Source organism: Convolutriloba macropyga, chromosome 6, assembly GCF_964194025.1.
Source record: "Convolutriloba macropyga chromosome 6, txConMacr16.3, whole genome shotgun sequence".
Classification (NCBI taxonomy): domain Eukaryota; kingdom Metazoa; phylum Xenacoelomorpha; order Acoela; family Convolutidae; genus Convolutriloba; species Convolutriloba macropyga.
The window spans coordinates 14,589,088-14,661,176 of NC_134473.1; the positions used below are offsets into that span (position 1 = coordinate 14,589,088).

The window sequence follows — 72,089 nt, forward strand, 5'->3', positions numbered from 1 at the left end:
TTTACAAAAAAAAACAATCATCTTTGTGCCTTCACATAAGAGTTCTATCAATTTAGATTTGTTGATGAAACATTTCATGATTCATAAATCGTTTGTGCCTCAACTTTTTTGCACGAACATCAATTATGTCAAATGCATCGCGGACTAATGACAGAAAAATATCTGTACTGGGCAAGTCTGATAACTAATCTAATATCGTTACAATAATTTCCCTTTTCTCTCAACAGTCAGCATGCTAATATTTCCCAGACTGAAGGGCAGGTAAATATCAGTACTAGTTACGTCATGTTGCAAGTCTTATAACAGTCTGCAGCTATGATCAGAGGAATGATCATGTCACTTTTCACTTGTCAGTAAGTGCAGATCAGGGCCATGACGTTAAAATATAAATGCAAGTCTTGGCCAGGACGTGCAAGTCTAATTAAAAGTCGTGGCCAAGACGTTCAAGTCTATATGAAAATCTTGGCCAAGGTTTTTGCACGTCAAAAAAAACGTTAAAAATAGCCGAAAAAAAGTCAAAAATAGCTGAAACAAATGTGAAAAATAGGCGAATAAAACGCCAAAAATAGATCCCAATAAAATCAAAAACATCCGAAAAAAACTTCAAAAAAAACCGAAAAGATCGTTAAAAATAGCCAAAAACGATTCAAAAAATGCCGAAAAAAACGTCAGATTTAGCCGAAACAAACGTCAAAATTAGTCCAAAAAAACGTCAAAAAAGCCGAAAAAATGTCAAAATAGCCAAAACAAATGTAAAAAATAGGCAACAAAACGCCAAAAATGCCAATGTTTTGTATTTTCAGACTATCTTTTGATCACTTTGTAAGTTAAATAACTAGCTGTTGATACCACAATAAGGAGTGAGTTAGAAAAAAGTTAAAATTTTTTCTGTTAACCTAAAAATTTTTAAAGGCAAGAGTATCGAACGGTCTTTCTTAGTTATGAATTTCAGAAAATATAGGATGGTAACCTGCCAGATATCCCCAAGCAAAGCCGACAAACTCAATTCAAGTCTCACAAGAAAAACATAAATGTCACGAAAAAAAATCTATCAAAAGTTATGGCATTTTTTCGCATGTTTTCTCTCTATAATGTTCAACGCAAATGCAAACTCAATCATATTTGATGGAACGTGAAAAAATAAGAGTTTTAATTACGCTTTCATGTTATTGAGACGCGTGGCTGCCCTTCGTCAGCTTTACATTGTGATTTTTGGTAAGGGAGCTTTGCGTTTTATCTGACTTTCAGAAGTAGGCAATATCGTTAGGCTAAGGATCAATAGTGTGAAAATGTTTACAGAAGGCGATTGAAAGGTTGTAGATGTTGTGGTTAAATTTGAAATTTTAATCCCAAAAACTTCGAGGTTTTAACTTAATTTCAGTGTATAATGGGTTAAGAACTGAAAACTAACAATGATATTCGTTTAAAAAACAAGTGGTTTAAACCAGGTTGATTCGAATAACATAGGATTATTAAAGGATTCAGGAAAAAAATTTTGTTTGCAGAAAACAGTTTTTTAAGATTACTTAAACCTTAAAAAACATGGTTGCTAGCGCTGGTCTTTGTAATATCAAGAAAATTTTTGCTTAAAAATAATTTATTTTTTCTGGTAAATAAATTGTGCTATAGTTAGAATCCTGGCTTTCATTAAAAACCTTATAAAACTTTGATTGTCTCTTTTCTGTGTTTCTATGTGCAATCTGGGACCACTTCTGGAACACTAAAGTGCTCAAAAGCATAAATGGGGTTGGATAAAAGGACAACAGTTTGGGTATATCCAGACAGATCAGATGTGTCCTCGGAGGGCTCCTGTGATTATTTTTCAACTCGAAGGAGGCTAGATGCATATCTGCAGTGAACACAATTGACCTCGCCGGAGTTCTGCTGTAAATACAATTGAGCTCGGCGAAAGTCTGCTGTAAAAAAATTGAGCCCGGCGGAGATCTGGTGTGAAAACAATTGAGCCCGGCTGAGGTCTGGTGTGAAAAGAACTGAGCCCGGCAAATGTATGGTGTGATGAAACCTGAGCTCGGAGAAATTCTATTGCTCTGAAATTTACAGCGAGCAGAAAAGTGTGTCTTCGGTAATTTTAATTGCTTGATAATTGCTTGAGGCTAGATGCATATCTGCTGTGAACACAATTGACCATGGAGGAGGTCTGCTGCAAAATACAATTGAGCTCGGCGGAGATCTGATGTGAAAACAATTGAGCCCGGAGGAGGTCCGGTGTGAAAACAATTGAGCCCGGCGGAGGTCTGGCGTGAAAAGAATTGAGCCCGGCAAAAGCATGGTGTGATGAAACCTGAGCTCGGAGAAAATCTATCGCTCTGAAAGTTACATCGAGAAATAAAGTGTGCCTTTTCAGTGTGTGTATTCTCACATTAATTTGTTCGTCTTTGAATTAGATATAATTAATTATAATTGCGCATTTAAATTATTTATAATTAAATAATCCGTCCAATTTTCGGTAATTTTAATTGCTTGATAATTGCTTGAGGCTAGATGCATATCTGCTGTGAACACAATTGACCTCGGCGGAGGTCTGCTGTAAATACAATTGAGCTCGGCGGAAGTCTGGTGTGAAAACAATTGAGCCTGGCGCCGTTCTTGTGTGAAAACAATTGAGCCCGGCGGAGTTCTGGTGTGAAAACAATTGAGACCGGCGGAGATCTGCTGTGAAAACAATTGAGCCCGGAGGAGGTCCGGTGTGAAAACAATTGAGCCCGGAAGAGGTCTGGCGTGGAAACAATTGAGCCCGGCAAAAGCATGGTGTGATGAAACCTGAGCTCGGAGAAAATCTATTGCTCTGAAAGTTACAGCGAGAAATAAAGTGTGCCTTTTCAGTGTGTGTATTCTCACATTAATTTGTTCGTCTTTGAATTAGATATAATTAATTATAATTGCGCATTTAAATTATTTATAATTAAATAATCCGTCCAATTTTCGGTAATTTTAATTGCTTGATAATTGCTTGAGGCCAGATGCATATCTGCTGTGAACACAATTGACCTCGGAGGAGGTCTGCTGCAAAATACAATTGAGCTCGGCGGAGATCTGCTGTGAAAACAATTGAGCCCGGAGGAGGTCCGGTGTGAAAAAAATTGAGCCCGGCGGAGGTCTGGCGTGAAAACAATTGAGCCCGGCAAAAGCATGGTGTGATGAAACCTGAGCTCGGAGAAAATCTATTGCTCTGAAAGTTACAGCGAGAAACAAAGTTAGCCTTTTCAGTGTGTTTATTCTCACATTAATTTGTTCGTCTTTGAATTAGATATAATTAATTATAACTGCGCATTTAAATTATTTATAATTAAATAATCCGTCCAATTTTTGGTAATTTTAATTGCTTGATAATTGCTTGAGGCTAGATGCATATCTGCTGTGAACACAATTGACCTCGGCGGAGATCTGCTGTAAATACAATTGAGCTCGGTGGAAGTCTGGTGTGAAAACAATTGAGCCCGGCGGAGATCTGCTGTGAAAACAATTGAGCCCAGAGGAGGTCCGGTGTGAAAACAATTGAGCCCGGCGGAGGTCTGGCGTGAAAACAATTGAGCCCGGCAAAAGCATGGTGTGATGAAACCTGAGCTCGGAAAAATCTATTGCTCTGAAAGTTACAGCGAGAAATAAAGTGTGCCTTTTCAGTGTGTGTATTCTCACATTAATTTGTTCGTCTTTGAATTAGATATAATTAATTTTAATTGCGCATTTAAATTATTTATAATTAAATAATCCGTCCAATTTTCGGTAATTTTAATTGCTTGATAATTGCTTGAGGCTCGATGCATATCTGCTGTGAACACAATTGACCTCGGCGGAGGTCTGCTGTAAATACAATTGAGCTCGGCGGAAGTCTGGTGTGAAAGCAATTGAGCCTGGCGTAGTTCTTGTGTGAAAACAATTGAGCTCGGTGGATGTCTGGTGTGAAAACAATTGAGCCTGGCGTAGTTCTTGTGTGAAAATAAATGAGCCCGACGGAGGTCTGGTGTGAAAACAATTGAGCCCGGCGGAGGTCTGGTGTGAAAACAATTGAGCCCGGCTGAGGTCTGGTGTGAAAACAATTGAGCCCAGCGGAGGTCCGGCATGAAAACAATTGAGCCCGGCGAATGTATGGTGTGATGAAACCTTAGCTCGGAGAAATTCTATTGCTCTGAAAGTTACAGCGAGAAGAAAAGTGCGCCTTTTCAGTGTGTGTATTCTCACATTAATTTGTTCGTCTTTGAATTAGATATAATTAATTATATTTGCGCATTTAAAATATTTATAATTAATAATCCGTCCAATTTTCGGTAATTTTAATTGCTTGATAATCAATTTTCTCTCACTTTTTGATAAATATATTTCAGATATAATTGATTATAACAGAAATTAAATTACAATTATAACATTTTGGAAACAACTTTTCTGCGGGTTATTAAATCAATTCCCCGCAGTCTCGCATTATATGCTCTTATTTGCCCGATTAACAAAATAACTTTGACCTTATTACCACGGTAGAAGCGTCAGACGGAAACAGATGTGTACAGGGTTGTCCAGAGTGAAATCGTTCTTGTCCAGTATTCAGATCGTATTCCACGTTTCGATATAATTTAATTTTGAACCCCCCTTTCACCCTCGTTTTATGATGAATACTTTGTTCCAATTGACAGTATTACTTCACCGTTTAAAGCTGTTAGTCTGGATAACTTCCGTGCGCGAACCAAGTCAGCTTGGCACTCCCAGAGCGCGACCCGACCAAGTGAGACTGGCACACCCCAGAGGTGCGTGTTCACGAGTGCACAACTCAGGTTGTTTTGAGTCAATTTCAGTGAGCTTATTCTGGTACCCTTCTTTGCAATCAAAAAATAAACCACTAAAGGCGTTCAACTGGCAACCAAAGGTGCAACCAAATGAAAAAAATTGCAGTGCCATTTGGCTGCTACTCTGTACGAAAGTGGGTGTAGCATGTGCTATTGTTAGTCCCAAATTTAGGCATTAAGATTCTATGAGGCAAAATTCATAATTTATGAGTTCTATCATTCAAATATATTTTTCGATGGAAGCTGGACCCGGAAAATTTGCTAAAAATAAGCCCTTGTAGAGTTCTAGGACCCGGAAGCAGCCAACTTTGAGCTCAAACCTACACTCTATGTACATAATTAATAAAATATTGTTGATCTCACCTAGTTTTGAAATAAGGTCTTCAGGGTTTCTGACCGAGGGTCTCACAGACCCTGGGCAATCTGATCTGAAGCGGCTATGGGAAGCATTATTCCAGAAGCACTTTTCTAAATCTCTTTTTTTCCAGAAATAAATTTTTATGTTTCCTCCTTTATCGTTTCCATCATGTATAACAGATAATTAGATTAGAGAGTCACTGCTAATGTGGTTAAAAATAGTTCTCTCTATGCAACATTCCATGTTTTCATGCAATTAAAAGGTCCTCAGTAATCACCGTACCTAAAGTCGGAAATTTCTGTCCGATACATTATTGCCGGAGTAACTCATGGCCTGGTACGTAATCCACTGTGGTCTGTTTTATATCTATTAATATCCTTCTTTTATATGGGAATAAATAACTGTATGTAATTAGAAACTCAAAACAAAAAATTTGTTATCAAAATAGAACGCGCTCTCTATTAGTTCGAATCAAACTAGTAATTTTAGTTACTCTTTGGTGAAAATGTTAGAAGTTGTTAGTCTGTCCACAACTGCCTTCGTCACTTCACAGCCTGTGGAACCCGCTCTTCTCGTCAAGTCAACACCATCAACACTCCATAACATGCAGGCTGTAGTCACCTAATCGAATGATCATTTAGTTGTAGCTTAAAAAGTCCAACTCTTCATGAATTTACACTTACATGATTGACTTTTGTTAATTATACAGTTATGGCTGAAGTGATAGAATCGACAGTAAAAAATTAAAAACAACAAGACGGCTCGTTAATGTGCGTTCGCACATGATGTTCCGACCCGAGCTCATCTACATTTTGGACTGAATTGTCAACCAAATGAAGAGATAACAAAAATAGATGTTTGAGTTTAAAACAACCGTTACACAACCTATCTACTAATTGAATTACATAATGCCATGTCTCATTACAGCACCAACGAGATCTCTCGTTGAAGAGACCACGAGAAAAAAAACAAACAACAAAATTAGCCAAAACAAAAATTTCACGGCAAAAACTGAATATCAAAATTTTAACAACGTCAAAATGCAGTCAAATAAATCCTTAACTACAGAAATTTACGTTTTCCTAACCATACAGCAGATGGAAAATTTTCTTATTGAGATTAGGTAACAAGTCGACAAAAAGAACGAAGAGTGAGGCGAAAATTAAAAATTAACCAACATTCAGCTTTTAACTAAAAAATCCTTGATAAATTACTAAAAAGTTATTACAAAACCAAAGGGTTCTGTCTTTGGTTATACTAAGCCATAGAAACGAACTAACGAGTAACTCCAAAAATTGCAAACGATTTGCGAAAACACAAACTATAGCTACCATTAAAATAATTTGCTGTCATCTGAATATTATGTATTTTAAGTTCAATTGTTACTTTTACTAATTCAGCTGAAGGGTTTATACTGAGAGATTAAATAAATTTTCTTGATCCACATTTGAAAACCATTGGGATCTGTTATAACGCGATTGTTCTGAAAGAAGAGAAAAAGAAACACAAAAATTGGCCACTCAATAAACGTTCAGAAAGTCAGATATTGTCCAAAAACAAAACAAATAGATATGTTGTCTCTTGAAATGCAAGAAATTGGGACCTCTCATTGATGAAAATAAGTTACAATTTGACGAAAAGAACAACAAAAACTGAAAAACTTGAAAAATATTTCAAAATATTTGTCATAAATTTCAGGACTATTCACTGTAAACTGACTGCTTCGCGTAACATCATTCATTCAATCTTCCTTTACAAGCCTATTAGACCTGTCGGCAAATTACGGCTACCTAAAGAACAAAAACCGAAAATTCAAGAAAAAATTGAGCAAGAAACGTGTCGAAGGCATTAAAAAATGAACTTTTCGCTGAAAACTCTTCTAGTTTTAATTAATTTTTAAGAGCAATGGGGTTTCTCTTCATTATCCAATATAGTTACAAAAAACCAACAAATATGTACAAATACATTAGAACCACGAAAAGTTTGAGAAAACATGTATTATCAACGCCATTAAAATCATTAGCTTTCAACGGAAGTCAGTTAACACGCTAAATTATGCCTCGATGTGACAACAAGTTTTTTTGCCAATCATAGTTCATCAATAACACCTTACAACATGCTTTTGACTATGAAAACAACATTTATCTATGATCCGTTTAACTTCTTTCCTAAAGTAATGTAGACTATCGGCAGTAGGATGATGTGATTATTTTTCAAAAGGATCCAAAATTAAAAAGTACCCAAAAATTTAGAAAAAAATATGAAATCATGTGGCATTGAAGTTTTAAAATTAATAGGTAAGAGATAAAACCGCTAACCAGATTAATTTTGGCTGCAGTAGAATGAAGAGGGATTATGATAGGACTGACATTGACCAACAGATCACTAAAAAATTTTTAGGATTGGTTAATGTTCAAAAAAAACTTTAAGAAATGTTTTTAGATTCTTAACAGCCATTGAACTCAAAATCTTTAAACTGAGCTCAATAACTACGCTCAGATATGGCCCGATTGGAGGGTTAAGATGTTTGTCATGCATAGATATAAAACAAGACATCAAAATAATTCTTATGACTGTGAAAACAATAACAAAAACAGACAAAAACCAAAAATCAGTAGAAAAATGCGATAAGAAAGTGTCGAAGCCAATTAAACCATTAGTTTTTCTCTGAAAACTTTATCTGTGATCCACTGAAAGTCCTCACTAAGTTAATGGGATTAGAGTAATATTTTGATAATGTGTATGATATGTGGATAATGTGATAAGCGTTCAAAAGTAACCAATAGTTGCAGTAGGACGGAAGAGGTTGCAGTCATCCCTGGACTCACTTACAATTCACGATAATAAGTATGATTCTTTTTTGTTCAAAAAAAATCGAAAAATAATTTTTTAAGTCTTAACAGCAATTAGCTGTCCCCGCAAAGCGCTAGATATGTTCATTTGATGCTAATTATGGATTGCATTGAGCTACTTGTGAGTGAATCTAAGCCATAGGACTCTAAAAAATTAGTAAAACCTCAAAAAAAAGAAACTCAAAATTTCATTTAAAATTACGAAAACTCAGAATCGAAGCCAAAAAACATGGGCAATTCCTTGAAAACGATAATTATGGTTCATTGGGCTTCATTCGACAGTAAAGGAGGTTTGTCATTAATAGAACCTCGACATACAAAGTGACTTGTCTCTAGGTGAGTAAAAAAAGCAAAAAAAGAGAAAAGTTTTATTAAAAAAAGAGCTCTCAAATAGCATTCAATTTTTTTTATAGTGAGCTTCCCTATGAGACCAGAACTAGTTTTTCTATCGCCTTTAATCTATTGGGAACACAAAATTGGTCGATTTTTGGCGTTAAATTTAATTTTGAAGTACTATTTTTATAGAAAAAATTTTAATTTGGAGAAAAATTACACTAAAAGTGAACAAATATCCCTTGTTCACACAAAACTTCAATCCTCGATAACTCCTCGAAAAAAACGAAAATCAAAAAATCTTTTTTATGTTGAATTCTACGCTGGACCAGCTTTTTAATGATACTACTCAAATTTCTCTACGACGAATATATCGATCGGCCAAAATTGACTGAACAAAAAAAACACATTTGAGTATATAGTTCCTCCCCCCCCCCACAAGTGGGGTCGGAACAAATACTTAACCAATATGGACATAATTTGAAAATTCATAAAAATACAAAAACATCACAGGAAACGATATGCCAGGAGAAGATGAACTGGTATTTCGTAGAACGAGTTTTGCTTTGTGAAGCCTTCTTTGGGAAAGTTAATTGCAAACAAATTCAGCTCAATTGTCAGCATATTACGTTCAGAAGCTGAACTATTTTAAATTACAAATTTCAAGCATAAGTGGAGATCTCATTTTGTTCACAAAGGTGGCAAATCTTTTGCAAAAAAAAACGCAAAACTAAGAAATATCTATTAGATTTTAAAATAGCAATGTTAATTAGAAACCTTAAAGCAGTCTTTTTGCTATAATTTTTTTCAGATCAGCTGCTTCATTAAGATCTTTGTTGAATAATGAATAGATTTTGGCTTTTATCCTCGAAAGGAACCAATTAACAGAAACTGATTTGAAGGTCTTTATAATAAACTGCATTAATTGAAAAAAATGTTACCCCATACAAATATGACTGAAAGAGTCGACCCTCCCGCTCGTCTATTTTTCAGAAACATTTTTCCAATCCGAAAATACTAGGAAAGCGAAACATTCCGATTCCGTAAAATATTTAAAGTTTTCTCAATAAAACACTAGCTTCGTTATATGAAACACAATCGGTTTTATGAGGAAACGATCTCGTTTTGTAATACCTAAAATTAATCAATGTGCAAAGAAAACATGATCTCACAATTTTCCTACGGCGGGTGCGTCTGGGTTAATCCCCTTTCCTGCAGGGTTCTATTCGCAACTTCCCAGCGAAAGTTTAATGATGACGCAATGTGATTTTTTAAATGTAACTAATGGTGCGCTCATTGTGAACAGGACTGCATATATGTTATATGTTATTACATCCTGGGGGATAAATAACCGAAAAGGTGTAAAAGTTATACTAACCAGAAAAATAGACCAACAATAGGAATTCATGGCAGTGAGAAGGACTTGAATAAAGAAGACAATTGAAATAGTAAATTTAGGACAATTTATTTTCAGCTGTCACAGACTCAATACCGCTATAAGATGACCGTTTCATTTGATTCAAGCGGTGAAAATAAGAAGCAAAGTTTAGTTTTGGGATTAAAAGTGGTGCATTAACTTTGTATTAAGATTGTCTGCGTGACTCACTTTATTCGATTAACGGAAACAAAATACTATTGCGACAATGTGATGCCGTCATATAACATTATGAACTTTACTTTTCAGACGACTTGATTAAGAAGTAACTAATACTGTATCAATGGAGTCACTACTGACCAATCAGGTCCCAGGCTGAGACGTGCGCTCAAAATTGTCCTGATCAGACCATTTTGAGTGGACACTTGTCCGTTTTGCGCTCGAAATTGGGCAGTTTCGAGAGCACGAGCGCACTTGAGTCTGATCAGAGGCGGATTCGACCGCGATTGAGTCTGATCGTAACAGGTCTCGAGCATGCTTGAGTCTGATCATAAACTGCTTAGACCGCAACTGGGTCCGATCAGAAACGATTTCGAACGCAAGTGGGTCTGCTCAGAGACCATATCAAGCGCAATTTTTTTTTTCAATTTTTCTAGAGATGTTGACTATGCCAAGAGGCAAAAATAAAGCAACGTTCTGATCAGAGACTCATCTTAAGTCTGATGGCTCCGATCAGAACCAAGGAGTCCACCTGATTGCAAATGCCGGCCCTCTTTAGAGGATTTTAATTAGTTTTTTCACCGCTTAGTGGTTAGCGGTGATTTTTTCATTCACCGCTAACTGATTAACGGTATAAAACAAATTTCTTTGCTAATCAGTAAGCGGTGAAAATTCACCACTAAGACTTTTGTTGAATTTAGTGGTGACAATTTGTAAGATTTGCGGTTTTTAGCGGTAAATTTTCTTTTTACCGAATTAACCATTTCAACGCATTTTCCGCTAAAAACCTTAGATCTAACAAAAATTCGCCTCGTTAACTTGAAATCTCACACATTATAGCTACCTTAGTGGTGAAACCCCGGCCGGGGAGTCTGATCAGAAATAAATTCGAGCTCAGTTGGTTCTGAGCAGGAACGCAAGTCTTTTCGAGCGCACAAAAACTGTCGAGCATGCTTGAGTCTGATCAAGAACGAATTCGAACGCACTTTTTTTGCAACAAAACTGTCGAGTGCACTTGAGCCTGATCAGAGACGGATTTTGACGCACTTGTCAGCGCACAGTAACTGTCGAGTGCACTTGAGTCTGATCAGAGACGGATTTTGAAGCACTTGTTAGCGCACAGTAACACTCGAGCGCGGTTGAGTCTGTTCAGAGGCATTTGCGGTCTGTGACGGTCCAGTCAGAGGCACTTTTGGTCTGATACGGTATGTCAGGAGAATTTCCACATTGATCTGGTGTTGTTTACAAATCTTTATGATTTAAATGCGTCGCTGTTTTAAATGTTTAAGTTCCGTTGATTGTTTGCGATTTAAAATTGACGGTTTCTTTTATTTCTACAAAAACGTTGAAATTTGTTTCGACTGCTTTTGATCGTTATGATAATAATATTCAATTATTACTATTCCAAGAAAACAGTCGGTGTTCACAGAAAGTTACCATGGAATTTGTTTGTTTTTCTTCCATATTCCATTTCCAATTTGCCATCTTAATTCTAAGTCTATTGAAATTATGGCCTTCTAGCATAACTAACTTTCTATGCAATTAAAAAAATTATGAAAGAATTCTATGCTTTAGAACCTAGTGAAGTGAAAATTATCGTACAGTCTCTTACTTTTTTCAATTAACTTTTTACGTTTTCATTTTGTATTTATGATTTCATTTTTCATTCCGAGCGCACAGCTCAGTCTGGGGTATGTCAAGCAACTAGTCACCAAAGATGTCCGTTTTCTGCTATTTCAACTGAATGAGGGCTTTTATAGGAGTCAAACGAGCCAGGACAAGGTGCCCAATCCTCTGATGATGGGACCATTTGAGATCGTGCAAAGGATATTTCCCGTCAGAGAAGAATATGATTTCATTTTCTTAAATATTGCTTTTGAATTGACAATTAACTCTGTTATCAAAACTTTTTTTCATCAACAGTAAAGCAGCATAATGAACATAATAGCTCTGGTTTATCTCATTTTTTACCCATTCAATTGTACTTTGTAACTGTTTTCCCCATTTTGTTCAGCTAATAATGATAACTCGGGGTCAGAGGAAATAACTTATGCTAGGTAGTTTACCCCCATCAAGTCAACTTTTGATTTGATGGGGGTAAACTACCTAACATAAGAAAACTACTTAGCATAATTTGTTTCGACTGCTTTTGATCGTTATGATAATAAAATTCAATTATTACTATTCCAAGAAAACAGTCGGTGTTCACAGAAAGTTACCATGGAATTTGTTTGTTTTTCTTCCATATTCCATTTCCAATTTGCCATCTTAATTCTAAGTCTATTGAAATTAGGCCCTTCTAGCATAACTAACTTTCTATGCAATTAAAAAATTATGAAAGAATTCTATGCTTTAGAACCTAGTGGAGTGAAAATAATCGTACAGTCTCTTATTTTTTTTCAATTAACTTTTTACGTTTTCATTTTGTATTCATGATTTCATTTTTCATTCCGAGCGCACAGCTCAGTCTGGGGTATGTCAAGCAACTAGTCACCAAAGATGTCCGTTTTCTGCTATTTCAACTGAATGAGGGCTTTTATAGGAATCAAACGATAGAGGACAAGGTTCCCAATCCTCTGATGGTGGGACTATTTGAGATCGTGCAAAGGATGTTTCCCGTCAGAGCAGAATATGATTTCATTTTCTTAAATATTGCTCTTGAATTGACAATTAACTCTGCTATCATAACTTTTTTTCATCAACAGTAAAGCAGCATAATGAACCACATAGCTGTGGTTTATCTCATTTTTTACCGATTCAATTGTACTTTGTAACTGTTTTCCCCATTTTATTCAGCTAATAATGATAACTCGGGGTCAGAGAAATAACTTATGCTAGGTAGTTTACCCCCATCAAGTCAACTTTTGACTTGATGGGGGTAAACTACCTAGCATAAGAAAACTACTTAGCGTAATTTGTTTCGACTGCTTTTGATCGTTATGATAATATTATTCAATTATTACTATTCCAAGAAAACAGTCGGTGTTCACAGAAAGTTACCACGGAATTTGTTTGTTTCTCTTCCATATTCCTTTTCCAATTTGCCATCCTAATTCTAAGTCTATTGAAATTAGGGCCTTCTAGCATAACTAACTTTCTAAGCAATTAAAAAAATTATGAAGAAATTCTATGCTTTAGAACCTAGTGGAGTGAAAATAATCGTACAGTCTCTTACTTTTTTCAATTAACTTTTTACGTTTTCATTTTGTATTTATGATTTCATTTTTCATTCCGAGCGCACAGCTCAGTCAAGCAACTAGTCACCAAAGATGTCCGTTTTCTGCTATTTCAACTGAATGAGGGCTTTTATAGGAATCAAACGATCCAGGACAAGGTGCCCAATCCTCTGATGGTGGGACTATTTGAGATCGTGCAAAGGATATTTCCCGTCAGAGCAGAATATGATTTCATTTTCTTAAATATTGCTTTTGAATTGACAATTAACTCTGCTATCATAACTTTTTTCATCAACAGTAAAGCAGCATAATGAACCACATAGCTGTGGTTTATCTCATTTTTTACCCATTCAATTGTACTTTGTAACTGTTTTCCCCATTTTATTCAGCTAATAATGATAACTCGGGGTCAGAGGAAATAACTTATGCTAGGTAGTTTACCCCCATCAAGTCAAGTTCTCCCATTTCATGAGTTAAGATAACACAGCAATGAACAGACGTTTATTTTTTACCACATGATTTATCTCCTTTAGCTTTTTAAGCAGCTGTGAGGAAAAATAAATGTTCGTTTCTCCTGTGGAGGATACACGCTAGAATCTCTTTCAATCAATAAGAGAGCATAGAGCCCCGCTATAAGCCTCAGCTAGTCGTTTGATAACTACCGGAAACACTAGGCTTTGAAAACTTACTGTTATTGCCTAAAATGGTAATTCGAATGCACGTCTTACGAACTGTCTCCACAAAACCTCCAAAAATCTGCATCGGCAAAATTGAATCCAAGCGTCACTACATATATTTGGTCGCAAATGAAAAACCACATTCTTTAATCATCATAATTAATCATCGTTCTTAATTAATCATCATTAATCATCATTCTTTAATCATCAAGTCGGAATTTAAGGAGATAAATGGAAAACATCTTGAGGAAGATGTAGTCCAAGGGCTGGTACTTTAGCTGCCAATAACCAGGCTCCTGTTTGTGTCCTGGAAACCTAATGTTTCTTTGCAGAATTAAGAATTTTGCAGAAATACAAATGCTGTTTCCTTAAATTTTTCCTAAATAGTTCATTGAATTGATCACAAGACCTCAACATCACTAATTTTCGAACAATTTTGCTGATGGGGATCTTTTTGGTCGACCTTTGCCCTGTTAAATTTTTACCAGCGCAAAAGCTTGAGTTACAAAATCACAAATTTTGACTTGACTTGCAGATCAGTTCCTACTTAAAATGGAAACGCATGATCCAAATTAATTCAGTCTTGTTGACTGGGAGGCATTGTTGGTCTCAGGGAGCAAGGAGAAATATTTCGTAAAATCTCTTCTAAAAAGTTCGCTCAAAGTTTTCAGATTTCTCTAGGATTGTCTCTAGGATTGAGTCACCTGTTGGCGATTTGCATCGGAAAGAACAGAGATTCTTAGGTTCGCCATAACAATATCATATAGAACCATTTTCAAAAAAGGATCATCTAAATACGCTAAACTGTCGAGAAGTTGGCCCATTTTAGTGAAAAACTTCTGCAGGACTACTGCAACATAAGTAGCCGATCTTATAGCCACAGCTATTATTTTCATATTTAGTTTGTTTTAATCTTAACTGTGAGCTGCTTTGTGCACAAAAAAATGTTGTTAGTTTTTTTTAAGTCTTTGTCAATGATAGTCTTTGTCAATGATAGTGTTTGTCGGTACTCATCCTTGTATTTCTCGGTCATCGTTTTCCACGAACTTGCATCTGAAAGCTACACCGACTTTAAATTAAACATTTGCCATTTTTTTGCTTTTGATGTAACAAAATTCAATCACTTTTTTAACCTCGAGTTTCAACAAGACATAGGCCCTTAACATCTCAATCTACTAAACAAACTGTGAATCAAATGTTAATTATCACTCTCGTTTTTTTTTTTAAATTAACCGCTATATGCAGTTCAGCAAGGAAGTAAATCGTACAATCTAATACATACAATTTTATGAACAACTAAGAAGTTAACTAAGTACAGCACCAGAATGATAGAAATCAGTGGCAAAACTATGTACGAGAAGAGCGTCTTGGAACCTTTGCAGCATGTTTTAACAAACCAGGGAGCATTTTTAGGTTTCTTGCAGCAGACTTGGTACTCGAAGAGGTTGCTTGAGATGAACTCGATAATTTGGAATGCTTCTTGTGTGTTTTGTGAAACTGTGTTTAGTGACATTAGAATATGTGAGGGGTAATTGCTGATCTGTAGGCTGATTTGACCTGATGCTGATGATGATGATGACGACAGTCTTTCATCGCGTTGAGTCTTAGATAATGGAGTTGCTTGATGTTTCTGAAGAAAAAACTAATCGATTTGTTTGTTGACATTTGGGCAGAATTCACTATAAAATGCCACCCCGACCTCGCCCTATTATGAGACCATCCCCAAACCAATGTCCAGACCGTTTATGCGACCATGGGTTTGCCAGGCTATATGAGGTGAAGTCTGTAACATCTCATCCTGTGACCACTATTAACAGCCGTTATCAAAAAAATTAGTTTTACCAGAAAAGACAAGAGCCTCGTACATATATCGCACCAAGTATGAGTAGTATGTTGCCGTGACATCAAATTCGTGACACTTCGACCCGGAAAAAGATATAAAATATATTTTCAAAAACTCCAACTTAATTGACAACATTGTGCGTTTGGTCAGCAGAGAGCGTTATCTTATATTAAATTCTGGATCTTTTCCGATCTCCCTCCCCCTCCCACCCCTGCAGTTACAGAGCACCTGTCAACACATAGTAAAAAAGCATCAAGTATAAATATGGCACGTGCGTTTGCGGGGTTCAAATAATATGCACGCACTAAGCTGGGGGAGGGGGCACAAACGGAAAGATCCCAAATTCTGAATGCGCAATCGGCAAAGGACAAGGAAAATTTTGCTGACGTATAGCGATAGTTTCATAACTGATAAGAAAGCTGAATAGTTACAACCTGGCAATGGTTTATATCAATAAACTCTTTACTACAATCTGCTATGGTCGTCTTGATAAAACAAACAACATCGGGTTTGTAATATCAATGCAATTATTAGCAAAAATCTCCCTGGTACTCTTGTTTTATCAGATAAACTACTCATTTTGAAACTCTTAAAAACGCGCCATCGGCCTATAGTGCACTGTTCCATTGCCAATTGACCGCTTTTGGAAATAATTTGTTTTTATTTCCTTTTTAAATACCTTGTTTTTTCTTATAATATCTCCTTTGGGGGCCTCGAACGTTTCCTCATTATTCGCACGAATACAATTGATCCGTTTCTGAATTCGAGCCACGTTTTGCTGCAGAGAACTTGCGAGACTCAAATGTTCGTCTAATTGTGCGTCTGATATCTCCTCTCCCTCTCGTCTCATGGCCTTCAAGTCATTGGAGTCTTCGAAGTCTTTCTTCAGTTCGGATTGGCATTCTGTTTCCTGAGAATTGATTTGGTGCATTTGGTCTTCAGTTTGTTGCAGCTTTCTCATCAAGCAGTCCTGCGGAAACAGAACACAACAATTACTCGGAGTTTCCGACGTGCATCTTTTGATTCGATGCTAATCATTACCGGAAGTAAGGGCTGAAATTAATTCCAATTTGTTTGAGAAAAGATAGAGAAATATCTTCCCAAAACGTCCGCTGTTTTTTAGCACTGAATGCACTGATTTTTATATTTTTTGTCAGTAATACGGGAAACTTAGAAGAGCTAAAACCAATTTTTAAATTCAAAATTTTCAACCCGAGGAAGTAAATTGAATGGATGTCGCTGATATTTTTTCTCTCTATATTGCCGATTTGGAAAAAAATCGTAGCCAAAACTCGAGCATTTTTTGAAATCGAGAATGCACAATATAAATGGGCCGAGAGGACCAAAAAGGTATAAAAATCTACCAAAAGAATGTAAAAGTCAAAATTGAATTCTCCGACGAGAAAAATCAAAAATTTTGATTGCACTTTTCTCATTTCACAACCCAATTACTATGAAAAACGCTAAGAGTTATTTTAATGGGAAGCTTTTCTCTGGGGCATGATTTGAAAAATAATGGTAATGGAGCAAAAAAAAGGGGGAAAACATTCATTAGTCATTATATGATCAATCAAAATATTTTCAGTTAGATTAACAATTAGACAAGTTATCTGCGTTTTGTCATAAAATTCAGACAAAAAAATAAAACTAAGATACAAAGTTATAATTCGAGCGGATTTGCTCGTAAATGTTAGTTACACATTAAACAGATTATTTCTATCCTGGTAATTTTTTTGATATTTATTGAAAACAAAACACATTAGTCTTCGAATAAATGCATAAAACAAAATAGTTTTCTGAACACTTATCAGATAATGCTTTGCGAATTAGTGAGCTTTGAAGCTAGTTATTTGATCACTTCTCCATTCTTTTGTGTAGAGGGGTATTGCTTTCTGATTTATACAATTAACGATGGTCAATTTACAGTAGTGATGACTTAACAAGTTTTACGAAAAGGAATACCTTTTCGGTCACATTCGAGCATAATACTGCTTCCATATTTGCACTGCTAGGATTGATATATTATTACCGCTTCAGAATTGGTAAGTTGCACATTGAGATTTAAAGTAACGTTATCTTTTTTTAATGTTTTGTCAATAAGTTTTTTTCGGATATTTGTTTTTCAAAAAAAAATACATCATTTCGTACGATCTCATAAAAGCTTGTTGAGGTTTCTTAAACACTATTGTCCATTTTTACCTCTGGAAAAAAAACAACTACCAAAATAGGTGCAATGAAAAACATTCTCGTTTTACACATTTAAAAACTTTAACAATTCTTATATTTTCAAAAAAATTCTGAGATGAAGTTTGATTCTATTTTTTATTACAATATTCAGTCGCACAACTTTTTCGAAGTCCCTTTTCTAATGATATATGCAAATTTGTAACAATGGCTGCTTCATTTTTCTCTTCCCATCATTTCAAACAAAAATCTCTGCTGCTCGTTTATTCCTTCAGGTTTTACCAATGCTTGCTTAATTCTTCTGGACAACATACTCGGTTCAAGTTCTTTCATTTCAACCCTAGGATTTCCATTTTGTCTAGGGAAAGTTTACAATCCTGAGTGCAGTTTTCAATATTTCTGAGCGCAACAAAAACGGCGAGAAAAAATCAAGAAATTTTTAACAAAAGAAAAATATTTGATACAATTTCCTAATGCTTTTGCACAAGCAATTTGAATTTGTATCGTAGAATTCCTCTTTTCGTTATTTTTCTACGTTCTGATTCTTGAATTTTTTGCAGTTGATTTTGGAGGTTTTGTTACCTGCAAAAATTGCAGGTAAATTTAACTAGATGTTTTATAGAGTGTGTAATTGTTGCCTCTACCTACTTCTAGTGTTGTCTGAAACAGTTGAATAGAGGTCATTGCCATGGCTAGTTTGTCCATAGTTGAAGAGTGGATTTGAACAGAGGGCTCCTTTTCGATGACGTCACTGGCTGTGGCTGAGCTGAGAACTGATTTGAAAGTAAAGAACTCTTCGGCCAACTCTTGAACTTTTTCCTACAGTAGAAATTGCTATGAAAGGAAGTATAGCAAAAGATTTACAGTTTGATACTGCGAAGCTGGTTTAGTAACTGAGATTTTATTATTAGCTTACATAGAACCAGCTCAATAACTTCAAGTGTATAATTTTCTAACTGGATCATTTCCATCACAAAAATTTGGTGGTCATTTATGGATATCGGGTGGCCTTTTCTCGGTACTCATACAAAGATTATAAATGGAGTCAGAGAAATATTTCACCTAGGAGAGGTTCTTGTGTGACTATACTAAGAAAAAATTTACAACCTAGCATGATTTCTAAGAATTGTTCAATTGTACCAATGATCGATTTAGTCTGACTGTTGCCTAATTTTTTAATCAGTCAAAGCTACAAAATTTACCAAATGCTTTTGCGATATGACCTCCATATGCTCACACTTCAACGTGTATTCATTGTTCTCTGGGAATCTATAGGAATGGATGGTATCGAGGTACTCCACATATTTGGATATCTTCCACACTGCAATCCTATTGGCAATATCTTTCTCAATGTACTTCTTCTTCCGTGCCAGTAAGTTGTGTTTGTTAACCAAACATTTCCAGTTCTTCGATATGTCTAAAAACAAAACAAATTTCGTGTGTTTTGAATAGTGACAACCGACTTATGGCAGTAGCTATAATTAGCCCCAAACTTAGATCAAAGCTGGAGATCAGAATGATATCTTTTCATACCAGCTTTCAGGTTTAATTTGCTAGAGACCGAATATCAAAACAAGGTTCAGTAATTTAAAAGCGGGTCATCTAGAAGCTTGCTTGACGAGCATTTCAGCTCAGCTCACTATCAAGCCACCGTAGCAAGTGAACAAAACAGGGAATACATTTAGCAGGTGGTCTACTGGAAGACTCGATCATGAAGGGTCTTATTTTCAAATATGTAGTTTAGATAAAAACAAGAGATCTTGATCTGCCACGTAAAAAAAACATTAAGAATTTGTCTTTCTGACAAGGTTCCTAATTTGAATTTGATTTGTGCTTAATAAGTTGCTTGGTTATTCATTGCACATTATATCGGACAGTTCGTTAAACAGAAATTCCAAAAAAGTCAAACCAACTGGTTTTCAGTCATAATTGTCGTAGAATGATTTTTTGAAGAAAATATCTCTAAAAATTATCCTCTGTAAGTTAAAAAAATTTCTATCGGAAAGGTTTTTGTTTTGTTACTATAGATTAGCATCATTTATTGTATGACTGACTTCTCTTACATCAACTGCAATTAGAGCAATTCCTCTTTCTGCATTTGTTCGGGAACATCATTTCTGCTGAATAAGAACAAGATTGGGTCTATGTTGAACCCTGTGGTACCATATCACATAATAATTGTTCATCAGCCTATTTTCTCTCATTTATTTGTGTGAGCTGAGTACGCGGTCAATTGTATAATTTGTGTTCAGTTCAAAGTTTCCCCGAAGCCCTAGCCACTCAATATTTTGCTACATAAAATTCTTAATTCAAAGTGTTCGATGCTTTCTTTCAAAACAACAAAGCAAGTTAGAGCAATAATTTTTTGTCAAACAAATTTTTTACAAACAAATTTAGCGTGATCAAAATGTGCTGAAAACTGTTTGCCGACAGTTCAGAATAACTGGACTAACTCGTTTTTGTTTTTAATAGTTGTCAGTGTATCCTTGCTTTTTAAATAAGCGTCTAAGGTTTTTCTTGAAAAAAAATTGATAATCGTAAAAATGTTGTGTTGCAGATTGGAGAGTTTTTATTATAAGATTCCTAGCTATGCGTAGTTTACTTCTATTTTCCTCGGTTGGTGAACTGAGATAGGTAGTTGTGGCAGTATCTCTCATTTTTTTCTACAATTAGTATACAGACGGACTACGATAGACCACAAACAGTACGACTTTTGTTGGATCAGTGTCAACATGATGGATCTCGATATCTGTACGGAGCCCTAGTACTTTGAATTCGATACTGTCGTAAAAACAAACTGTGCTGAAATTTTTTTTATAAGAAAAAAATCTCAGGATAACTTTTACACTTATAGAAAGAAAAACAAACTATGGCGCTTTGCCAGATCTCACAGAGGCAAATTTCTTCTGAAAAGAAACTGTAAACGCCTCTACCTGACATTGATGACATCTAATTGGTCGTACTATTAAAAGCAAAAGATATCCTATCCTCGACGTACCCACACAACCCTCCCTCAAATCCCTATTAAAATCAATTCCATTTTTCAAAGATTTCAAATGAAGATATACGCTGGATTAAAAAAAATGAATTTTTTCTGCCTTCCAGACCCTGCAGCGCTGCATGAGGTTCGATTTAAATTCTATGACCAATAGTGAAATTTCTGTTTGAGTGAATTGCTCGTTAAACCCTTTATTGAGCTAAAAACGTTTTCCTCATCACCCTTTATTGCTTTCAATTGATCAATAACCAACATTTTGAAGCCGATTTCCGAAAAAACTGTTGGTTTTCTTTGGGGTGGCAGTTGTAGTTATATTTAATTTATTTTTATTTTAATTTTTTTTGTTTCTCCCAACAGTTTTTGTAACTCAACATTGGTTTCCTCTATCACCATGCCCTTTGCTGCTAATTCAGCATTGCAGCAACGTCTGTTCTCTTTTTAACTCCAATTAGTATGAAGTTTGAGTTGGTCGTTGTCCGTTCTCAATTATATTTGGCGTTTTGAGTTGTTAGAAGTAACTTTGAAAACTCTGTCCTTAGCTTTGTCATAAAATTCATTATCCACCCTACTTAGACGTTCATCCATGCAAAAGCCTTGGAGAGCACGAGGGCGCATTCTGTGCTCCATTTACTAAAGCTGTGGAAACTGGAGTGCAAAGAATGTCTGCGCAATTGTCGTGAGATGATCGAAACAAGAATTTTTGATAAAGACAGCGTGATCAGAGTTAGTTTGAGTGTGCTACTTGGACTGGAGCTGTCTAATCAGATTTCTGAATAGTCTGGAAAGACCTTAAATTAAGTCACTTTGTTTTGGGACGATCTGATCAGAAGTTACTCTAGTTCTATGAGATTTCATCAGGTTACATACGGTCTGATTAAAGATTTTAAAAAATTGTTTCGAGAGGTGCAATAATAACTAAAATATTTTTGTTTGCAATTGATATTTGGGAATTGTAAAAGCGAAAAATGTAATCTAGCTGCTAATGATCATCCCTTGTGACAAAGGTTTTTTATTCAAACTCTAGATTTTAACGGAACTAAAAAAAGTAAAATTAATACACTACCTGTGAAGTAAATTGCTATTTCGATAGGTTAAAAGCACTTAAGAAACGCCTAAAAATAATAAAAGAAACTTTGGTCACTGTAGAAAAATCGTTACTTAAAAGAACAGCGAAAATTTTCAGTGCGACTTGTTGATTAGAACTTACTTGAAGCTCTTCTTAGAGTTAGGTTTTAGATGATGCTAGTTTTGAAGGAGTTTATAAATAAGTTGAATAGAGGTATAGGACCACGTGTCACAGAGATTGATCTTAGTGATCACTAATATACGAGCCCTTGAGAGACACAAAAATAATTCAATCACTTAAACTCCTAACAACTGACTTCAAAACCAGGCTCGAACAGTTTACTACAGAAGATGCTCGTCCAGTACCCCCTTGTCGCCTTCCCGGATCATAGTAACAATGTAAGTCAGCGCTGAATCAGAGTATTCTCAGTCTGTATTTTTGCTATGAACATATTATGATCATGTCACTTTTTACCCTGTTCAGAGAAAAAATCATAGTAAAAATAGGCTCTATGATTACACTCTGAACAGTCAAAAATCCAAGTCTTCGTTTGTCATGCACAGTCAAAAAAACATTGTGCGAATGCTCTGGACTGACCAATTCCAAATTGTGAAAGAAAGAAAATCCAGGGGGAAAGCCTTGCTTGCTATTAGGCTAAAAATCATTAAAAAATTCACACGCGCAGCCTCCCCCAGCAAATATTCCTCATGGCCATGGTCTACAGTTTTATCCCGTAAAATAAAGAAAAGAAGCCTAAAACCTATCACACACACACTCTCTCCTCTCTTTCTCTCCCAGCCCGGAAACAAGTGCCATTGTAAATCAGTGCTGAAACATTGCATTCCAACTGTATTCCCTCAATCCAGAACTTTAATAGATTTCGTAGAGCCAAAGCTAAAGATATACGTACAAAATTCCATTACAATCTGAAACAAAAACCATTAAAACCTGCAATAGCGGTCCAGTTTTGTCAGGTTGCAGGCACTCGACGTATATTTAATGGTTTTGGCGGTTTTTTGCTAATCTTAATACGTTTCTTGCAAAGTTTTATGATTGTAAGTCATCGTCATACTCAAAAAGTGCATCGTTCAAAAGTTCAGAATCTTTTTTGAAACTTTTGCAATTTTTTATGATTTTGCATGAACATCATGGGAATCAAAACCAATAATGCTCAGTCTGTTTTCAGAAAAAAGTATCTTTGGGACTAATACTGCACATCATGAGTAGCAATATACTCTTAGGTTACACTGATACAGTACTGGGCCGACGATATACAATTGGAATACAATGCTTCAGCGTTGATTTACTAAGGCACTAGGGTCTGGGTTATGAAAAGACACAGCTTCAATACTTCTGTTTAATTCGTAATATGTCAGCTATTATAAAAACTCCACGCGCCGTAAAAGAGCACGCCACGAGAAAAATTAAAAATTGAAGAATGATTTCGTAACACCTGAAAAACGGATTAATGCAAAACAAAACCAAATAATAAACAAAATTAATTTTGAAATCTTGTTTTTTACATTTGAGACACTGTTTCGGGTGATCACAAAAAGCCTTCACTTATACTCTTCTTCTCTTAGACAGAGAGTTTCTCTAGTCGTCTTGGTGCCATAAAAATATTTGAATCGTCAATGTCATCAAATCTACCCACTGAGATACGATCTCACTCTGGTTCTTAAAAAAACAAGCGCCCAATGATTGACCTTTAGGATTGTAAAAATAGTCAGCTGCTGTACAATTGAAACCATAAATTATAATTGTGCCATCTTCTCAAAATTTGAAGACTCAATTCAAAATTTGCTTCAAAACACAGTACTGAGCTCTTAAAGCGTTTTTTTTTTCAAAAATAAAATTCAACTTGCAGTTGGTGTACGGATGAACATTCATCGAAATCCTGCGACTTGAATTGTCAACTTTAGAAGACCCCTCCATTTTGTTTGACGCATGCAAAAGTCATTTCTAACTGCGCGAGTTTATTTTAAATTCTGTTGAACAATACTTGCATCATAACAATCAAAGGATCCTCAATGATTCTGGAATTTTTGTTGTGTCAGGTCCGACAAAAACTCCGCATATAACATCAAACAAGAAAAATTTCTCGGAAGTTGAACTTTTATTTTGCCAGTTTTGTTGATACATCTTATAGCATTTCTCCAAAAGAACTTCGTATCGTGTAGTTAGATGTGCAAACGGAAGTTTTAGTTAGTGTTATGGTATAAGATAGTATTACTGTCTAAAGACAACATTAAAGATAAAGATTTTACTGGAAGCTATTCTGGGTCAATTTCTTCTGAAGGTGGAATAATCCCTCGAATTATGAAAGACAAAATCTTATAAGTTTAACTTAAAACAAAAAGGCTCGGCAATGCGTGTTTGAACATAATGTTTTGACCTTACTAATTCAAGTTTTGATTTAACTGTCTACCAAATGGAGAAGAAATGGAAAAACTAAAAAGTTCACATTTCGTTCCACAAACAACGGAGTGAAGAAAACAATGCTGACTTGGGGAGCTGATAAGACCAGCCATTAATGGAGTACTGAACAAGACAAACATCAAAATCAAAAAATAGCAAACATTAAGTATGACCAAAGCTCCACATCTATATTTAAAAAAAAAACACTTATAAACAAAGAGAAAATCAAATCAGATAAAAATTGAACTTAGCAATTAACATGTACATTAGATAAGACATCAGACCTGCGCATAACGAGAAGCAGTAACAGGTCCATCGAAAAGAGCAAAAGGGGGAAGTTCAAAAATACATTTTTTTTTTGAAAACAACCAGTCTCAAACTGCTTAAAACCATTGCGAATCAACTGAACTCATTACTAACGTTAATTCAAACCCCTTAGGAAGCCTTTGAGATCCTCCATTTTCCATTAGATGTCAGACGCTCGCAGAAAACGGCAGAACCGGAACAAAGTTAATTAGATTCAACCAAATTTTGATGTGGCAACATTTAAAAGCATAGGCTAGTCAAGAAAAAAATTAAAGATCTTGAATAGCGCTTTCTTAAACCCATTTGGGCCATACCAAAAAAGTGATAATATGACAAAAAAAAACGAAAAACTCAGTAAAGTGCAAATATACAAAAACTATTTTTTTCTCAAGAAAATGCGAAATATCTAAGTCAAGAAAAAATTAAGTGCAAAAAAAAGGTTTTGAAGATTAGAGCCTGGCTCAAAACAAAGAAGATGCAAACTGTCGTTAAAGAAACCGAGCTACAAAATTGACAGAAAAAAGATAAAAATGTCGAATCTAGAAAATAATCATCGACTTCATCTTTTTTAAAAAAAGTTCCTATGAACAATAAGTTTTCAAATTAAAACAAAATTTAATTTGCAACTCCTCGAAAAACTGGTTGTGCTTCTTATAGTTGAGAGCAAATCAAAAGCAGAAGAAAACTAACAAATATGTGTGGACAGCTCTCAAAGTCTAACAAGCAATTTATCAAAACCATAATGTTAAAGCCATTGAAACTAAAAAGACACTGAAAACCATATTAAATTAATTGAAAAAAATATCTGCTTTTTTACGCTTAGATCGCCTTTGATTTTAAATGGGTCCTTTTTAGTAAAAAAGTCTTCGTGAAAAAGACACGAAATTTTCATGAAAGTAAATTTCTAAACCCTGGAGGCATCAATCAACATAAAACAAAAACAAAATTATTTGGGAGCAACAGAAAAACAGAAAATTGATGAGCTCCCTCAATAATTCCTTTTGAAAAATTCCTTTGAAAAACGTTTACTTAGGAGTCACTAAAACCGTTCACTAAAAACTGAAATCATTAAACGGATTCTTTAAAAAATTTACATAGGGCAATTAAGAGTTTCAATTGCAATGACTATGGCGTACAACAACACAAATCTTGGAAATTAGAGTCAAAGACAAAAAATTTTATAAGAAAGCGGTTTCGATGTCGTTAGAATTATAAGTTATACAGTAAAATCTTTAAAAATGTTGTTTTGCACATTCTTTCATTTCCAATTCTACCTATCAATAGTGGGACAATTTGTAAAAAAAAAAACATTGTAAGGCTATAAAAATTTTGAGATAATCTGAGAACATGTAATATGTATTTATTTTTCCTCAATTTGGTGCAATTAGGATCTGTTAATAATTGAGCTGTGACATAAAATCTTTTTTTGTCAGTAATCAACATAAATAATGCAGAAGCCTTTTGAAAAAGAGCGCGCCTAAATATAATCCTCATTATTTTTCATTGTAAGAAGCCCTTATGAGTCCAAACCTAGTACTGATTTTGCTGCAGACCCGACAAAAACACTTGATTATTCCAAAATTTGCAAAATAGAAGAATTAGCAAATGAAAAGTTTTAGTAAAAGAAAAATAAAAAAGCCGTTTTTATCCTTATTGAAATCATTTTTTTTTAAAAACCAACAAAAATTTAATTTCAGAAGACTGTGTAATGAGTGAAAAAATAACTAGCCTTTTTGGAGGTTTATGACTGCAGATTCGAGGTCTCTACTTTGAACATATTTAAACGAGCGGATTAGAAAGCGTTTTGGGACCATTTTTGATGAAAAAAGTCTGAAATCAAAATCTTAAGCGTAAATATTAACCGAAAGTCTCGGATACAACCTTTCAACAAGCCTCCTCTTTTCTACAACGAAAAACTATTAACAGTTCTATCAACCATTGTCATATTGACGAAATATTGGTCACAAATTACGGAAAAAATGAAAAACTACGGAAATCCGTCCACTATTCACAAAAAACTCAAATCTCGATATTTTCTTGAAAAAACAAAAGTCAAAAATAATTTTTTTTCGCTGGACAGTGTTTAGAATGATATCAGTCACAACTCTCGTCGATTATTATATCGATCGGTTATAATTGACTGGAAAACTTAATCGATTTGAATATATAGTTCCTCCCCCACAAGTGGGCCGGAACAGAATTTTTGCTGTCAAAGACCATTTTTGTTTTGTTTTTGTATTGACACTGGATAGTACAGCAACATTCAGCTCGCTTGCGGCGATACATAGTTGTTGTTTTTGTCATGTCAAATTGATTGATAAGAAGAATGTTTATCTTTCAAGATCTGAGAAGTTTTAAACGTTTAACTCATTACAGGAAATTTATAAGAAATGACTTTGTATGAAGTTTGCAAGCTCTTACTAAATAAAAATTCCCTAATCACTGGGGACTGTATGAAATTAGCGACAACAGTTACTCGTCAACATTTCAGCATATAACTGTAAAGGACATCCTATCAGATAAACTAACCAATTATTTTTTCCTGGAGCTCCTGTAGAGATTCGGTCGCAAGCTCGATTTCGTTGTTCAATTTATTTTCCATAAACAACTCCAGCTTTTGAAAATCAGCATGAAAATTTTCATCGTACTCGCTTTTCTGTTCACATCGTTTTTTCAGTTTCTCAGATAGTGTCAGATTTTCATCCACTAGTTTTAGAAAGTTGAGCGTTCGTTTCAAGGTCAAAGACGATTGCCGATTGGCTGCATTTGGTCGGATTGTGTCATTTTGGCCTTCAACTGATCCTAGGCAGTAAGGATCCCATTCAAGGTCATCTTGAGGTCGATCATGCCTGCTTTGTGAAGCACCTGTAACGTATTAGAATTATTGCGCTATATTAAACAAAACCCTAATCGTTATTTGCTTGGTTACACGAGCTGAACTGAAATTTTTATCAAGTTAATTATTGATCTTTGGTTAAGCAAATAACTTTTCAGCCCTTTGGACTTTTGTAAATATTAACGTGATATGGCACATAATTTCTGGCTCGAGGTCATAAAAAAGACCGAGTTCGATACAGAATAGACGTAAATTTCCATGAGCTAAGACTATTCATTGCATAGTAAGTTTCCTGTTCTGGATGATATCAGAAATGTTGTTCTTTTGCGGAAAACGACTAGCAGAGATCTTTGTATAATTTGGTGAAGGTTCGAAAGTTCTATAATTTTTTAAGTTTGAACTTTATGGAACTATAAATGCAAAAGAAAACACTATTGAAACTTTACTTAGTTAAGTAAATCAACATAATCTCGAAGAACTTTAGCTCACAAAATCAAGGCAACCACATTTGGTAACGTAAGAAGAACAAACCGCAATAAAAAGATAAATCAAGCGGGTCTATGTCGGGTCTTAATCTCAGCCTAAGAGCCGTCGCCTATGCAATCGAGTTAATTCCGAAAAATTTATAAGGCTAAGCGGACAATGTTGAGCAATATTTTTGTTGAGCAAGCTATATTTAGTAGGAAATCCGTTTAAATTTTTCAAAGAAATAAAGAACATAGCGCAGAACAAAAAAATGGGCAAAATTTTTCCTACAAAAAGCAAATTTAAACTATCTAATGATATGATTTATTTAATTCAATTTACTTTTTATCATTCTTTGGGTCTGCAAAAAGTTGGAACGAACGAGCGACCGAATGTACCCAGTATTAAGGCAGGCTTCTGCAACTTAGACTTACTGTTCACGGTAAAAACATACTGCTTAAACCAACGCGACCAAACTGCTTTGATATAGAACAGCGAACACCTACCTCTTACGATAACTGATTTTTTCAGTGACAACGATTGCAGAATATCTGGTTTTTTGGTTACTTTTTTTGCGCCTAGATTGGATATGTTGGCTCTTAGTTTGTTAACGGCAAGATAAAAGATAGTTTCAAGCCTCACCGGTGATGCAAAGTGTACTGAGAATGTATATAGTATTTGCATAAAATTACAAATCAACTTCTCGAAGACAACTTGTTTGTAGAACCGGGCCGGTTTAACCGACACCCGAACTCCACTGGGACGTTTGAAGTTCCTTCTTCAAAATTTTCAGAGAGCCCTTCTTAGGAACCGATTACCTTCGTAGCATCATTGAATCAAAGCGTAGCCAGTGTGCACCGGCAGAAGTCAAACCACACCACCCTGATTTCAATGATGTGACGTCCATCAATTGAAGTGACATCCATTGAAGGAATGACATCAACGTTAACAGCACGAGTGGGTTATTAGGTAAAGAGAAATATCCATCTTCTCTAGTTCATGTAAAATAAGCCAAAGCAATCAGCCCCGAAAGGAAGTGACTGGTACTGAAGTCTTTTTTTGGTTGGTCTGCCATGATCGTTTGAGTGTTTGCTGCACTCAATTTTTTACCTTGGATACAGGATGATTCGATCAAATTTATTGAAGAAAAAGGTGTAAGGATGACACAGCGCTTTCGTAGTTTTGACCAATTTTTTTTTAAATGGCTGGATTGTGAAATGTGTTTGCAGGACTATTTCAACAAAATTTTGACGTTTTTCAAATTTCATGGGGCGAATCAGCTCAAATTTGATCAAGCAACTAGTTGTTTGATACGACCAGATGAGCTCACGAGAAAATTGCGTCCGGTTAAACGTTAAGATACGGCGACGCAGCTACTCTGCTGGACATATTTGGTTTCAAAGGGACCATTTTTATGGGTGATGGAAGCCCATCCGTTAACAAGATATAGGAGATGATGATTGGCTTTGTTGGCATCATTGCCGCGAAAACTTTTTACAGATGGTAAGAGAAGGCCCTTATTAGAGGTGAAACAAAAACATTTTGATGAATTGTGGAATTATCGAAAAAGATTTATCAAATGCTTTGTTCATCTCCGGTCGTGGTTGCGGACGCAAGCAAGAAGGTAGAGTCGCTATCTTGTTCCTTTGTTACAACGACAAAATTAATGCCATCAATGAAATGCTAAAAAACACAAATGTAAGCGTTCATTTCTCATTTAATTATGAGCCCGCACCAGATACTAGTGTTTAAAAGGTCAGCAGACACACAGTGATAGCCAGCATTTGCCCTATTACCACAAGTGGCGACATAAATCAATCTGTCAACGCTGATCTAAGATTTTACTCAAACGGATTGTTTTCTGGTTGAGTCAAGCTATTGCAACACCATACTACTGTCTCTTCATCTTAACAGTTCATACACGGTCACCATCAGATTGGCAAATATCACTTTTCGAAATAGTGCAACAAGCAGAACGGTGCAAAATTCCAATTTTCCATCAAGTGATCATAGGAGACGGGGGAAATTCAACGCCCCATTTTATCAATTGTCTGCATGGAAAACTCACCATCCCTGCTTTGTCCATTGACACGTCAAATGTCAATGTTATAAAAGCACTAGCAGTGAACAATACGAGGGGACCAATTTGGATTAACAGCTCAGAAACAAGACCTATTACACAATTTTGTGCTTTTTGTGACAATGCTGTTAGTATCCGACAACAACAGTTTCGTTGTCGTAATCAGCCTCACATTTTTGTGATTCAGCCCAAGTTCGTACTTGGATGAAACGATGACATTTAGTTCAATGGATCAAGGGGACCCATCAAATTGCTCAGTCAGGTGTGTAACACAGCTGGTATACTTAGTTCGCTTGAACCAACATAGTAGGACACAAGTACATGTTCTTATAACCTGAGGAGTGCCGCCCCGGGATGCCACTGAATCTAACTAATATTCCATGAAAAATTTTCATGGATTGCCTTTACGGCTTCTGGATACTTTTTAGCGTTTTCACCTGCCACTTTCTGCTCTGCATAGTCCGCGCAGTTTGGTAAGTAATTTTCCCCAAAATTGTGGATTGAATTGTTGTAATTTGATGTGGAGTAATCGCCTAAGAAACAACTCAAAGATGAGTGGTCGCACAGTAGCATTAAAAAATGAAGGAAACGAAGTCACACTCCATTGATGACGGCCGATGCGACGACCTGCTGATGTCTTAAACGTAAGAGCAGGCCAATAAAGTTTTGCCTTAAGATAGGGTCAGTTAGAAATTGTTTGTGCTGGGATGCATCGTGAAATTACTAAACCTATTACTAGATTCCCTGTTGATTGTTCCCATGCTTTTGTCTTCAAAAATTTGTTCCCGGTGAGCAACTTCTCCAATGATTTTATTTGAAGTCGTGCGTGAAAAGAATTGTCGAGCAAAGTTCGAAAGTTATGTTGTCTTCAGCCCATGACATTCCGACAACAAATATTCTGTTCAGTGGCGTACTTCTGTTCGGCTGCAAAAACAATTGCCGGATGGATGACACAGTTGACATCCTGTACATGTTTCATCTGGATGTTGCCGTAGCAAACTGTTACGCGGTGTAAAAGTGCTTAAAGATGGTATATTTGTTATATGCCAATAGTGTCTGACCTACAGACACCAACAAAATTAGAGATAGAGGCATAATTGTAATTGAGATTACAATTAATATGCATCTTTAAAGGTGAGACTCTGCTGCGATTGTCTGAGTTATCACTGACAATGGCTTGTGCCTGAATTTTGTTCTTCCGTCTTAAGTGCATCTTTGTGCAACATATTGGCAGTTTTGTTGTCCCGGCGATGTTATTTTTAAGTACGTCAAAACCACGTCAAAAGTCAAAGATTGCAAGTCAGTCGCACTTTCAAATTGCCCGTGTTATTCGTGCAACAGCAAATGATTGCCAATGCATAGTGACAATTTCCATTACAGCAACTGGTTTTTATATGCTGGCCGTTGCCTCTTTCAGCTCTTTGCTTCCTTTCACATTTCTAATGGAGGAACAAGGGGAGTGGTTTAGGAAGCAATGATTGGTTTTTGTTCTAGACGGCATAGGAGTTAATGGAAGAAAATTACATAGTTTTCTAATTTTCTAGCAAATAATAGCGTTATGGCCATCTTCAAAACACCATGTTTTTTCTAATTTGATTTTTTTTCCTTGTTACTGTTTTTCGAACTAATAAAATTTGAAAAAAGTGCTCGTTCGATTGTGAAAAATTTAGAAAAGCTGGACTTGATTTTGCTGAAAGGTGTGAAATCATTGACAAATAGTTTTTTGAGTTTTTCTGTAGCCTTTTTCTCTACTCCACTAATCTCTTGCTTGTGAAAAGGATCACTGTCTTTGCTATTCTTTTTATGTTTTGAAGTTGCTTAAGAATCTTGAAGAAAAAATTTTTCATTTGAATAAGTCTCTACTCTGATCCGCTACCTCAACCGTCAACAAAATGAATATAACTGTGAACAAAATGAATTTTGGTAGGCTACATTTTGTGAAATTTCAGTTTTCTCTGTTTTTTGTGGCACGAGTTTGGTGGGCACCAATAATTTGTTTTTCAAATTTTATTGTTGCGAAAATAAATGGATCAATGTCAGGGAAATATGCCGTTTTCATCATTTTGAACTATTTTGCTTATTCACAAAGATATGGTGTGAAAAAAATATATTTCTAACAGTAAAACTTGAGCGAATCTGAAAAAAATATATATATTGAAACAACTTTGCCTTGCGTTCTTTAAAAAAAATTGAAGAGATTTGATACGATTTGAAAAAAAAGTTGTTCAATTAACTTAACACAAGCTGCTAACTGGTTTTTGTCTTATAGTTCTGTCTTGGTTGGATTTCAACTGTTATAAGCTCTTTTTTGTTCTCTGAGAATTGAAGGTTTTAAGTGAGATTTTGGTATAGCTAAAAGAATGATGCCAGGAATTAATCTGAAAGTGTGAACTAGTAATATTGTAGAAGGGAAAAATTTCAAAGGAGAAAATTGCCAGAGCATAGGGTATAACCTACCTGACTTTTTGTTCTTTCCGGATTTCTTCTTTTCCATATTAGAAAAACACCGTGCTTCGTCCGTTAAACTTCGGCCGTTTTTATATCACTTAAGTCATGAAAAAAAACTTTGTTCGACTGATTAATTTAACTTTAATAACAGCTGACTGATAGTACAAGCCAGGTCACTTTTTTCAGTTCTCTCGTAAAAGAATAATTATACTTTTTACATCATTGAAAAGTGAGTGAAAAAATTTTAATCGCACATACTAACAGGCGCACGGCGCATTCATTGTTGATAGCTGGTCGCATGTACAAAAATGTGCAGATAATACGCCAAATAGAACATATGAACATAAAAGTAATAAAAACTGCCAGCTATTACAAACTTGCATTAAATGCGCATAAAAGTTAAATAGAACCATTAACTATACGGTTCAATGAGTTATTCATGTTCGAGTAAATTTCCCTCAAACTAAATTGCAACATGTTTATCATGCAAGGAGGAATGACCTAATTCATAATTATGTTTTGCTTCACGCTTCACTTAGTGTCGCTGTCTCATCTTGTTTTGCACCAAAAACAAATTCCTGCACAGGTTTTTTAAATAAAGGTTTTAGGACTGAATAAGGGGAATCTTTTGCGTCAACAAACGCTCTCATGCTGGACATTTTTTTATCATTTCCTGATAATCAAACAAAACCTTTGCATGGTCTGTTTAATTTTGGCATGCGCATGTTTGATCGTGCAAAAATTTTGAGTTGGCTGGTTTCCGTATTTTTCATGGAAAATTTAACCCCCTTTTTACTACCTAGGAAATCATCATAAATAACCAAACTCTGTTATGATTCAAAAAACGTTTATAATAAAGTTTTAAAAAAGTGACGCCATAATTCAGGTTAGATCTAATTCAAAATCCTTGTCTATTTATATCTATTTAAATCTATAAGATCTAATCTAGTTAGACCTAATCTTATGTCAAAAATTGAAAACAGTGCAGAAACTAGGGAACATTGGATCTCTAACGGAACATAGCAAAAAAAATCGGCAAGCTTTTTTTTCAAATTGGCACATACAGTAGATCCAGAGCGCAGCAACTTTATGCTTAATAATTAGCCATCATTTTGCTACAACAGATTATCTCAATTTCAATTTTTATTATTGCTGATTGATATCATGGGGCGATCGGATTTTCGAAGGCAAAGTCCTCAACTGAAGTCCAGGATTTAACGGCAGAAGAGCAACCGGGTAGTTCAGCAAAACTAAAAACTAAAAGCAATTATAATATTATAACTGTAATGACCAGAATATGACCGAAACAGAAGAGCAAAAAATTGACTGGAAACTTTAAAAATTAGTCCTACTTCGCAATCATTTACCTTCTTAGCCTTTTTATCAGTTGTTACCGCCTGCTCCGCCGATTGATTCTATTGAATCTAGCATTTCTCATTGAAATTTTTTGTTCTGGTCAAATTCCAGTTCTTTTCTTTAATTTTCTGTCTGTCATGATCCGCCCTCATTCCCTACATTTTTGCCGTTAAGGTCTTGTCAATCCCGCATTTCCCCATTCTGACATACCAAAACCAATCTGCTCTTTGTTCTCATAATCTGCTGATCTACCCGAATTTGGCCCAATTCGTTGACCAGTCAAGTGATTTAAAATTTTGGTATTGAACTTTGTTTTTATAGGTTAAATTTTTTAAAAAGCTGGCAAAAACACAAACAATTTTTGTTCAGAGTTTTCTTCAGCCCAAAATGCACACGTAGCTCACTTTTCCTACTGTTTTATTTATTTATTTGCTTTAAATAATATCCTCAATTTCTTCTCATTTTAAAATATCCCAAAAATGCTCAGAAAACCTAGAATGCTTGCACAAAGTCTATGGCGCGTATAGAGCAATAAGAAATCAAACACTGCGAATAAAAAAATTGTCATGCATAGAGTAATTATCATTTAGAAATAAAGTGAAACTTTTATGAAGTTTCACCGCCTAATGTTATGACAGTGAACTCCAGTTGAGCGCATGCTATTAAAATTATTGTTTTCCTTAATTAGAATTATGTGCTTTCATTAAGCAATTTTTAGTTTTTTTTCATGAACCTCATGCAGAGTTTTTGAGGCGACCATGTTTATCTCATAGTGCATAACTTTGTGAGTAACAACAGGCCTGCCAAATTCTCGTGTTGGGATAATTCCGTATGCCAAAGAGTAAATTTGAACGATGTAAAGAACTAGTCTAACGGTCGATCGAAGAGTAGTTTTTTTTTAAAAAAAAGATACCACAAAATGTTTAATAAGATTACCGCCAGTTGCTGCGTGCATATTAGGACAATATGAATATCGAGTTCTACTCAACAAAATGGCTTTTTATCGCTCGTTTTAGTTCTGTTTTAAATTATTTTTCAATTCCTAACTTACCGTTCGTATTTTTCTTTCAAATAACATCATTTCAACATTCTAATCTATTTATTTTATATAGTGATCAATGCTCTAAGGTGGCCAAAAAAACCGTCTGAATGCTGCAAATGAAAATAAAACTCCGATTTGAAATCCTCCTGTCCATTTGATAAAGTTATAAAACATAACTCGCAGGCAGATTCGAGTAAAGTTTTTGGTATCTGAATTGTGCCAATAACAACCCCAGTGATTGTGGAATTTTTATCGTGTAAGATCTGATAAGATGCTGACCAGGAATTTTTATCGTGTAAGATCTTATCAGATCTTACACGATAAAAATTCCTCTTATCAGATCTTACTCGATAAAAATTCTGGTAAGAAGAATTTTTATCGTGTAAGATCTGATAAGACATCTTATAAGATAAACATTCCTCTTATCAGAATTTTTATCGTGTAAGATCTGATAAGACATCTTATAAGATAAACATTCCTCTTATCAGAACTTTTATCGTGTAAGATCTGATAAGACGGAATTCTTATCGTGTAAGATCTGATATGACATGTTTTAATTATTTCAATATAACCGTATAACTTAGTCAAGGTCCTATGAAAGTAAAAAAATAATCGGTCAGCTAACCTATTATGAAACAAAAAAATGCTTGATGATTCTGTTTTGGCGGCAGTTTTATTGTGAGTCTTAACTCTTTACTATGGCTAAACTTAGCAGTCCAAGATAGTTTTGGTCTTTGAAAAAAATTTTCAGCCTTGTTTGATAATCACCGCTTCGGAGAAATCCCCTGTCACTCAAATAATTTTTTACAATATCTTATAAGTCTTAAAAGACAGTATAAGATATTTTTCTCTTTGTTGCTCTGACACTTAAGTGTTGCATGCTGTAGTTTTTATCGTGTAAGATCTGATAAGACGGAATTTTTATCGTGTAAGATCTGATAAGACGGAATTTTTATCGTGTAAGATGTTATAAGAGGAATTTTTATCGTGTAAGATCTTATAAGAAGAATTTTTATCGTGTAAGATCTTATAAGAAGAATTTTTATCGTGTAAGATCTTATAAGAAGAATTTTTATCGTGTAAGATCTTATAAGAGGAATTTTTATCGTGTAAGATCTTATAAGAGGAAATTTTATCGTATAAGATCTGATAAACATCTTATAAGATCTTATAAGAAGATGCATCCCCTTACAGGCTATTAGCAAGATGGTTTTGTCAGAATTTTGTCAGATCTTACACGATAAAAATTCCACAAACACTGGGGAAGTGACAATGATTGAGCTGATTTTGTTTTTATTAGTTTTATCTGGAAATGATGTTCGTCGTGATTAACTTCATTGAATAAATATAGATGAGACAATGTTTGTTTTGTCATTATCATTTTGAGAGGTTTTCTCACTGTATTTAATTTCTCTGTGGCATATCAGGCAAAAATTGCGATAGCGAACTGTTGCGTGGGAGCTAAAAAAACATTGAAAAGCAATTTTTGTACAAATTTCATAATCTCTTTCGACCTTACAAGACCGTTGGTCGTTTCCGTTTTCTCTTAGAACTTACGACTTAAGTTGTCTAATTTGGGTTGCAAAACATAACCGTAAAGCACCATTGTTTTGATGATTAAAAAAGTAATAAGACGAATAAACGTTTTCAGCCTGAAAGCGTTTGTTCAATATAAAACTAAACTTTTATGGTATGAGTCTTGAGAGGTCTGGTCAAACAATCATCCAATCTGAAAATGTCTGAGTTGGCTCTTGCTCTTGTTGGCTCTGGCACTTTTCTGGCCTCCAATACTGAAGAATCCTCTGATTAAATGGTCCTAGAGTACTTACTAGTGGTGTTTGTACTCAGTTATACGTGGTCTAGACAGCCGCAACAATGCACTAAAGTCTGGCCAATGATCTTTACAAAGTCTAATCAAACATCATTTTCATTTAGAGTGACTTGATGAGGTTTCAACCAGGAGTTATTGTCAATGCCAACGCAAAAAAATTATTGGTTTTGTTTAATTTTTTGAGCTATTCTGGATTTTTTCGAGTGAATAGGTAGTGAGAACACAGAGATAATAACAGAACAAAGTGTTTAAGAAACTCTAACTTCGCTTATGTTGAAAATGCCTATTAATATATTAGTATCATTAATTATTATTCAATATGCTTATTATCGAAAAAAATCACTGGATTTCAAAAAATCACTGATAATCATTGGATTTCAGCATCATGTTTAGGTTCATCCGTTTTTTTGGTTAGTCGATGATGATTTAAACGCAAAAAAGATGTAAGATTGTCTGACCGGAGAGTATTTCCAGTGCAGGACAAGGTCAAAATAATGGAAACCCAGACAACCCTTCTTCAAAGGTCTGTTCATTCTAGAAAGACAACCTGGTGAAAATCCAACACTAAATCTTTATAATAAATCAACACTGGATTTTTCATGTGATAAATGAGACAAGATATACTGTGAAAAGAAATGCTTGAAACCCTAAATTTCAGGCAAAAAATATATGAGAACACAGGTTGATGTGTCCAGAATGAGGTGATCTATGGAAGTCTGGAAGATGGTCTGGCACTTGTCTGATCAGAGGTAAATTTGGTTATGGGTGGTCTGATCACAGGTGGCTTCGAACGCAAGCAAAATTCAAGAGCGCAATAGTTTGATCAGAGGTTACTTTGGTCCGAGACGGTATATTCTTTTCGCGTCATATGCCTTAACTTTTATCTTGTTTTAATTTTGACACAAGAAAATTATGTCACAAAATATACGTGTAAGATTAGGAGTGTGCACAGGAAAATTTGTGACTTACCTAGTTGTCGCTGCCTCAACCAGAGACACAAGTCCAGTTCATCACAACACAATTCATCACAACACAATTCATCAGTCCCTTTGTCTCGCAACATTTCAGACATTCATCAATGTTTAATTTATCTCCCTCCAAATAAATAATAAACAAGATAAATTTTTTCCAATGTTATATTTTTTGATTGACAAATCAGTTGGTGAAAAAACTCATGATTGTTATGTATGGCTAATTCCGTTTGATAAAAATACATGCACACCATGTATACGGAAAGTACTCAAACGTTATTTATTGGAAATAGAGCGTTTTTTGAAGGCAGTCCATTCAATATCTCAAACTAAGTGTGTGGCTCAATGCAAATGTAAGGATGTTGTGTATACGTCATGGAGTGCAAATAGAAGGGAGCAGTATGGTACTATATGGAAAGACGGGACGATATCTTCATTGTTTAGTTTCTTCTTACGTTTCACAAACTGTATAAACACAACGACACACTTTTCCTGCTGCTGTTCAAACGCTGTTGCGTTTAAGACTTTTACACATTTTGATGTGCTTTTAATTTTCCGAGGTTTAGTATAGTTTACTTGAATTTGACTACTCTCAAGTTTTTGAAAGATTAAAGAAAAAAATGAGATCAAAATCTTGGGAGTCAATAAAGCAAATCGGACAAAAATAACATTAAAAAAACAGTTTTGATTCTCACACGAATGTAACTAACTTCAGTTGAAAATTATTTGCGTCACAGTTGCTCGAGTCAAAATTTTGTCACAATTTTGTTCGAATTAGAATAACAGAACTCGATAAACACATGTCCTTAAAACCCACGTTATTTGATAACTCATTTATGAATTAAAATGGTAAACTAACTCCTACAAACAAAATCTTCAAACAGTTCGTTGACAGATTTAACTTAAGGTTGACATAACTGTGAGCTTTGGCCTGCTGACAACTGACCAAATGTTGGTCGTTAGGTTACCCAACTTTGCCCGAGCCGGTCAAAAACGGTAACTGTTTGCTATCTACAGCAGTATAAACCTTTTTTTGACAATTTTAAATATTTGATCTCCATTATGAGCGTATTTTTGTTCTGACCGCTCTTGATGGGGGAGGAACTATATACTCAAATGGGTTTTTTTGTTCAGACAATTTTGGCCGATCGATATATTCATCATCGAGAGTTGAGACTGGTATCATTAGAAAGCTTGTCCAACGTAGAATATGAAATTAAAAAGATTTTTTAATTTTTTTACAGGGAGTTATCGAGGTTTAAACTGTTGAGAAAATAGAGTGAATTCCGTTGATTTTATTCATATTTTCCGGAATTTTTGGACTAAAATTTCGCTAATTTGCTAAAATTTGTTAAATATTTTCTGGCTAAAAATTCCCAAAATTCTAGCTAAAATTTTCAAAATTCAGACTTTTTCATCAAAAACAGAACGAAATAAGTCCTTTACTCCAATTTGATTTAATTTGCAGGAAGTATACAACCAAACACCACCAACACAATCTTTGTAGACTCAAAAGGAGACTATTTTTGCTTCCACTTCTGTTGCGAAGGCTCCGTAATTAAAACCTTACCGTTTTTCCTAACTTTGGTCGTTGATCATCAAAAACGCAGCATTTATTTTTGATTCTCTATATAACAAAATTTCTATATCTATAACAATCGAAAAATTAATTGTTCTTAATGGACAAAGAGCATTAGCAGAGCTGGTTTTGGACATTTCAAATCAAGGCACCCTAGTGATAGGTCCAATCCGCTTCCTAATTACTTTCAAACTAGTGTATCTAATTTATTAATTGAAAAATTATCGTCGTTTTGACTTTTAAAAAATTTTGATTTTTAATTAAAAAATGACTTATTGAAATTTGCCTCTTCTTTCTCTTAATTTGGTCAACTTATAGCTTAGTTACAGCAACAAAAAAGAATTCTTCTTCTTTCTACTGAACTCCAATTTAATATTTACTGCGGTTTTATACCTTAAGTTATGGTTTCTGGCTTTGATACTACTAGAATTCACAATACTACTAGAATTCACAACATTTTATTTTAAGGTATTTGCCCATGTATCACGTTTTCTAATTTTGTCTCCATATCACTTTATTGACAATTCAATTATCACGTTATTGGCTTTCAATATAATGCATAACCGATAATAATAAAATCCTTAAGGATATAGACTATAGTTTTAACGGCTTCGACAATACTTTATTGATGAATTTAATTGAATTTTTTAATTTCGTCTTTTACTCTCGTTTTTACTTTGTCTTTTTAGTCTTATGAAATTTCGTGTACAATGACCCGGTTTCTTTGGTTTTCATGAAAAACTGGATGGGCCGATATTCTGATACTAGTAGATAGCTTATGGCTTTCATAACTTTGAAAACAATTGTTTTCCTAAATAAAAAAACTGCTCGTACTTCGCAATTTTGTTCCTTTTATTGTCTGTTTATTACTTATTCTCGTTACTACAGGCCAAATATGACAATGTTGTGGTCAAATGAAGGTGTTAAAGGGATTGGTTTCACAAAATCTAATGTTTATAATGAAGTTGTTATGACGTTACTGGCTACGACACGGGTTTTTCACAAAAAAGAAAGTCAATTTTTTATTTTTGTCTTCTTTTTTCTCGTTTTTTTTGTAGACATGAGATATATTCTTGATAATTGCAAATCTCAAATGCTTCCCCTAGAAAAAATGAACCTATTTAATTGTTTCATTTAGTATTTAATGGCTTTCATGTGATTGGAATTAATTTTTTTCGAAAAAAAAACAAGTATTATTAAATTTGCTTTTTTTTCTTTTTGCCTACTTGTTACCTGGTTTCCTTAGTACGAGGTCACATAATGCATTATTATTGTTGGAAGATTGTACAATCGAACATTTTTTGAGGGCCAAAGTATGGCCTTACGGCTTCAAAAGCGTTTTCTGTCAAAATTTAACTGGTTTTTTTGATGGTTGTCAATTTGTTCTTTTTGTAACCGCATTAAAATTGATACCGCCAGTTTTTAATTCCCCTCATTAGAAACACTGGTAATCTTAAACCTATAAGATATTTTAGTTGATTTCTAATAGTTTTCATTACTTTTAAATTATTTGCTTTTAAAAAAAATAAGCAAAATTTTCAAATTTACTGATTTTGTTCTTCATTGTCTAATTGTTACCAAGCCTTATTATGGACCGGTCCCATATCTTTTCTGGTGAATATCAAAATATTTTGTTTAGTTTCAGTTTTATCTGACGCTATTTTGACTTAGTTATTAAGTTTTGTTTTTTAAACCGTACATAAATTTTTGATGTAATTAATGTTTGTTGTTGTTGTTTGGTTTTGCTGTTCGTCTTGACTCGCTTTCTTTATATTGGCATATCTCATCAATCTAATGCATCGTTTTTTACTCCAAGGAGTTATTTATTTTGAAGGCTATCTTTTCGTTCATACACCAATTTTTTTTTGAAAATTACTTGAATTTACGGGTTTTTCTATCTGTTCCTCATTTGGTTGACAATTATGCCAAAATTATGGGTGAGCGGGGTCGGAGCATTATGTGCAATCGCACATTGCCGAGCCTCCTTGTTCACATTTTGAACTTTGATTTGTCTTTTGAACACTTTCGTTCACATCGAATATCTTCTGCAAGTTTTTATCTTTGGACAAAGGAGAAGTAGAAATCAACTATAAGGGCAAGAGCAAAAGAGGAAACTGGAGCTAAACCGGAAAAAAATAAACTTCCAGTGACTGAAAATTATATTCATTGCTTTCTTCATGTAGAGAAAAGTTTTCCAATGCACTCATATTAAAGATTGCGGCGCTCAACAGTCGGGCGTTTAGCATGTTTGTGGAACCCCAGGTTGAGGTCCTCGTTCAAAAGTCCTTATGAAAATACCCATCCAGACTATTTTTGCTTATGAAAATACCCAGGCAGACCAAAAATGCCTATGATCCAGACTTTGCCTCCTTCAAAATTTTGGTGCGTTTATGTGCTCGTTCAAGAACTCTTATGAAAAGACCCGTACAGACCAAAATGCGATATGATCCAGACTTTGGCTCGTTCGATTTATGAAAAGACTCAGAAAGACCGAAAAAGTTTATGATCCAGACTTTGGCTCGTTCAATTTATGAAAAGACAGGAGCTAAGACATACTGACAAAAATGGCGTACTTAGAAAGGTCGCTATTTGTTGGTTTCATCGGTTTTGCTTGTATGAAGCGTGGGTTTTTTCGGTTTCGTAGAAGTAATCCGTATTGGTTGTGAGAAGCGTCCGATAATCGAAATTGCCAGTTTCAAATTGCCAGTTGTAATAAAGTCATCGTCCTATCATCGTTAAGTAGTTGTGGTAGTAGTAGTAGTGGTGGTGGTGGTGGTGGTAGTAGTAGTAGTAGTAGTAGTAGTAGTAGTAGTAGTAGTAGTAGTAGTAGTAATAGTAGTAGTAGTAGTGATAGTAGTAGTAGTAGTAGTAGTAGTAGTAGTAGTAGTAGTAGTAGTAGTAGTAGTAGTAGTAGTAGTAGTAGTAGTAGTAGTAGTAGTAGTAGTAGTAGTAGTAGTAGTAGTAGTAGTAGTAGTAGTAGTAGTAGTAGTAGTAGTAGTAGTAGTAGTAGTAGTAACCTTGGATTTCTCCAGATTCTCTGGAACTTATCCGGAAACGAGCCGATCTACAGATAAAGAAACACAGCAGCGCGGAGGCGCTGTTAGAGTTCACAAACTGCTGTAAGGAAGTCAGAAAAGCTCTACGTGCAGACAAACGGGCATGGCTTGAACGCAAAGGCCAAGAAGTGCAGAGCTTCGCGGACAGAGGCAACTTAAAGGAGGTTTTTGGGGCATCACAGCAGATTTGCCGAAACTGGAGGCCCCAGTTGACCAAATTAGTTTCAAGCACTGGCGTCAACTTACGGACGAAAGAGGAACGACTTGAACGCTGGACGGAACATTTTAGTCAACTCCTGAATCCCTCAACATTCAGTTGCAGTACGAGATTGGATCCCGAAGAAGCAGCTGAAAGCTTGCCGATTGACCTGAGCCCAATTCGATTTGAAGAAGTGCTTGAAGCTGTCCGCAGGTTGAAGAATGGCAAGGCAAGTGGACCCGATAACATTTCCTGTGAGATGTTGAAAGCACACAAGGGTATTGTCGAGTGGCTCTGGGACATCATAGATAAATGTTGGTCGACGGAAGTTCTGCCCGATGACTGGAAGGTAGCAGAAATTGTCCCATTATACAAGAGTAAAGGAAAGAGGTCAGAGTGTTCGAACCACCGAGGGATGGCGTTTCAATTGGATATTAGCTTTTGTTTCATAGACTTTCGAGCGGCATTCGATTCTGTCGATCGTGAGCAGATGTACCAGATAATGAAACACTATGGTCTGCCGCAAAAAGTGATAAACATCATAAGAAACAGCTATGATGGATTCAAATGTCGAGTCAAAGCCGAAGGTGAGAAGGGACGCTTATTTCATGTCAGAACAGGCGTTAGGCAGGTGATGTGTGGTCCCCAATCCTATTCGGCCTTGTCATCAACTACATTTTAGCTAACTCGGTGCATGGAGGATTAGACATTGGGAGATTGGTGGCTGACTTAGATTTTGCTGATGATGTTGCTCTCGTGGGGGTCTCAGACAGTGAGGTGCAAGAAAACCTACATCGAATCGAGGCCCTAGCGGAAGCCGCTGGTCTGAAGATTAATGTGGCCAAAACAAAGAATATGGGCGTAAAATGCGACAGCCTAAAAGTTGTTGCAGTGCCTAGTATCCAACAGAACGTGGAGATACTCACTGGAACACATAAAGGCAAACTAGGACTCCTGGCAGAGACATCTAGCCAGTCACGACTAACCATCGGCACGGAGGTGCTGCTGGGAACGAAAAAGAAAGCGGGCTGGTTCGAAACACAAGATGGCCGGAAGCTCAGATTGAAAAGCTTAGCGGAGGCTAAGCCAGCGTTGGTAGCTTCACAACAACAATCTGCAGTAGCGGATTTAGAGTCGCTAGAAAATGAGAGTCGGTCAGCGGTGGCTGATCAAGAGTCTTTAAGATGTCAGAATTGTCAGCGGCAATTCAGTACAGTTACCGGACGCAAAGTGCACCAAACAAGATTCTGCAAAGCCGGTTTGTCAAAGAATGTCGTCGACAAGTCAAAGTTCGAGCAACTAGAGGCGAGCCTTACCTGTGACAAGTGTGAAAGGAAGTTCAAAACAGTCAATGGCCGAAAAGTTCACCAATCGAGATACTGTGGCAAACCTAAAGCAGCTGCCACACGCGTGTTTTCCTGCAAAGTACAAGATGTTATCGGAAACGAGTTTGAAAACATAGAAGCGTTCAAGTATCTCGGATCATATGTCAGCCTCAAGCATGGAGACCTCCAGGAAGTCAATTGCAAACTTGCAGAAGGTAGACAACGGTTTGCTAACTTCCAAAATCTCTGGAAGAGCAAGCAGCTCAGCGTGCACCTCAAGTGCAATTGTACAAAGCACTCGTTTTATCAGCCGTGCTGTACAGCTCAGAGACTTGGACTCTTTCGAAATTAATGGAGAGAAAACTTGAGAGTTTCCACTGTGGTTGTCTTCGGAGAATTCTACGTGTGTCATATCTGGAGAAAGCAACGAACGATGAAATTATGTCAAGATCGCGAATGCCCCAACTATCCACGATGATCATGCTCAAACGGATAAAATGGTACGGTCACATCCAGAGAATGGAACCAGGAAGATTAGCCCGCAGTGCCTTCGATTGGGACCCGCCCGATCAATACGCCCATGCCAGACGCGCTCCTGGGGGGCAACGGAAAACGTGGATGAGTCAAATCGAAGGAGACTGTGTACGAAACAAAGTATCGTTCACCAGATTGCAGGAGAAAGCAGCAACCGGGTCAAAGAATGCCTTCAACAATTTCGTCGTACAGCACTTCACAGAATAACCAAACAAATAACTCTTCTTGTTTTGTTTGTATTTGTATTTGTATTTGTATTTGTTGCCAACCGTGCCTTTATTTCATATTTGGAATTAAAGTGTTGAAACAGTAGTAGTAGTAAAAAGCAGGGGCTGCACTGACCAATTGTTTGCGTTGAGGCAAATACTAGAGAAATGCATGGCCTTCCAATTGGACGTCAGTTTTTGTTTCATTGACTTCCGCGCTGCATTCGATTCGGTGGACCGCGTGATGATGTACAAGATTAGGAAACATTACGGGCTCCCACAAAAAGTTGTGAATGTCATCCGCAACAGTTACGAAGGCTTCAAGTGCTGCGTCAAGACAGAGGGCGAGAAGGGCCAGATGTTCGACGTAAAAACTGGTGTTCGCCAGGGTGATGTATGGTCGCCTATTCTCTTTGGCCTTGTGATAAACTATGTGTTGGCTAGTTCAGTTCAAGGAGGAATCGACATTGGACGCTGTGTTGCTGATCTTGACTTCGCCGATGATGTTGCCCTATTGGGCGTCTCTGATTCCGAAGTTCAAGCAAATCTACATAGAATTGAATCTTTAGCCGAAGCTGTTGGCCTGATGATCAATGTTGGGAAGACAAAGAATATGGGTTTTAAATGCGAAAAACCCGGAGCCAGTGTACCCATTGCTCAAAGGAACGTGGAAGTTCTTACAGGAAACCGCAAAGGCCGTTTTGGGACTCTCATTGAGGCCGAAAACCAATCCCGACTACTCATTGGCATAGAGGTGCTGGTGGGCAAGAAGAAGAATGCGGGCTGGTTCGAGACACTAGCTGGTGAGAAACTGAGACTGAAAATTTCAGCGGAGGCTGAGCTTGTGACAGTTAGCAGCGACGAGAGGTCAGTGGTTGCTGATCTAGTATCTACGGCGAATAACAGATCATCTGCGGTCTCTGATGACGATAGTTGTGTATGTTAAGGTTGTAAACGTCGCTTCGACACTGCAAGGGGCTGCAAAGTGCATGAAACCAGATTCTGCAAAGCCGGTTTGTCAAAGAATGTCGTCGACAAGTCAAAGTTCGAGCAACTAGAGGCGAGCCTTACCTGTGACAAGTGTGAAAGAAAGTTCAAAACAGTCAATGGCCGAAAAGTTCACCAATCGAGATACTGTGGCAAACCTAAAGCAGTTGCCACACGCGTGTTTTCCTGCAAAGTACAAGATGTTCTCGGAAACGAGTTTGAAAACATAGAAGCGTTCAAGTATCTCGGATCATATGTCAGCCTCAAGCATGGAGACCTCCAGGAAGTCAATTGCAAACTTGCAGAAGGTAGACAACGGTTTGCTAACTTCCAAAATCTCTGGAAGAGCAAGCAGCTCAGCGTGCACCTCAAGTGCAATTGTACAAAGCACTCGTTTTATCAGCCGTGCTGTACAGCTCAGAGACTTGGACTCTTTCGAAATTAATGGAGAGAAAACTTGAGAGTTTCCACTGTGGTTGTCTTCGGAGAATTCTACGTGTGTCATATCTGGAGAAAGCAACGAACGATGAAATTATGTCAAGATCGCGAATGCCCCAACTATCCACGATGATCATGCTCAAACGGATAAAATGGTACGGTCACATCCAGAGAATGGAACCAGGGAGATTAGCCCGCAGTGCCTTCGATTGGGAACCGCCCGATCAATAGGCCCATGCCAGACGCGCTCCTGGGGGGCAACGGAAAACGTGGATGAGTCAAATCGAAGGAGACTGTGTACGAAACAAAGTATCGTTCACCAGATTGCAGGAGAAAGCAGCAACCGGGTCAAAGAATGCCTTCAACAATTTCGTCGTACAGCACTTCACAGAATAACCAAACAAATAACTCTTCTTGTTTTGCTTGTATTTGTATTTGTATTTGTATTTGTTGCCAACCGTGCCTTTATTTCATATTTGGAATTAAAGTGTTGAAACAGTAGTAGTAGTAAAAAGCAGGGGCTGCACTGACCAATTGTTTGCGTTGAGGCAAATACTAGAGAAATGCATGGCCTTCCAATTGGACGTCAGTTTTTGTTTCATTGACTTCCGCGCTGCATTCGATTCGGTGGACCGCGTGATGATGTACAAGATTAGGAAACATTACGGGCTCCCACAAAAAGTTGTGAATGTCATCCGCAACAGTTACGAAGGCTTCAAGTGCTGCGTCAAGACAGAGGGCGAGAAGGGCCAGATGTTCGACGTAAAAACTGGTGTTCGCCAGGGTGATGTATGGTCGCCTATTCTCTTTGGCCTTGTGATAAACTATGTGTTGGCTAGTTCAGTTCAAGGAGGAATCGACATTGGACGCTGTGTTGCTGATCTTGACTTCGCCGATGATGTTGCCCTATTGGGCGTCTCTGATTCCGAAGTTCAAGCAAATCTACATAGAATTGAATCTTTAGCCGAAGCTTTTGGCCTGATGATCAATGTTGGGAAGACAAAGAATATGGGTTTTAAATGCGAAAAACCCGGAGCCAGTGTACCCATTGCTCAAAGGAACGTGGAAGTTCTTACAGGAAACCGCAAAGGCCGTTTTGGGACTCTCATTGAGGCCGAAAACCAATCCCGACTACTCATTGGCATAGAGGTGCTGGTGGGCAAGAAGAAGAATGCGGGCTGGTTCGAGACACTAGCTGGTGAGAAACTGAGACTGAAAATTTCAGCGGAGGCTGAGCTTGTGACAGTTAGCAGCGACGAGAGGTCAGTGGTTGCTGATCTAGTATCTACGGCGAATAACAGATCATCTGCGGACTCTGATGACGATAGTTGTGTATGTTCAGGTTGTAAACGTCGCTTCGACACTGCAAGGGGCTGCAAAGTGCATGAAACCAGATTCTGCAAGTCAAAAAATTCGAAGAGGGTCGGAGACAGCGCGTCAAATTTTGTTGGGCTAGAGAAAAGCCTCACTTGTCAGAAGTGCACTAAGAAATTCGCAATTGTGAAAGGCCGACGAATTCACGAGTCACGTTACTGCGGCAAAGAAAAGGCTGGAAGATCTCGCATTTTCTCCTGTAATGTCCACAATCGAGATGGAGTGGAGTTCGAAAATGTAGAAGCTTTCAAGTATCTCGGTTCTTTCGTGAGCTTGCAACATGGTGACCTAAAGGAAATCAGTGTCAAGCTGGCGGAAGGGAGACAGCGATTTGCGAGATTTCAGAAGCTTTGGAAGAGCAAACAACTTAGTATTCCCCTCAAATGCAAGTTATACAGAGCTCTCGTGTTATCAGTGGTCTTATATAGCTCTGAAACGTGGACCATGAATAAATCAACGCAACGGAAACTTGAGAGCTTTCACACCAGTTGTCTGCGAAGGATACTAAGTTTTTCATATCTGGAGAGGGTGACAAATGAAGAAGTACTGGCCAGATCACGTATGTCGACACTTTCTGCAATGATCATGATTAAACGGTTGAAATGGTTTGGCCATATCCTGAGGATGAATGACGATCGTCTAGCGCTCCGAGCCTTCACCTGGGAGCCGACAGAAAAATATCGATATGCTAAACGAGCTCCAAGGGGTCAACGCAAGACGTGGATGGACCAACTTGAAGAAGATTGCTCAAGGAACAACATGAGCTACATCACCTTACGACAGAAAGCGAAAAGAGAGTCTAAATCCTGCTTCAACAGCTTTGTCGAACTGCATTTCCTGGATTAAATAAACCCAGATAAGCTCAAACTCATATGCATTCTATTAACTTGTTTGTACTTATTGTCATTGTTCCTTTATTTCTTTATGGAATTTAAGGGTTCAAACAGTAGTAGTAGTAGTAGTAGTAGTAGTAGTAGTAGTAGTAATAGTAGTAGTAGTAGTAGTAGTAGTAGTAGTAGTAGTAGTAGCTCAGTTTAAAGCTGTGGTAAAGTATTTTTTGAGTTTTTGTAGAAGTAACTGCCAATATTTACAATTTATACAAAATTTTTCAACTGTCAAATTAATGAAAAACGTTCGTTAATAACTTTTTGAAAAAGACAATTTAGAAAGTGTATGATAGCTCATTTTAGAGCCGCGGCAATATACTTTTTGAATTTTTGTAGAAGAAACTGCCAATATGCTCATTTTTATACAAAAATTTCAAAAGACTCTCAAAGTACTGAAAAAAAATCAATTTCCATGAAAAACGTTCGTTAATAACTTTTTGAAAAAGACAAGTTAGAAAGTGTATGATAGCTCATTTTAGAGCCGTGGCAATATAGTTTTTGAATTCTCTTAGAAAAAACTGCCAATATGCTCATTTTGATATAAAAAATTCAAAAGATTCTCAAATTACTGAAAAAAAATCAATTTCCATGAAAATTATTCGTTAATCACTTTTTGAAAAAGACAAGTTAGAAAGTGTATGATAGCTCATTTTAGAGCCGTGGCAATATACTTTTTGAATTTTGTAGAAGAAACTGCCAATATGCTCATTTTTATACAAAAATTTTAAAAGACTATCAAATTACTGAGAAAAAAATCAATTTCCATGAAAAACTTTTGTTAATAACTTTTTGAGAAAGACAAGTTAGAAAGTGTATGATAGCTCATTTTAGAGCCGTGGCAGTATGGTTTTTGATTTTTTCTAAAAGAAACTGCCAATATGCTCATTTTGATGCAAAAAATTCAAAAGACTCTCAAATTACTGAAAAAAAAATCAATTTCCATGAAAAACGTTTGTTAATAACTTTTTGAAAAAGACAAGTTAGAAAGTGTATGATAGCTCATTTTAGAGCCGTGGCAAAATACTTTTTGAATTTTTGTAGAAGAAACTGCCAATATGCTCATTTTTATACAAACATTTCAAAAAACTCTCAAATTACTGAAAAAAAAAATCGAACTCGATGGAAAACTTTTGTTAATAACTCTTTGAAAAAGACGAGTTAGAAGGTGAACGATAGCTCATTTTAAAGCCCTGACAATGTACTTTGTGATTCTGTGTAGACAAAAATGCAAATGTGCTCATTTGGGTACGAAATATTCAAAGAACCTACTATTTTTGGGCCAAATTTGGTCAATTTTGTCGAACTTCGACTAACTTCTCCCAATTAAAAGCACAAAACATGCAAGTTTTTGATATCATAAAAAACTAGAATTTACGCTTCCAACGACCAAATAAGTTGTTTTTTAAATTAATGCCAAACAAGAGAATGCGAAAACAAAATATAGGCCGAAATCAAGGTCGATTTTTGCGAAATTTTCAATTTTTCGAAGTTGTTTAGTTTAATAACTCTTTTGTCACAAATCGATTTTAGAAGTATGTTATATCATTTTCTTGCTTATTTAATGCTCTTTACATATATATGAGGATCAAAAAGTCTCATGGCTCAATTTTTTTATTTCCCAAAAGTTACTGAAAATAAGCGTATTTCAGCCAGAATGGCAAAAATAGAGTTTTGATTTATTCATTTTTTATCCTGTTTTTTACCATAGATCGACGCCCCAGTTCATGCTGATTCCAAAACATATTCATTTTTTCAATTTGGTTCAGTAGTTTTTGAGATATAAGTCTTTTTCGGACGCATACCAGCCCACCAGCCCCCACCCCCACCCCTCCTTTCAATCTCCCCTCCGTTGCAAGTGCAATTTTTTTTAAATAATAAGTATTTTCATAGTCGTACTATATTACAGCTATAGAGCTTCTCGAATATATTATTTTTTTCACTTTAATAATTTACTTCATAGTTATAGCGGCTAACCCAGATGACAAAGTGAAACTTTCGAATGCCAACGCCTTCTGTCACGTGACATGCTCATTCGTGTGCTGTCCCGTCAAGTGACAGCAGGAAGACTGCCAACGTGCGTGCGTGCTGCCGCGAGGTAAGCATGTATAACTTTGAATGGGAAACTAAATAGAAAATTTCAAAAGGTCCCGCGAGAAGGAAATAGAGAAAGAAGTCGAGAGTGGTAGTTGATGTAATGGAGATGAAAGGGGCAAGGAAAGGAGTGATTATATGGGAACCGGGTGATAGCACCAGGTCTGGTGCCGTCTGATAGCACCAGGTCTGTAGCCAGGGGGGCTTTATGGCCATATATGAAAGAGTTATATCGTTGAAAAGCTCTAATCGAGGCGGTTTTGATAGGATATATGTCAGTACCCATACTAATAACTTTACTATTATACTATTGGTTGGTCCCAGGTGTTTTGTTAAAGAGCTCTGATATTTTTAAATGCATTTTCAGATTAGATGATTGCCTTCTCGTTGTTGCTTTGCTATTGCAACAGCCTTGCTACAAGATTGAGTTTGAATTTCTTAGATTTGATGCTCATATAATAATACAAGGAGGCTCAGTAATGTGCGTTCGCACATTAAGTTCCGACCCCGCTTATACACATTTTTCACTTAGTTGTCTACCAAATGAGAGAGAGACAAGAGAATTAACCTGTCAACATATCGTTCATCAAACGGTAATAGTGTATGTTTGTGCCCCCCCAGCTTAGTGGGCGCATATTATTTGCACCCCCAGATGAAGGTGCCATATTTTATGAAGGTGCCATGATGATTTACTATGTAATGGCACATGTTCTGTAACGGGGGGGTATGGGGGATTCATAACGTCCTGGGGGCCATAAACAAGAGATCCCGGGTGGCTTATAATTACATGTAGACCAAGGTCCGCTGTGCAACAGCCAATAAGTCTTAGATCAAATCGTTAAAGTCGTTAAAATTTAGTTAAAATTACTACGGCACCGAATAAGGGCCGTACTAGCAATTAAGGCCCCATCTTTTTGGCTGTGATAAAAAATAGTGTGAATTCAAGTGCATCCACCTTTGTTCCACCAATAATTTTTATCACACTGTTGAATTCAACCTTTTCCACCCTTATTAAGGGTAGCACTAACGGGGTGAATTTTTGTACTAAGGGAAATTATGTCCGACAATTGGCCTAGATTCAAATGACAAATAAGGCTATAGCGAATATAATATAATTTTCGCGAATAACGAATTTTAAAAATAGGTCTTTTTCATCGGGTCAAGGAATTGTCCGAATCAAACCAAACTCGGCATGGAGTATCACCAATGTAATGAGAGTGCAATGCAAAAAAAAATTTTTGGTATAGCTTGCCTAGGAAAAAAGTTAGAGTTTCATACGGAAATTTGCGAATTTAGCGAATAACGAATTTTAAAAATAGGTCTTTTTCATCGGGTCAAGGAGTTGTTAAAATCAAACCAAACGCGGCATGGAGTATCACCAGTGTAATGAGAGTGCAATGCAAAAAGAATGTTTGGTATAGCTTGCCTAGGAAAAAAAGTTAGTTTTTCATACGGAAATTTGCGAATTTAGCCAATAACGAATTTGAAAAATAGGTCTTTTTCATCGGGTCAAGGAGTTGTCCAAATCAAACCAAACTTGGCATGGAGTATCACCAGTGTAATGAGAGTGCAATGCAAAAAGAATGTTTGGTATAGCTTGCCTAGGAAAAAAGTAAGTTTTTCATACGGAAATTTGCGAATTTAGCGAATAACGAATTATAAATATAGGTCTTTTTCATCGGGTCAAGGAGTTGTCCAACTCAAACCAAACTGGGTATGGAGTATACCATGGATGCCTAGAGTCTAAAACAGAAAGAGATTTTGGTATAGCTTGCCTAGAAAAAAGTTAGTATTTCATACAGAAATTTGCGATTTTTTCGAATAATTTGAGATTTTTGAATTTTGAAAATTGGTCTTTTTCATCGGGTCAAGGAGTTGTCCAAAGTGAACCAAACTGGGTATGGAGTATACCATGGATGCCTAAAGTCTAAAACAGAAGGAATTTTTGCTATAGCTTGCGTAGGAAAAACGTTAGGTTTGCATACGGAAATTTGAGATATTCTCGAATAACGAATTTTAAAGATAGGTCTTTTTCGTATGGTCAAAAACTACTTCAAATTGGACCATACCCGGCATGGAGTATCCCATGTGTATCTAGAGTGTAAAACAAAAAGAATTTTTGGTATAGCTTGCCTAGAAAAAAAGTTAGTTTTTCATACGGAAATTTGCGAATTTAGCGAATAACGAATTTTAAATATAGGTCTTTTTCATCGGGTCAAGGAGTTGTCCAACTCAAACCAAACTGGGTATGGAGTATACCATGGATGCCTAGAGTCTAAAACAGAAAGAATTTTTGGTATAGCTTGCCTAGAAAAAAAGTTAGTATTTCATACGGAAATTTGCGATTTTTTCGAATAACTTGAGATTTTTGAATTTTGAAAATTGGTCTTTTTCATCGGGTCAAGGAGTTGTCCAAAGTGAACCAAACTGGGTATGGAGTATACCATGGATGCCTAGAGTCTAAAACAGAAGGAATTTTTGCTATAGCTTGCGTAGGAAAAACGTTAGGTTTGCATACGGAAATTTGAGATTTTTTCGAATAACGAATTTTAAAGATAGGTCTTTTTCGTATGGTCAAAAACTACTTCAAATTGGACCATACCCGGCATGGAGTATCCCATGTGTATCTAGAGTGTAAAACAAAAAGAATTTTTGGTATAGCTTGCCTAGAAAAAAAGTTAGTATTTCATACGGAAATTTGCGATTTTTTCAAATAACTTGAGATTATTGAATTTTGAAAATTGGTCTTTTTCATTGGGTCAAGGAGTTGTCCAAAGTGAACCAAACTGGGTATTGAGTATACCATAGATGCCTAGAGTCTAAAACAGAAGGAATTTTTGCTATAGCTTGCGTAGGAAAAACGTTAGGTTTGCATACGGAAATTTGCGATTTTTTCGAATAACGAATTTTAAAGATAGGTCTTTTTCGTATGGTCAAAAACTTCTTCAAATTGGACCAAACCCGGCATGGAGTATCCCATGTGTATCTAGAGTGTAAAACAAAAAGAATTTTTGCTATAGCTTGCCTAGGAAAAAAGTTAGTTTTTCAAACGGAAATTTGCGAATTTAGCGAATAACGAATTTTAAATATAGGTCTTTTTCATCGGGTCAAGGAGTTGTCCAACTCAAACCAAACTGGGTATGGAGTATACCATGGATGCCTAGAGTCTAAAACAGAAAGAGTTTTTGGTATAGCTTGCCTAGAAAAAAGTTAGTATTTCATACGGAAATTTGCGATTTTTTCGAATAACTTGAGATTATTGAATTTTGAAAATTGGTCTTTTTCATCGGGTCAAGGAGTTGTCCAAAGTGAACCAAACTGGGTATGGAGTATACCATGGATGCCTAGAGTCTAAAACAGAAGGAATTTTTGCTATAGCTTGCGTAGGAAAAACGTTAGGTTTGCATACGGAAATTTGAGATTTTTTCGAATAACGAACTTTAAAGATAGTCCTTTTTCGTATGGTCAAAAACTACTTCAAATTGGACCATACCCGGCATGGAGTATCCCATGTGTATCTAGAGTGTAAAACAAAAAGAATTTTTGGTATAGCTTGCCTAGAAAAAAGTTAGTATTTCATACGGAAATTTGCGATTTTTTCGAATAACTTGAGATTATTGAATTTTGAAAATTGGTCTTTTTCATCGGGTCAAGGAGTTGTCCAAAGTGAACCAAACTGGGTATGGAGTATACCATGGATGCCTAGAGTCTAAAACAGAAGGAATTTTTGCTATAGCTTGCGTAGGAAAAACGTTAGGTTTGCATACGGAAATTTGAGATTTTTTCGAATAACGAATTTTAAAGATAGGTCTTTTTCGTATGGTCAAAAACTACTTCAAATTGGACCATTCCCGGCATGGAGTATCCCATGTGTATCTAGAGTGTAAAACAAAAAGAATTTTTGGTATAGCTTGCCTAGAAAAAAAGTTAGTATTTCATACGGAAATTTGCGATTTTTTCGAAAATCTTGAGATTATTGAATTTTGAAAATTGGTCTTTTTCATTGGGTCAAGGAGTTGTCCAAAGTGAACCAAACTGGGTATGGAGTATACCATGGATGCCTAGAGTCTAAAACAGAAGGAATTTTTGCTATAGCTTGCGTAGGAAAAACGTTAGGTTTGCATACGGAAATTTGCGATTTTTTCGAATAACGAATTTTAAAGATAGGTCTTTTTCGTATGGTAAAAAACTTCTTCAAATTGGACCAAACCCGGCATGGAGTATCCCATGTGTATCTAGAGTGTAAAACAAAAAGAATTTTTGCTATAGCTTGCCTAGGAAAAAAGTTAGTTTTTCAAACGGAAATTTGCGAATTTAGCGAATAACGAATTTTAAATATAGGTCTTTTTCATCGGGTCAAGGAGTTGTCCAACTCAAACCAAACTGGGTATGGAGTATACCATGGATGCCTAGAGTCTAAAACAGAAAGAATTTTTGGTATAGCTTGCCTAGAAAAAAGTTAGTATTTCATACGGAAATTTGCGATTTTTTCGAATAACTTGAGATTATTGAATTTTGAAAATTGGTCTTTTTCATCGGGTCAAGGAGTTGTCCAAAGTGAACCAAACTGGGTATGGAGTATACCATGGATGCTTAGAGTCTAAAACAGAAAGAATTTTTTCTATAGCTTGCGTAGGAAAAACGTTAGGTTTGCATACGGAAATTTGAGATTTTTTCGAATAACGAACTTTAAAGATAGTCCTTTTTCGTATGGTCAAAAACTACTTCAAATTGGACCATACCCGGCATGGAGTATCCCATGTGTATCTAGAGTGTAAAACAAAAAGAATTTTTGGTATAGCTTGCCTAGAAAAAAGTTAGTATTTCATACGGAAATTTGCGATTTTTTCGAATAACTTGAGATTATTGAATTTTGAAAATTGGTCTTTTTCATCGGGTCAAGGAGTTGTCCAAAGTGAACCAAACTGGGTATGGAGTATACCATGGATGCCTAGAGTCTAAAACAGAAGGAATTTTTGCTATAGCTTAAGTAGGAAAAACGTTAGGTTTGCATACGGAAATTTGCGATTTTTTCGAATAACGAATTTTAAAGATAGGACTTTTTCGTATGGTCAAAAACTTCTTCAAATTGAACCAAACCCGGCATGGAGTATCCCATGTGTATCTAGAGTGTAAAACAAAAAGAATTTTTGCTATAGTTTGCCTAGAAAAGAAGTTAGTTTTTCATACGGAAATTTGCGATTATTTCGAATAAATTGCGAAATTCAATTTTAAAAATAGGTCTATTTCGTCGGGTCGAGGAGTTGTCCAAATCAAACCAAACTCGGCATGGAGTATCCCCTGTGTACCTAGAGTCTAAAACAAAAAGAATTTCTGTCATAGCTTGTCTAGAAAAAAAGTTCTTATTTCAATCGGAAATATCGAATTATTCGCTTATTCTATTTTCAAAAATAGAGAAATTTTATCGGGTCAAGGAGTGGTCCAAATGGAACCAAACTCGGTTTGGAGTATCCCCAGTGTATGTAGAGTCTAAAACAAAAAAAAATTTTGGCTATAGCTAGCCTGGGAAAAAAGTTAGTTTTTCATACGGAAAGTTGCAATTATTTCGAATAAATTGCAATTATTGAATTTTAAAAATATGTTTTTTTCGTCGGATCAAGGAGTTATCCAAATCCAACCAAACTTGGAATGGAGTATTCCCAGGGTAGGTAGACTCTGAGACAAAAAGAATTTTTGGTATAGATTGTATAGAGAAAAAGTTCGTCTCTTAGTTGAGGATTTTTGCTTATTTGAAAATTTCATTTTAAAACGTCTTTTTTTGCAATCGGGTCTTAGAGTTGTCGAAGGCTAACCAAAAGCAACCTAGGAGTCCCACTTTTTGTGTGGGTCCAGGTGCAAAAAGAATTTTTGGTTTAGCTTGTATAGAAAAAAAGATCGTCTCTTAGTTGAGGTTTTTCGCTTATTTGAAATTTTTTTTAAAACGTCTTTTTTTGCAATTGGGTCTTAGAGTTGTCGAAGGCTAACCAAAAGCAACCTCGGAATCCAAATTTTTGTGTGGGTCCAGGTGCAAAAAGAATTTTTGGTTTAGCTTGTATAGAAAAAAAGTTAGTCTCTTAGTTGGGTTTTTCGCTTATTTGAATATTTTATTTTAAAACGTCTTTTTTTTCAATCGGATCTTAGAGTTGTCGAAAGCTAACGAAATGCAACGTAGGAGTCCCACTTTTTGTGTGGGTTGTAGTGCAAAAACAATTTTTGGTTTAGCTTGTATAGAAAAAAGTTAGATTCAAAGTTGGGTTTTTCGCTTATTTGAATATTTTATTTTAAAACGTCTTTTTTTTTCAATCGGATCTTAGAGTTGTCGAAAGCTAACGAAAAGCAATGTAGGAGTCCCACTTGTTGTGTGGGTTGTAGTGCAAAAACAATTTTTGGTTTAGCTTGTATAGAAAAAAAGTTAGTCTCTTAGTTGGATTTTTTGCTTATTTGAAAATTTTATTTTTAAACGTCTTTTTTTTCAATCGGATCTTAGAGTTGTCGAAAGCTAACGAAAAGCAACGTAGGAGTCTAACTTTTTGTGTGGGTTGTAGTGCAACAACAATTTTTGGTTTAGCTTGTATAGAAAAAAAAGTTAGTCTCTTAGTTGGATTTTTCGCTTATTTGAAAATTTTATTTTAAAACGTCTTTTTTTTCAATCGGATCTTAGAGTTGTCGAAAGCTAACGAAAAGCAACGTAGGAGTCCCACTTTTTGTGTGGGTCGTAGTGCAAAAACAATTTTTGGTTTAGCTTGTATAGAAAAAAAGTTAGTCTCTTAGTTGGATTTTTCGCTTATTTGAAAATTTTATTTTAAAACATCTTTTTTTTCAATCGGATCTTAGAGTTGTCGAAAGCTAACGAAAAGCAACGTAGGAGTCCCACGTTTTGTGTGGGTCGCAAAGCAAAAACAATTTTTGGTTTAGCTTGTATAGAAAAAAAGTTCGACAATGAGAATAGTTGGAACATTATGTGCAATCGCACATAAACGAACCTCCTTGTTTCATTCTAGTTTTAATCTATATTATATTTATTATTATATTTATGATATTATTATACTTTTATTATTATTTTATACTTTGTCTGGTCTGTTTAGTGTTTCTGTTTTGGAGAGAGCTTTTCGAGCCTAGTTTTTTTTGGCTAGTGCTCTGCTCAATTCTCCTATAGTTGTTTGTTTGTAACTCCGCCGTAGCCGGTCCCCAGCCCGGTTGAGAAAAGGAGGGGGGAACACACCCAGAACATACTGAAAAATCTCAAAACAGTTGATTTTTTCAATCAACTTGAGACAATTTTCCGACAGTACTGCTATAAAAAGATTTTTAAAAAGTGTATGGTGCAGACTTTAGCTCGCCTATGATAAAGTTTCTAGCTCGTCTATGTTGCAGAAGTGGTGCGTCTATGGGACAGTTTTTGGCTCGTCTATGTTGCAGAGTTGGTGCGTCTATGGGGCAGTTTTTGGCTCGTCTATGGGGCAGACTTTGGCTCGACCGTAAGTACTTGGTGCGTTTATGTTGCTCGTTCAAAAAAATTCTTCGCCGGTGTATGTTTGAACGCACCATACCCCCTGTGTGCGTTCAAAAACGGTCTGCGTCATAAACGAGCACAAACGATAACCTCGACCTGGGACAACTTTGGATTCACTATGTAGTTTACGATGTCGTAACCGAAAATAAAAAATCATCAAAACAATCAAAATTTTTTCCCATAACTTGATTCAAATTACATTTAAGCAATTTTTCTTCGAAGCCTTTAATGTGCAAAATGCAAAGCACTTCCCGGGTCAAGGTTTGGCGGTGAATTTTCGTAAGAAATGCGGTGAAATGCGGTGAAAAAAAATAATTTTCACCGCGTTTTTCTTACATCTTTATGCGGTGAATCGCGGTGAATTATTTATTTTAAAAAGTTGATGCGGTGAATTTTTGTAAGAAATGCGATGAATTTTGCGGTGAATTTTTGTAAGAAATGCGGTGAAATGCGCTGAAATATTTATATTCACCGCATTCACCGCAATCATCGCATTTCTTACAAAAATTCACCGCATTCACCGCATTTCTTACGTAAATTTACCCAAAAACCTCGACCCGGGTTAAAAAAAGGAACTATCGTTGTTTTGACTGTTCTTTTTATTTGCTAGTGTTGCAATTATTTTGTTTATATTTTTCAATCAACATAGCTAATAATTTCAAAACGAAGGAATGTTCATAGGCTAATTAAATTGAAAAAAATAACTAAACCATGGCTCAAGCAATTGCTTTCTGAACGAAGTTTTGTAAGCTATATTTATCTGATCATCTTCCGCAAAAGCCAAAAAGAGGGAGAGAGTGAGAAGTCCGCAATTAAATTTATTAGCTTAAAAATTCAACATCTTGAGGAAAAAAAAACAAAATAAACAGGACGAAACTCAGCAGAAACATCCATACAAGGAGCAAAAATAAAAAAGGTGTTATGGACTGAAAACTTGAAAAAGAGAGACAAAAAGATGAAAATAACTGTAAAAAAGTTTTTATTAAAGAAAAAAACTTCACTTTTCTAGAAGTTTTTTTCATTTTCAATACGATGTGCAATGAAAACAAGGATGCTCTTTAATCTGAGTTGGCACGTGATGTTCTGACCCGACATCATCTACATTTTTGACTTAACTGTCAACCTAATTATGAGATAATTAAAAATAGATGTTTGAGTTTTAAAAAAACGTTAAAAAACCGAACTACAAATTGAAATGCAAAATACCATGCCTCATTAAGGCGCTCACACGATCTGCCAACAAAAAGACTACTAGAAAAATACAAGCACCAAAATAAGCAAAAAGCAAAATTTTTTCAGCGATTGTGATAAAAGAAGAGAAAAAAACACAAATTTTGACCACTCACAAAATTTTATGAAAACGAATATTGTCCAACAAACAAAGCATGAGTTATGACACAACATAAGAGAAAAAATACTTTTTGAATTACAAGAAATTGGATGGAACCTCTCAATGATGAGATTGACTTACCAGCTGACGAAAAGAACAAAAACTGAAAAGTATAAAAAATGTTTGAGAACAAACAAAATCGTAAACTTTTATAAAATTCGCTGAAAATTGAGTACATTGAGCAATATCATTCATCCAATCCTCAGTTTGAAGCCTATGAGACCAGTCAGCATTTTACGACTACATGAAGAATTAAATGTCAAAAATAGAAAATTCAAAAAAATTTGAGCGAAAAAAGTGTCGAAGCCAATAAAAAAAATAGTTAAAATTTTTCTAAACCCATATAAATTTTTAGAAGCAATAAGGTTCTTCTATTTTAAACAATATAACTTTAAAATTCAACAAGTATGAACAAATATAAAAAAACACGAAATTTCTTAGAAAACCCGTAAGAATTTTAAAAACCAAAAATTCAGTAGAAATTTGCGAGAAGAAAAGGTCGAAGCCATTTTAACCATAAAAGTTTCTCTGAAAACTTAATCTATGGTCCATTGGACTTCTTCTATAAGTCAACGGGAACTATCAATATTGGTATATCGAGAAAAGATTTCGAAAAAACCAAAATTACAAAAGAAAATCAAAATTTTTTTGTTGAAATTATGAAAACTCAAGGCAACGAAGTCGTAATACCATTACCTAGCCGATAAACCACTAACCAGATCGTTTTAAAAGCAATTTAAAAAAATTGGGTCCTGGCATTACTCAGACTGACTTACAGTTCGTGAAAACAAATTTGAGCAAACTCGTTAAATTCAATAGCTCACAACTGATGTCAATAAATAAGGAAAATTAGGCCTCAACAAAAAGATAAGGATGTTTGTTTTTTCCTGTCATCAGTAGGACATCAAAGTTGATCTTATGATTACGAAAACAACAACAAAAGCAGGCAAAAACCAAAAAATCAGCAGAAAAGTGCAAGAAAGTGAAGAAGCCATTTAAAGCACAAATTTTTCTCTAAAAACTTTATCTCTAACCCATTGAACGCCATTTTAACTCACTGAGGACTATCAATATTAGGATAATGTGATAAAACTTCAAAGTGAACCAAAATTTTAAAAAATATATGGAAAAATTTTTAAAAAATTACGAAAACTGGTGGCATCGAAGTCATAAATACATAAGTTAGAAGATAAAACCAAGAGCCAGTCTTATTGCAGTTGCAATAGGAAATTTGGAGGTCCTGTAATTAATGAGATTGACTTAAAGTTCACGAAAATTATTTTAAGATTGGATAACGTGCAAAAAAACTCTTAAACATTATTTTTAAAGTGTTAACAGACATTAAAATCAAGAGCTTTTCACGGAACTAAAAAATACCTTACTAGTTGTCTTGATGGGATGGCATGGATGTTTGTCATCATTATTTTATCAATATGACACCACAATAAGTGTTATGGTTTTGAAAACAACAACAAACACAAACAAAACCAAAAACATTCAAGCTGAAATTTGAGAAGAAATGTCGGAGCCGTTTAAACCATAATCTTTTCTCCGAAAAATTTACCCATGATCCTTTGGATGTCTATTTCAAGTCAATAGGAACTGCCAAACTGCCAATACAAAGATGATGAGATAAGGTTTCAAAAAGAAACAAAGTTTCAAAAAAACACAAAAATTTTTTTTGAAATTACGAAAACTCGTTTTAGCGAAGTCATAAAACCAATAGATAACAGATAAAACCGCTAACCAGGTTAATTTTAGTGGTAGTAAAAAAGAAGTGGTTCCTGTCATTACTGAGACTGACTTAATATTAATGAAAATTAGTTTAATATCGTTTAAAAACTTATAAATTTATTTTTTAAAGTCTTGACAGCCCTTAGCAGTCCCCTCAAAGCGCTATATTGCACATAAGTAAGCCAAACGAAATCTTAGTTGGCAAATCTGTGCAATAAGACTCCCAAAATTAGGTAAAATCTCAAAAATAAAATCGAAATTTCATTAAAAATTTTGAAAAATCAGAGTCGATGACAAAAAAGACCTCGATATAAGAATAACAAGTCTCTAATTGACTAAAAAAACAATAATAAAAAGGATAAGTTATCTAAAAAAGCAGCTCTCAATTTGAATTCCAGTTTTTTTTCACAGAAAAGCCTTCATTTGAACAAAAATTATGCTAAATTGAACAACATTATGCTAAAAGTGAACAAATATCACTTGTTCACAGGTTCAAAACTCAAAAACCTCGATAACTCCTCAAAAAATACGAAATTCAAAAAAAAAATCTTTTTAATTTTGAATTCTACGCTGGACGAGTTTTTTAATGATACCACTCACTTTTCTCTACGATGAATATATCGATCGGCCAAAATTGACTGAACAAAAAAAAACATTTTAGTATATAGTTCCTTGGTGAACCATTGGAGTATATAGTTCCATTTGAGTATATAGGTTGGTGGTCATTTTCAGAAAGATCTTTCTCAGTACTAGTTGATGATTAGTAAGACATTTAGGATGATTTTAACCTAACATCAAAATTCACGAGAACAAATAAGTCTCTGCTTCCGTATCAATTATTTACGTTATAGTTTTCACTGATGAAATTTTAGGCTAATTAAAGTTTTCTGTCGCTAATTGAATGCTCAAAAATGTAGACAATGGTTGGATTATCTGTTTTTTATCACAATTGTCCGCGATAAAAGTATTGATTCTGACCATACAAAATGCTGACTCGAAAGACAGTCGATGAAAGAGCTTGATAGTAGCCTATATGTTAACGGGCAAGGACTTTCAACTTTGTTATTTAATCTAATTATGGATGACCAATGCGACTCAAGCCAGATAGAAGAGTAAGCAAAATGAAACACCCAACTTGGTGGAGCCGCAATGTTGAATGAGAAAATTTTAAATCATGTTAGGCTAAACTTAAATTTGAATAAAATCCATTGAATCAAAATTCGCGTCTATCAAGTGAAAAACCAGCAGAACCTACCACGAGATCAACTAAAATTTCAACTAGTTCAAGCAACATGTAGCACGCAAAAAGACTGTATAGAATGAAATTATTTCAAAATAAATTGAGAGCTAATAATGGATGAAAAAACAACCCTTGCGGATAAACCCAGAGATTTATCACAATAATTACACCAAAAATCTCAAAAAAGACGCAAAAACAAACGCATCACGCGTTTTGAGACATTTTTATTCATCTACTCTTGAGAACATAGCGTGACCCCAAATACTTTTTTGCATAGGTGTGTAAAAAGCATTGGTGCAATTCCCGACAGCGCATTGGTGCAATAAAATAAACAACATGTTTATTTTAATTTTACTGATTGGGTTCCCTCGTTGTGTCATCTTTACCATAATGTCTTGCAATTTTCTGAAACACAATGTTCAGCACTCTTAAACATGTTGTTTATGATCTTCGGCCTAAGTCATGCATACCAAGACAACTTTTCATTAATATCTGTATTTTCGAAAGTCGCAACCATGGTAGCAAATAAAGCTCTATAAATACATCACAACTCGCGCCATTGGCACACAAGTTATGGTCAAAAGCGGGAAATCCCATACTATAAGTAATATTGAACGTTAACGTCAAACACTTCTGACTTCTTCAATAAAATCAACATATAAAAAGCTTCAATGAAATAGGTTGAGGGAATGGAAATCCGGAATTGAACAAGTTTTGGAGGACGAAAGTGTAGGTGGGGAGAGATAAAAAATAAAGGAACTTGGTTCCTTTACACTCCCGGCAAGAAAAGGCGACATTTGAAAAGAAAATGTAAACGATAAAAAAAGGACAAAAAGTTTTATTTCTGATATTGAGTTTATTTTATGTGTGTGTGTGAGTGTGTTTCAATGAACTTGTTTCAGTGACCATCCGGCGCACTTGAAAATTGCGGGAATACATGGCTTAGGTTTACTGCTGGTCTGTGAACCATTCCTGTAGACATCTGGATGTCGAAGCTCTGGCTATTTCGTCTGAACTTGTGTGTGCTTTCACAATCCTCCCGAGAGGCCAGATGCCTCTGGGTGTATAGTCCTTGAGCATCCACACAATGTAACCTTCATCCAGCTCATCATTAGATCTTTACCACTTCGTTCTCTTGTTGAGCTCAGGAACATATTCCTTCAGCAGCCTGCTCCAGTAGTGATCAAATAGTGTCTGCGTCAATCTGAAATCCTAAGTGGAGAACTGCGGGTTGCTGTTCACAAGAGGTCTCAAACATGTGAGGTCTGCGAGGGATGAAGTGATTCGGAGTAAGTGGCCCCTCATCTGAGATGCTGCAGCCCACATGAGATAATGGCCTGGAGTTCAAAATTGCCTCGGCCTCTGCCACAACTGTCGGAAAAACTGAGAGTGTTACTTCCCGACTGCCCAGCACTATTAGTAGATTCCGCTTCGCGGTCTGTATCAGCCTCTCCCAGACTCCTCCGAAGTGTGGTGCCAATGGAGGATTGAAAGTCCAATGAATATTCTGTTGAGCCAATTGCAGTCTGATGTACTCGTTGTCTGGCTTGTAGATTCTCTGGAGCTTCAATTTCATTGCTTGGTTGGCTTCAATGAAGTTTTTGCCATTGTCACTCACAATGAGGTCAGGGTATCCACGTCGTGATACAAATCTGCGGATGGTCATGAGAAAACCATCGGTTGAGATGTCTTGGCACACTTTTAGGTGGAAAGCTCTGGTCACCAGGCATGTGAACAAGCAGACGTAGTGCATCTGGGTGCCCTCTCTTTTGTCCTCATTGTAGAATGGTCCAAACATACCCATTCCTGTGTTGACGAAGGGGTGCTGCTTGTTTACATCTGGGAATCTGAATTCAGGCAGGTCGGCCGTCTTCGGTCTCACATTGTCTGCCCTCCAACGTCTGCAAATGAAACAGTATTTTCCCAGACTTCTCAGCGCCTTTCTCAACCCAATCTTCAGAAAAGCCTGTTACAGGTGAGCCACACCCTGATGTTCCACACCCTGATGGCCACAGTCATGGCGCACCTTTTCAATCAACAGCTTTGCAATTCTGCTCCTGCTATGGAAAACAAGGGGATGTTTCGCACAGTAGGTTAAAGGTGCCTTGTTTAGTCTTCCTTCTACCCTCAGGAGTCCGATGCCATCTAGAAAAGGAAGTGAGGGGCATCAGCTTGTCTCCTTTCTCGAGATTGCTTCCCTTCAACAGTGTAAAAATTGTTCCTGAGAAAAACTCGTTTTGTGACATTTTGATGAGGTAGTTCCTTGCCCCTTTCTCATTCAATGCAAAATTGTCAGTGTTGGAGGTCCCAGGTGATTCGTTTTGTCTTCTAGTTCGGAGTTTCAACTTAAAGCGTCTTATTTCCTGGAACACCATTCTAGTAGAGTTGAGTAGTCGACTCCCTGTTGAAATTTTTTCAAGCTCAATGACCGGCGTCTGAAGTTGTGTCGCTTGTGTGGCGCATACGTGAGGATCACTGTCCTCTGCAAAACTCCAGGAGTCTTGAAGTGTGCTTAGAAAGTCTGGTGGTTGAAACCACAGATTTGATATGTCTGATGGGGTGAGAACTCGTGTGCCGTGGTCAGCGGGATTGCAACTGATTACTGTCTGAAGCGGAGAAGAAGGCCATGCAGGTTGCAGAGTAGATCCAGTGCCACTGAACTTTGGCCATGAAGTAGTTGTTAGGGAGTTTGATGTCTTTCTTCCATGGAAGTCCAATCTGGTATCTGTCACCAATGTGTTTTATGGTATCATTGAGGATGGACAGAGCTTCTTTGTCATCTAAAGATTGTCCCTTTGAAGACCTCTGATTAAAGTTCACACCTTCAATTGTCCAGAAGAGCTGGAGAGAATCTTCATCTGGATTGTCTTGTCGTCTCCTGATATGATTGAAAAGTGTTATGCTTCTGTGTGTACCTTTGAAGAATTGGCCCTGTCAGTGTCAAGTCAAGCAGATTGCTGACACCGTATGGGTTGCCATTGGGTCCTGTCTGGGAACCGTTGCTGTGAATGCTTCTGCTCCAATCAGAATTCTGATCTGGTTGTCTCTGATTGCGTGAAATCTTATATTCTGGAGGTGAAATTGATCTCAGCAGATTCCATTCAACATTTAAATTTGGACACTTGGCATTCGAAACTCCTCCATTGCTGTTGCGTACACAGGGATTCTGATCACAGGAAAACTGCTGCACAAAACTCCTATCCCGATCATGACATCTGCTGTTTTAACTGAGTGTTCACTTTGAAGTGAAGCTAGTGGTAAGGTTATGTCTTTCGGTTGTTGAACTTGAAGTGCATTAGCAACCTTCTTTGTTATTTGAGTGTTGTCACTGTCACTGTCCAACAAAGCGCAGGTTTCAATGCAAAAATCTCCGTTGAAAAGTGTTACTGGAATCGCCTGCAATTGTATCTGCGATCTGATCCATGAAGTTTCCTGTTGGTTGCTGCAAGTGTAGTTTTGTTGCGCAGTATTTGCCTGCTGTTGGGCCACAGTGCGCTGATTGTTAACCTGCTGTCTGTTGTTGTTGTTCTACACGTTCATCGGCTGAGGGTGAAAACCATTTTTGTTCCAGTTGCCCCTGTGTGAAGTGCTGCTGTTAGATCCACATTGCCTGTTCTGGTTTCCACTCTGTTGGTTGTAGTTTGAACTCGTTTGCTGCCTTTGATTTTCTTTTTTAAAGTTACGTCCATAGCTTGATTGGTTTTGGTTTGTTTGGTATCTGAAGACATTGTTTTGTGAGATTTGATTCCAGTTCCCAATTGGTTGTGCATTTTGTTGATGTTGCCTTGCATCGGTCCTATGGAGCGTTGAGTGATAGAAGCAATTCTATCTGCCCACAAGGCACCTTGTTTTCGATTGGCTGAGACCCTTTTCGTGAGCTCTTAGTCAATTAGGGCAGAGATTGAAACTCCTCACACAACCCTGTCAGTCATTTACTGACTTTTCCAAGTATTAGGGACAACGACCAAGGTTGTGGTTTTGTGAGCAGCGTTGACATGACACATCTGTTGGCCCCCTTCTAGTACAAATGTTCACTCTGGTTCTCTGGTTCCCTTGTGGGGAGATGACCTCGCACGCCTCTTCGTAGGAGTCAATCCAATGAGCAAAGTGGGTAAAGTCAGGTTGCAGCAAGCCTTGGCTTCTTTTGTTTTGAATCCATCTGATTATCATGTTAGGGTTCAATTTGTCTCTGACCATTCTCAAGACAGCTGAAGACTTCAAATCAGCTTCAAAGTTGTGGAGCCGGAAGGTTTGTACAAGTCGCCTCAAGAAAGACGAGAAAATCACAAAAAAATTTGGTTCGCCTGATCTGGGTTTCGGCGACTTCTCTAATTGATCCAGGTATGCAGCGACAATATGCTGTGGTTTGCCAAACTTTCTGGTCAGTTCAGCGATGGCTTCATGGTAGTAAACCCCAATGTAGGAGTATCCACATACTGAATCTTTTGCTTTATGTGTTACAGAGTATGTCATTTTTTGGGTTTCTGAGAGGCCACTGTTGTTGTGAATGGTCGCTTTGAAGAAACTGAACCACTGATGCTATTTCAGAGGATCACCTGTGAAGTTATCAATTGAAATTTTAGGCAAACGCAATGTGTTCTGTCACATCAGTGCTTGGTGTTGCATCCAGTCTTGTGGGAAACGCGGAAAGCCTTTGTATAGGTTGTTGTTATAGCCGTTGTTATTGTGTCCATCAGGTCCGCTGAAATTGTTCACTGGTAGTTGATTGATTTGCGGTGTGTACCTATGGCTCATTGTCGGAGCAGCTTGGTTATTGTTGTGAAAAAAAAACATGGTTGTTGCAAATGCCCTGCTCTGCTGTACTCACTCTCATATCGGCTCTCTCCTCGAACATTGTTCTCTTCTCTCAATCGTTCATCTGTTCTCAGTGCCCCTGTGAGAATTTCCCGGTTTCTTCCTCTCTCTTTAATCTTCAGAACAGAATTAGAATTTTTAGGGTCTTCTGAGTAGGACGACTCATCGTTTTTACTTTCCTGATTGTTGCGGCTTGCGAAATGATGTTTCATTGCTCTATTGCGTAAAGGGTACTGTTTTCTTAATAGATTAAGGGAAGGCCCTGCTGATGTGTTAAAAGCGGATTCAGTGTCACTTGCATCCGTTCCGTGTGCTTTTGCTCTCTGTTTGCATTTCAGCATGGTTATTTTTCTTTCGGCAGATTCATTAGTAATTTTTGTCAACTCTTCACTTGTCAGCTTTAGCTTCATGAGTTCATTGCAAATTCTGTCTTTCTGCTCTTTTTGAAACCTCAACAGTTCCAAAGTTTCACGTAGTATGCTTAGACCTTCGTTACTATTGCTTTGTTCTTCGAAGAGGTCTTTTACTGCGTTCCACTCTAACACTTTCAACTGAAGTTGTTGCTTTGGGCTGTTCTTTGCTGATGATGATGCTTTGCACTTGTTTGGCATATTGATTGTTTGAGAAGACTTTTCGTATTTTACAAAGTTTATAATGCACTGTTACTGCACTATCTTTCCTTGTAACAGCCCTATTCTATCTCTTGTTATGTTAAAACCTATTATTTAAATGAAGATGTTGCTTACTGTGCTTATCTATTGTTTTTTGCTTAATGTTTGTTTGCTATGTTTTTGCTTGTCGCAATCACTAATCAGTGAAGTTTGATGATGCTTCGTTAATAGGAAGTTGTATAGGGTTAAACCTTTTCACTAATCGGTGAAATTCTTACACACGTAGACAAATGTAATATTTTGTCCGGTTGCCTATTTGTTCTTTGAGCGCGATAGAAAAAACCCTAACCTGTGGTGGCTAACTTTTGAATAATGTGTGTGTCTGGTGGGGGGATAAGTTTACGTTCCTATAAACCTTAATTAACCAAGGGCATACCAGGCCTTGCAACTAATCCTAAGTCAATGTGTGTGTGTGTGTGTGTGTTAGTGGTGCTTTTAAATTTCACCTAGAGAAGGATATACTTTTTTCAGAACTAAAGCGGAAAGATAATATATTGATCCAACGATAACTAGACGCCTATTAAAATCCAGCTTTCGAAATGAAGAATTTCAATTCTGCAAGTAAAGTTAGCCCATCTGTCGTGACAAGGCATCCCACGCAAGCATCCTTCTCAGGAGAACTCTCAAATCAGTCTTCACTTCTAGAGCCAGATTAAAAATCAGTTGGATTTTTTGTAATTGTGATGTCTTTGATTAAAACTTGTGAAGTTATCAAACCAGAGTTTAATTGTGCAAAGCATCAAATGCCTAAGTTCCCCCCAATAAAGTCAAAAATTCCCCAGTCTGAGTCGAGCAAGTTTCAAAGGTCTTTTTTTGATCCCAGGATACGCCAGAAATGTTTATGCTCTTCGGCCTAAGTCATGCATACCAAGACAACTTTTCATGATTATCTGTATTTCTGAAAGTTGCAACCATGGTAGCAAATCAAGCTCTATAAATACATCATTGGCACACAAGTTATGGTCAAAAGCTGGAAATCTCTTACTATAAATAATATTGAAAGTGAATGTCAAACACTTCTGACTTTTTCAATAAAATCAACATATAAAAAGTTTCAACGAAATAGGTTGGAAAATGGAAATCCGGAAATGAAAAGGTTTTGGAGGACGAAAGTGTAGGTGGGGGAGATAAAATTTAAAGTAACTTGGTTCCTTTACACATGTGATCATTTTGAAGAATAAATAATTTATTGGGGCAATTAACCACTTGAGTTTTTAAAAATTGTTATATATTTGTTTGAAATGGTATAAGAGTTCATTCGCTCTCTATCGGAGTAAACAGGATTTGCTCTTAAGAAAATGGTTTTTTAGTGACTTATAAGTTATTTCAGACTATTTGTCACAAATCTTCAACCAAGAAAACACAAAATTTTCTTTATTGACATTTTTTAACGATGAAAACTTTAAATATTTTTTGCTGCTCTTTTTACGATGGAAGTAAATTAAAAATCAGTTTATAAGAAACAATTACCTTAAGATCAATCTTTGTAATGGAAATAGTACCAGACGCACAAACACACACACCATCCCCCCACACACACACACACACACAAACACACAACACACACAATCACACGCCATCCACATACACACACACAAAAAAAAACACAAACAAACACTCACTGAACGAGGTAAATCACGTAATTTTTTTCAATCCACTAAAAAAACGTTGTATGCTTCATTCGGCATGTTTGAGAGCCTCCTCTGTGTTGTCTATATTTTTAATGCTTTGAAATATCGATCGGTTCAAGCGTTGTTAAGATCATTCAAAAACTTGTATCCGTTGTATTCTCTTGTTAGTTATATTTCAAATAAACTAAACGCCATGACACCATCAATATTGTGTACTTGATCTCGAACTGCGAATCACGTCTGTATTCCTGTTTTGCGTACTTGCGCGGCGAGTGCGCTTAGCTTGGTTTATAATTGAATTCACTTAGCGAATCGCTTGTTAATTACTTGTCTATTTTACTAAGCTAGTAAATACGGCTGACAAGAAATAAATTAAATTGGGCAACTGTACTCGAGGTGCAAAACTAAGAGAATGAATCTGAGTACAAAGTTGGTTCTCAGAAATCACAACAAACAAGAACAATAATTTCCCGATGCGCGAATTAGGGTAACAGACCAGAACATGAAAAAATAAATGAACTAAACTTAACTTTAACTTATGCCCTTCAAGAATAAGTACACTCAATAAATAAGTACATCGAATCATAAACTTACTGCACTAAAATAATTGATTATGTACAACATTTCTCCTTTTTTGGTGAAAAATTAAAATTTCGTGAAATGGAATTTTAATAACAATATTGATAATAAATTAGTACTTATTCACCGGTTAAATAGTTATCAACAATATATTTACTGGTTATCATAGCTAGTCATAATTATTAATATATCGAGTTTGAAACGTTCAAAGTTTTACTACATATCTTCCTCATCGAGTAATCGCTCATCAGAAGAATTGTGATCTGCTGGTCGAATACGGGGATCTATTGGAGATATCTCTCTTATGATGGGCGAGGGGAATGGATTGGCGATAGGTTCCACTCAAGACGCAGTATCCACAATCGTTTGAACTACTGACGGTTGTACCGATTCCACATCACCTGCACGTCGCTTTCTGCGGGGTTGCAGAAAATTTGGAGGGCAGGAATTTGTTGACTCACCAGACGAATTGTCATTGTCGTACCCGTAATATTTCGGGCTCTTGCGTGTCCTCTTAGTTGTTCGTGGCGGAATCTATTCTAAAGCCTCTACTGGAACTTCTACTGGAGCTGAAGTTAAGATCATTCAAAAACTTGTATCCGTTGTATTCTCTTGTTAGTTATATTTCAAATAAACTAAACGCCATGACACCATCATTTTTGTGTACTTGATCTTGAACTGCGAATCACGTCTGTATTCTTGATTTGCGTTCATGCGCGGCGAGTGCGCTTAGCTTGGTTTATAATTGAATTCACTTAGCGAATCGCTTGTTAATTACTTGTCTATTTTACTAAGCTAGTAAATACGGCTGACAAGAAATAAATTAAATTGGGCAACTGTACTCAAGATGCAAAACTAAGAGAATGAATCTGAGTACAAACTTGGTTCTCAGAAGTCACAACAAACAAGAACAATAATTTCCCGATTCGCGAATTAGGGTAACAGACAAGAACATGAAAAAATAAATGAAATAAACTTAACTTTAACGCATGCCCTTCAAGAATAAGTAGACTCAATAAATAAGTACATCGAATCATAAACTTACTGCACTAAAATAATTGATTATGTACAACATTTCTCCTTTTTTGGTGAAAAATTAAAATTTCGTGAAATGGAATTTTAATAACAATATTGATAATAAATTAGTACTTATTCACCGGTTAAATAGTTATCAACAATATATTTACTGGTTATCAAAGCTAGTCATAAGTATTAATATATTGAGTTTGAAACGTTCAAAGTTTTACTACATATCTTCCTCATCGAGTAATCGCTCATCAGAAGAATTGTGATCTGCTGGTCGAATACGGGGATCTATTGGAGATATCTCTCTTATGATGGGCGAGGGGAATGGATTGGCGATAGGTTCCACTCAAGACGCAGTATCCACAATCGTTTGAACTACTGACGGTTGTACCGATTCCACATCACCTGCACGTCGCTTTCTGCGGGGTTGCAGAAAATTTGGAGGGCAGGAATTTTTTGACTCACCAGACGAATTGTCATTGTCGTACCCGTAATATTTCGGGCTCTTGCGTGTCCTCTTAGTTGTTCGTGGCGGAATCTATTCTAAAGCTTCTACTGGAACTTCTACTGGAGCTGAAATTAAGATCATTCAAAAACTTGTATCCGTTGTATTCTCTTGTTAGTTATATTTCAAAAAAACTAAACGCCATGACACCATCAATATTGTGTACTTGATCTTGAACTGCGAATCACGTCTGTATTCCTGTTTTGCGTACTTGCGCGGCGAGTGCGCTTAGCTTGGTTTATAATTGAATTCACTTAGCGAATCGCTTGTTAATTACTTGTCTATTTGACTAAGCTAGTAAATACGGCTGACAAGAAAAAAATTAAATTGGGCAACTGTATTCGAGGTGCAAAACTAAGAGAATGAATCGGAGTACAAAGTTGGTTCTCAGAAGTCACAACAAACAAGAACAATAACTTCCCGATTCGCGAATTAGGGTAACAGACAAGAACTTGAAAAAATAAATGAACTAAACTTAACTTTAACGCATGCCCTTCAAGAATAAGTACACTCAATAAATAAGTACATCGAGTCATAAATTTACTGCACTAAAATAATTGATTATGTACAACATTTCTCCTTTTTTGGTGAAAAATTAAAATTTCGTGAAATGGAATTTTAATAACAATATTGATAATAAATTAGTACTTATTCACCGGTTAAATAGTTATGAACAATA

General features: G+C 36.2%; 2 protein-coding genes across 4 annotated transcripts in view; both read right to left on the reverse strand.

Moving 5' to 3' along the window:
• The window catches only part of LOC142340812 (uncharacterized), a 123,718-nt gene extending 113,766 nt beyond the window's left edge, over positions 1-9,952 (reverse strand). Inside the window, exons 1-2 of the mRNA XM_075391540.1 lie at positions 9,718-9,952; positions 5,648-5,775 (exon numbers count right to left, since the gene is read on the reverse strand). Coding sequence (XP_075247655.1) covers positions 5,648-5,775; positions 9,718-9,747 — 158 coding nt within the window. The 5' untranslated portion in view covers positions 9,748-9,952. The remainder of the gene's footprint in view (positions 1-5,647; positions 5,776-9,717) is intronic.
• A 5,018-nt stretch (positions 9,953-14,970) lies between these two features.
• LOC142340813 (uncharacterized) lies at positions 14,971-38,458 on the reverse strand. 3 transcript variants are annotated; one of them, XM_075391542.1, is made up of 6 exons: positions 37,629-38,458; positions 27,131-27,466; positions 19,016-19,230; positions 18,462-18,632; positions 16,309-16,599; positions 14,971-15,416 (listed from the first exon to the last, which is right to left on the reverse strand). In XM_075391542.1, exons 1-6 carry the CDS (start codon positions 37,729-37,731, stop codon positions 15,033-15,035), a joined length of 1,500 nt encoding a protein of 499 aa, XP_075247657.1. In that variant the 5' UTR covers positions 37,732-38,458; the 3' UTR covers positions 14,971-15,032. The 3 variants fall into 3 exon arrangements, with proteins under 3 accessions (XP_075247657.1, XP_075247659.1, XP_075247658.1); XM_075391544.1 differs by lacking the exon at positions 37,629-38,458 and adding an exon at positions 32,693-32,768; XM_075391543.1 differs by lacking the exon at positions 37,629-38,458 and adding an exon at positions 32,440-32,647.
• Between the last annotated feature and the right edge of the window lie 33,631 nt (positions 38,459-72,089).

Excerpts from the sequence above, each read along its gene's own strand:
- LOC142340813 (XM_075391542.1), bottom strand. The coding sequence starts at position 37,731 with ATGTCTGAAATGTTGCGAGACAAAGGGACTGATGAATTGTGTTGTGAT. Across the intron at positions 19,231-27,130 it reads GCTCCAGGAAAAAATAATTG|ACATATCGAAGAACTGGAAA; the intron begins GTTAGTTTATCT and ends TTTTGTTTTTAG. Across the intron at positions 18,633-19,015 it reads TCATATCGCAAAAGCATTTG|GAAAAAGTTCAAGAGTTGGC; the intron begins GTAAATTTTGTA and ends TTTCTACTGTAG.